This window comes from Cyanistes caeruleus, unplaced genomic scaffold (assembly GCF_971803275.1).
Source record: "Cyanistes caeruleus unplaced genomic scaffold, bCyaCae1.hap1.1 HAP1_SCAFFOLD_11, whole genome shotgun sequence".
NCBI lineage: Eukaryota > Metazoa > Chordata > Aves > Passeriformes > Paridae > Cyanistes > Cyanistes caeruleus.
The window spans coordinates 168,406-238,106 of NW_028255883.1; the positions used below are offsets into that span (position 1 = coordinate 168,406).

The window sequence follows — 69,701 nt, forward strand, 5'->3', positions numbered from 1 at the left end:
GAAGGATTGTTTTTACGATTCCTTTGCATCCCAATGACAGACCAAAATTTGCCTTTCTGGTGCCAGCTATCATTGATGCTGAGCCCACACAGAGATATCAATGGAGGTTTTGCCATAAGGCTTGTGAAAATTTGCCTGCATTTGCCGATGATATGAGGCTCTAGCCCTCTCTGGAGTTTGCAAGCAGTTTCCTGCTGCTTGTCTCTATAACCTCCCTGAAATTATTTGAGGGTCAAAAATAATTTTGGGACAAACAATCCCGCATTTGGAGGTGCAATTAATTTTTTTTGCATTCAGTGCATACACTGCATGAATGATGTCCAAATATTAATGGACTTTCACATGGTTGTGTCCCTAGATGGGACTGACCACAACACAACTGTCTCCCTTGTTTGGTCTATTAAAAGGGGGTCTCTGATTTTAAAGTCACCTCTGACACTGACCCCAGAGGCACAGTAGATGCTGGAGGAGGTTCTGTGAGCAGTTTCTGCTCCTCAAGTTTATTACATTAATCTTTCCATTGATGTCGCTGTTTTGTTTTTAGTTTGTTTTTTTTTTTTTGGAGAGTCATGAGGCTGGATCAGCATAATTAATAGAATTACAGACTGCTGTCATAGCATTTCATAGGTTTTCCCAGGCACCTTTCAATTTGGCCATGGATTCTGCCTCTGTGACCAGATTGAGAGCCATCCACAAGCAGGTGTTGATGTTGGACATTTGTTTCATTTATTTTTGGGGGCTTCTGGTTTTTTTCTGGGTTTTTTGTTTGTTTGTTTGTTTTTTGTAATAACGAAAGCATGAGATATCACCCTGAAATTACAGCCTTCTAATTATATGGAGTATTCTATTTTCCTGTTATTTATCTTTTTGATTGTTTATAATGTTGCTAGTTTCTTTGTTCATTTTTCTTTTTTCATTTCTTTTTGTTAAACCAAAAAGGGTGAGATGTCACCCTGAAAACTCAGCTTCTGAGCTTGCTAACATAGTTTTCTAAGGACTTTCCCAGGACAGTAACTGTAAACATAGATATGTGTACATTCTTTCTGTTACACGTCTTGTGAAGGGCATCTCTCATGGCCAGTGCAGGGGGAAAGTGTTATCCTGACCATCCAACCCCTGGCTGTGGTCACAAGCCTATAAATCCTGGGAGGAAAAATAAACTCTGCTCTTCTTTCACCACACCTCAACCTGTGTCCGCGTGATTTATTCATCTTCAGCGGTAACAGTGTTCTGTAAAACAGGTGAGTTGTTACAGCTTCTTGCCCCATTTATCACTGGATAAAACACAAACACTGCATTGCTCCATGCCTACTTTCTTCCAAGTAAAGGCAGATTTTGTTCATTATTCAGTGGGACATATTCATCTGTTGAGAAGCAAATTCTCCTTGCCATTCACACAATGTTGATTTGCTCTAATCGGATTGTAATTAACACCTACCTCTCTGTGTAATTAAGGCTGATGGATTGTGAGGCAAAGTGTTGCAGAATTTGCCCTGGAGAGAGTTTTTTTCTAATTCAATGATACTGGAAGACAGCTGCAGCCTACCATACTTCTGGTATACTAGAAACGAAAAAACAATCTTTCAAACAGGATTTTATGTTTTCTTCCTCCTCTTCCTCCCAGGAATTTAATTCCTGAAGCCTGAACTCTTCAGCTGCCTCACAAACATTGTTTCAATTCACACAGGCGTCCATGAAGTGAGCAACATATCAGGACTGTGGCTGTGAAGCTGGAAGCAATGTAGGTTTAGAGCACCAAAATTAATAATCCATTTCCCAGGTTAAACCAAGCAATTCCCAAATAACTCTACCTATCCTCAGGGATGTTTCAAAATGTGTAATAGTAAAAGCTGGGAGCAGGGAGAGAGAATGTCAACAAAATTAAAAATACAGCCATCTGAGATCTTTTTATTCCTATGAAAACAGAGTCAAAATTGTTTATAAATGGAAAATTAACTAAGAAGTGAACAAGAGATTGTCAAAATAACTGCTTGGGAAACAAAAATACCTAACTACAAATAAGTTTACATGTGGATTTATAAGAAAACAAACATTCTAAGAGAAAAAACAGACCTACCAAATCTAAAAACAGTAACACTGTCTCATATGTCTCAAAGAAAAAAAAACAAAAAACAAACAAACAAACAAAAAAATACCAAAAAATTTTAAAATAATCAGATTCTCAAGAGCATTACTATATACAGGACCCTGCAGGTAGTGGGAATAAACAAAAGAACTTTTTTGCAGACAAACAAAGGAACTTTTTTCTTCTTCTCAGTCTGTGGGAGCTGTCACTGGGCAGGTCGGGTCAGGGGTGGCAGTGGCTGCTCAAGGATGGGCTTGGCCCATGTCCCTGGAAGGAGCCACTGCCCAAGCAGCTGCACTGACCCCGGGCTCTGCTCTCAGCCTTCTGGGCTCTGTTGGCTGGCACAGCCTGTGCCAAGGGGTGGCAAGGTGCCTGCAGGCCCCGGCTCTGGGGAAACAGAGACCATCCTGGCCGTATCCAGCGTGCTGCCAGCTCAGCAGTGGAGCACAGCACGGGCTCACACTGCCCATTGCTCCCAGAGATGCAGCCAGCACCACCAGACAAGCTCACAATATCTGGAGAAGCATGAGAAGAGTTTTCTGCTGAGGAACACAGTGTTTGATTAAGTTAATGGCCATTGTGGCTGGTGGAGCACTTTTCCTGATGATGTGCTATGCTGGAATCTGGTATTGCTGGAAGAGAGAAGGGTGAGTGTTTTGCTGATCTCAGCCTCAAACAGCTTCTTGAAAGGCTGCTCTTAGTCAGGAAACATTCCCAGTGAGGCTGCTGTGCACTTGTGACTAGTCCTTGGTTGCCCAAATCACTCTGCTGAGAGTTCTGCTGTTGCCCAGGCCTTTCTTTGGCCTCTTAATTGCTGGGCCTTGTCCTGGGGAGCCCGCTGGGGCTGCAGCCAGTGCTGGCTGCCACTGAGGCTGCCTGGCCAAGGGCAGCCCCAGGAGCAGTGGGCAGAGGCAAAGCAAGGTGGGCAGGAGAAAGAGCAGAGACGAGATTGCCCTTGAATGGCAGAGGCGTTCTGGGGCCCGCTCCTGGCCAGGGACCCTGCCCAGAGCCATCCCCTGCTCACTGGCGACATGAAGGTGTCAGGAAAATTAATCCACAAACACCAGAGGTTGATGTCCAAAAAGGAGACAGAGGACTCATTTACTTTATTTAAATAAAGGGAGAGGCCATGGGCCATTCCCCTGGGGTCTCTCAAGTTTTTTGGAGGACGCAGCCTCTTTTTTATCCTAATTTCCTGGCCGCATGTCCCTCCCTCTTTCCCCACTGGCTGAGGTACTTGAGAGGTAAAGATTTCCCAGAGTGCCTGATACCTAACATTCCCCTCTAATGTATAACCCTCCCGCCTAATTTTTAATTCTCAGAAATTTATGGTATTTCCCCATTGTTTCTTTCGTATTTCCATATCCAGTTTCATTTATCAGCAAACCTACAGTTTGTTTGTAAAGTGAAATATCTTTTTTCCATTCATCAATCACTGGAATCTTTCCCATTGTTTCTTTTATATCTCAGTGCTAGTTTTATCTATCAGCAGACCCACAGCTTGTTTGTAAACACAAATCTCTCATTCCTATCAATCTTTTTTTAATTTTTTTAATAATTGTCTTTACAAACATTAGTTTTCATTGACTCATTGAGGCTCATTGTTCCTGGGGTTTTTTTTTCTTTGTTTTGCAATTATTTGCAATGACATCAGTTTCTGCCCTTTTGTAGCTATTCCTGCAGTAGTAGGGATGGCTACTACCGGCATCCTTTTCATCACATGTTGAATAAGTTGTACTAAGCAGGGGATCATGCATACTAAAAAGATTAGAGTTGCTACAGCACAAGAAAAAGCATTTGTTAAACCCATAATTTACTAGGTAACCACCAAAACATGCCTTATTCTCATTCTTTCCATGTTTGGACTGACACATGAGTTAACTTTCTTATTGCTTTTGTAATTTGTTTCACCACCTTTTATCTATCATATAATTTGCCACACACTCTCCCTTCTTCTGCTGATAGTATTTGTATTTCTAAGCTGTCACATGAGGTTTCTACCTGCAGTTACATTTTAGATCTGTTCTGTTAGATCTGGAGCAGAACCTTTTAGAAAGGGTTTGAGTTTCGTGTTGGTGTTGCTACTTCCACTGATAGTCATCTAAAACGTGTGTCCTGCTTGTGAAATTGTTTTGGGATTAGCTTAAAAATAAGGGGTCCAAAAAGCCTTCTCTTTTTCCACTGCTTCATAGCCTTCAGAATCTTTTTGGTAATTATGGAAGGAACACCTTGCTTAGCTACTATTAGTGAACTGAACACGCGTTTGATTCTATTTGCCGTGATATCTGAAACAATTATAAGGGGGTCTAACAATCTAAACCTAAAGTCTAGTCACAAACACTTTCTCCCACATATTTACTTCTTGTTCTATTTAGACAATAAATGCTTTTTTCAGAAGAATGAAGCCGCCATGGATTTCCGTCTACATCTCAAAAATCTTCTTTATCATGGACCTAACTCACTGTTTAGCTTTGACTGGGCTGGCCACTTATGGCCAGTTTTCAGATCTTTCTGGCCTTCCACAGACTTAACAATTTATAAGGTTAAAGGTTTTTGCTACTTCATCTCTTAAGGTTAAAAAAATTGCTTTTCTACTTTTGGCTTCAATATCAACTGGCTGACAATATAAAGCTAAGATTATTAAGGCAAACATTTTAATGGTGAAATTTAATTTCCTAACTTAATTTTTACTTTCACGTTGTCTTCTGCACTACCTGTAGCGAGTGAAGGCACAGAAAGATCCTAACATAAAGAAAACAATGACAGCAAGGATTGGCTGGAGATTTGGGAGAAGTGATGCCCACACAAACTGTTTCAGCAGCCAGTTGGTGGGAGGCACACAGGGCTTCCCCTGATGTTGATGTCCTGGCTACTGCTCTAGTCCACTTTTGTGGAGCATCAGTGGCGGCCTCCTGTGCTTCTCCTCTAGCTGAGGTATCTGAATTTCTGGGGCCTAAGAGACCTTGACTCGAGTGTGATGGGTCTGCCCGTGTTCAGCTCTCCTGACGGCTGTTTCTGTCCTCAGCAACACTTGCACAGGTCTGTGCTGCTTTGCTGCTGCTGGTGCTTCTTTCTACTCCTTCACTAGGATTCAATCTCCTGGCTGGATGTTGTGAACACCAAAGTCTAAAGGCAGGGTCTGTGCTAGCTGAGCTTCTTGTCAAAGAGATTTCACAAGAGATAGTATCCGGGCTACAAACAGTTTCCAATATATATCACTTATCTCTACCTGCTCACAAGGCTGAGAATTACAAGGATAAGGAATTCTAAACATCAATTCAAAGGGGGATAATTGAGTATCCTCCCTGGGTCTGGCCCTTATTTTTGCTAAAGCCAGTGGCAAGAGCTGGACTGACGGCATCTTAGTTTTTATTACTAGCTTCAGAAGGTGTTTCTTTATTTCTCCATTTATCCTTTCAATCTGGCCTGAACTCTGGGGGTGCCAGGGGGTATGGAGGTTCCATTGGACCCTCAAAGCTGTCATAACTCCTTTGAGAATGTTTTCTGTAAAATAAGTTCCCCTGTCTGAGTCTATTGCTTCCATAATCCCATATCTTGGAATTATTAGTTCCAAAAATACTTTAATATCTGACTCTGCAGTTGCTGAAAGGGATGGAAATGCTTCTGGCCAACCTGTCAACTGATATACTATTGTTAGCATTCAGGAACACACCTAATCATGGATTGATTATATGAAGGTGCTTTATTAAGAGCTCTGGGGGTCAGGAGTACACATATCCAAATCTGACCTGCCTTGGTTTTGAGCTGAACATGTTTTTATACTCTATTGTTATATAACTTACATATTAATTATTAAACTTACATTGTTCTATTGTATGTACTGTTTTTACCCAAGCATGGATTTCTCATGATCCCCTCTCAAGCCCCTAACATTGTTTCTCATGTTCTCTAACAATAATTCTATCTAATCACATCTAACAATTGTATCATTTATCATATACTGGTTACACAGGTGCAGTTTCACATGATCTTTAGCAAGCACAAGGCCTAACATTTCCCAGGGCCTACTTTTCCCAGGGTTTGCCAAGCCTAACTTTCTTTCTATATCCCTGAATTGCTATGATTTTAAAATCTTTTACTATCACTATCAGCAGAGAAATTTAAATCTTGCCACTTGAGGCATTTCGCTAAAATCTACCTGGCATCTCTGCAAGGGACATACAGCCCAAGGCCTCCCTCCCCTGGCAAGTTTCTTTGTAACTCTGTTATTGGTTCTAGCACAAATCAAACAACCCTCAATAGCCCGCTTTGCCAGAGTGAAAAAAGACCCAGAGCAGCATATATTTTTAGGAAGGTTCTTCCCAGTCCCTGGGAGCCTCAATGACTTCTTTCATCAAGTTGTTTTAGCAACTGTAAGGACAGAGCTTTACGTATCCACTGTTTACCATCTCTTGTAAACCATTTTCCCCACTTTTAAATTCTGCATCCTCTTGCTCCATTAAGCAAAATTCATACTGTAATAACCTAGCACTGGTCATCCACTCAGAGGCTCTCTCAGTCAACAAAGCTTTAATCTGATGTGAAACTTCAACAATCGGATACCTTCCCCTTGTCAGCTTTCGGGCCTCAGCCACCATCAGAGCTGTGGCTGCACAGTTCTGCAGACAATGGGGCCAGCCTCTGGCCACTGGCTCTAACATTTTAGAAAAACAGGCAGCAGGCCTCCGTGTTCCCCCAAGCTCTTGCACCAAAATTCCTTTAGCATGACCCTGTTGAACATCCACATAGAGTTTAAATTCCTTTTCTGAGACTGGAAGAGCTAAGACTAGGGCATTAACCATTTTCTCTTTTAATTTTTTAAAGCTTTGCTTTCCTTCTGGTGTCTATACCATGACATTAGGATTGTCTTGGCTTAAAACGTCATATAAAGGTCTGGCCACAACAGAAAAATCTTCAATCCATACTCTGCAGTACCTTACCAATCCTAAAAAGTGCCATAACTCATTTTTGTCTGGGGTAATGGTACTTATAAAATCCCCTGTATTCTTTCTGAATAAATTAATTTTATAAATTAATAATAATTTTATAAATTAATAATATAAATGTATTATTTCTGAATCAATACACCATAACTCTCCAGTTAGAATGTGAGCTCAAGATTTGACCTTTTTCTTTTTCTACGAACTGGCCTTCTTTTCAGACACTCTAAGTTGTTTTTTAGCAAGAAAATTAAGTAGCTTTACAGTAGCCTCTTCAACCACCTTCTCCTGTTCCCCTGACAAAGCAAATCATCCACATCCTGCAACAACCTAACTCCTGAGGCTGGAGTAAACTCTCCCAATATTTTCTGCAAAGCTTGCCCAAACAAAACCAGGGACTCTGTATATCCCTGTGGGAGGACTGTCCATGCCAATTGTTGTTGTACCATTTTCCCTCCTTTTGCTCCAGTCATTTTCCCTTCAAACATGATCCAGTTCAGTGGCAAGCAATGCCACTGCCTAAAGCCAATCACATTTTTTTTTCTAGTAACCAATTACTCCCTGTCCCAGTTTTTCACATCAAGTCCATCTTAGGTGTAGGGAGGTGACGAACAAATTAACCAAGGAAAGATAATCAAATACTTTCCCCTAAAGTTTTCCTGTAGCCTCCAAAGAGAAAGCTGCATGAGAAATACCTAGGCCTGCACAGGGACAACACCAGCCCCACAAGGCAGCAGCAGCTGCAGAATCAGCCTCAGGATTAGAACCTGCCAATTCCAGCTCTCCACAACAGACCACAGACTGCTGGGGGGTTCCCCACAAGGTAGGAGCTGCAGAATTGGCTCCAGGACTGAAACCACAAAGTTCTGGCTTCTTACAACAAAACACACAAAAAGCAGAGGGGCGTGGTCAGACACAAACTTTGAAGAATTTAAGATTTTAAAGAAGCTGAGGCCTTATTGAAAAAGAAGCCTTGCTAAATCTAATTAAAATAAATAGATGGGCCTTGCTAAAATTAAAGGTAGAGAGGCTCTGCTTAAATTAGAGCTTAATCATTAGCTAATAACTAATTTTTTGTAAGCTTTATGCTTGTTCACCTGGGCTTCTAATGAGAAACAGTATCTGGTAAAGAACTTCAAGAGCAGAAGACAGTTGCACATCAGAAACTCATTGAAGATACGAATCTAGGAGCCCAGCCAAGGGTCCATTTGTCACTTTGCTTTGAAAAGGTAGAAAGGTCAGAAGGAGGAAGAGCCATATCCCTTCCTCCCTTCTGTGACCCCTCCCCATAAAAAGACCAGTGACCCATTTCAAAGATCAAACTATGCATGCTTAATTGCTTTTTTCCTAAGTGGCATAGGAAGCAAAAAGTGGGTGGTAACTGGGTTATGAATATGTATTTGTATTCAGTACTTCTGTAAATAAAAAGCCTGTATTCACCTGTATTTGGGGCCTTGTGTATTAAGGGGTGACCCGACACATCGACCCAGCACTGCTAATAAACATACACTTTTTAACCCTAAACCAGTTAAGGAGTCTTTGTCTGTCTCAGTTGGATATTGATACTAGATAATATCCATATGTTAGAAAATCAATCTTAAAATGCATCCAAAAATTGCATGTGGAAAAAGGAAAAGAACTTGTGGGTTTGAGAAGATGAGGATGGATTTTGTTAATGGCACATTGGAAACAGCACCAACAGAAGGAACAAGTGTTTTTGGAATGCTCCCACATGAAGGTCCAGAAGAAGGTTTTAGTCTTGAGCTCAGGTTTGTTTCTGCAAGTGAAATAACAACAACAACAACAATAATAATAATGAATATATAACACAATAATATATATAAGGATCCATAATTAAAAATTAATAATGTTAAATAATGCTGACAATACCAATTTCTTAGCTTTGGCTGCTCACTGTAACACTAAAAATACTACAAAAAAGGACTGGCCAAGACCCAAATGTCAGTGGTAAACTTTGTGAATTGTATACATGGAATAAAGGGGGAAGGGATGAAATTGCCTGTTTTTATAGGGATTGGTGATGCTGTGATGTGAAATGCTTTGTCTGTTCCTGTGAAAAACACAGTGATTAAGACTGCTTGGTTTTTCATGTACCAGACTATCCACAAGCTGCAGGATTGGTTGCACAGGTGAAGGGGCTGTTAAAAAAGAAGTTGAAAAAATGAGGAGAGATAGGAACTTGTCCTGGTGGAGACCCCATCTCCCAGATGTGCTCCATGCCCTTAACAATGGGCCCACTGGGAAATGGAAACCCCTGGGTGTGCATGGCTGCACCCAATTTGCAAACACAGCCGTGGGCAGTGAGACTTGGACTGCCTGGGAAATTGTTCTGGCTGTGATGGCCCCTGCCAGGGCCACCCCAGAGGCTGCAGGGCTGGACCTTCATGCACTGGAATTCATTAGGAGAAATCAGAAGCAAATGAGAGTTAACAATACTGAAACAGGAATTCACATTCCTCTTGGACACTTTGGTTTGGTAACTGCTCACTGGAGCTTGGCCTTGCGGAGGGTTCATGTCATGGGAAGAGGAATTGATGCAGATCATCAAGGAGAAATTAAAATAATTCTGTAAAAAAAATGAACAAGATTGGATTATTCAACCCCATGACAGGGTAGCACAAATATTGATATTACAGTTTAAAAATGATTGTGGAAAAAGGTCATCCACCTCCAGTCAGCACTGACTGTAGAGATAAAATGTTTGGATGCACCAGTCCTAATAATTGGGCCAGAATGTGTGTCCAGAGGTCCAAATGGCCCTCCTGAGCCAGCTGAAGGAACAGCTCTGGGCAAAGACATCACGGTTTGAATCCTGAGACCTGGGCAGGAACAATGGGGATATGTCCCTGCAGCCAAGTGTTCTTTGCCAGAACAAGTCCATGGGATGGGATATTGTTTTACAGATGCTGCCAGACCAAATCTCCCTGTTTGCCCCAACGGCCCCTTGGGGAAATACGCTGATCCACGGGGCTCCATGTGAAGGCTGATGTGACACTGAGGGACTTCCACACCAATTCCAGCCAGGAGCCTGGGTGCCCCTCAGGGACTGGGACCTGGCTCCTCTCCAGCCGAAGGGAAAAGGACCCCAGCAAGCCTTGTTAGCCACAGACAGAGCTGACAAGAGCCTGCGAGTCTCTTCCAGCCATGCCTGCTCAGAGTTTGGCCTTGGAGCTCCAGGTGGACAAAGGCAGCTGCTCTGGCCCCTCTGCGTGTGCCCGTGTTCAGCACTGCTGCTCCATCAGTCTGTGCCCAGCAACGGGGAAAAGCCTCAGCCCTGCAGGGCGGGGAGCTGCCGGGCTCTGCCTGAGCAGCTCAGCCAGCGCGAAGGGAGCTGCTCCACACGGGAACCAGGAGCAAAGGGCATGCCTTTTCCAGGACATGTTTTCTGTAGAAAAACAAACAAACAAACAAACAAGCAAACAAACAAACAAACACAAAAAAATATGAAAGATAAAAATAACTCGCAAATGTGTAGTGAAAAATCTTCTATAACTCTGGAGTAAGAAAGAAGTAACTGATCCTTTCAAAAAGAGAACTCAGCTTTGATTTTAGTTCCTTAGTTTGTACATGTGCTACTGGAAAGGATCCATTAGCTGCCTTCCTTTACAGATTTGATGGATGTTTTCCAATGTTAAGATATTTTACACTGCAGTTAAAGGAATAGGAAATACATGTTCTTCATGACTGTGTCTTGAGTGTCAAAATTTTGCAGTTTGAAACTTGGACCTAAAGCGTTGCAAATGGAAATGATAAATCCCAATGGACTGAGTGAATGCAGCTTTTCCTATGTGATGTGCAGCACTCCAAGGACTTCCTCAGTGGGGCTGTGGGTGCTTGCAGGTTTGTCCTGTGCCACTCCAGGATGTCATGAAATGGGACTTCACCTGCCACCAGCCCAGGTCACGCTCTGCCACCAGCCCAGCTCCTTGGACCTTGTGTCCCCAAAGAAGACACAAGGTGTTTCTGCTGCTCCACCTTTGCACAGATCCACAGAGAGCTGGGATTATCCCAAGTCTCGTGTCTCCATTGTGCCATATTCCTAAAGAACCAGCAGCCCATCCTGACGAATATGGTGAGTTATGTGGATGGTTGTCAGCTCCCTTTACTGCCTAGAAATCCTGAAACTGTTTCTAAATGCTGTTCCCTTCAGTTCTTGGACACCTACTCACACAGAGCTGGGGAAAAAAATCCCCTGGCCATGGCTTACAAGGTGAGTTATGCCAAAGTTAGAGCTCTGTGGGAAATCTCTATCCATCCCTATCCTTTTAATATAGCTATACATGGGGGTGTGCATGGATGTGTCTTGTATGGAAAGGAAGGAGTGTGCAAACAACGTGACTGACACTTTCACCCTCTGTGTTCATTCCATACTCATGGGTACAAAGATATTATGGAAACCTTTGTAAGGACAGATCTTCTGTCCATGGATACAGAGACATCCAAGAGCCCCTGGCACTGACAGACCCTTCTGTCCATGAATTCAGAGACATCCAAGGGCCCCTGTCACTGACAGACATTGCTGCTCTTCAGCCAGTGACAGGATGAATTCCTGAGCCTGGGGCTTGGCCTTCCTCGTGGTGAGGGGCATCAAGGAAGGCTGCAGTGTGATGGAGATTGTGATGGGCTGGGAACTCACTGGGGGAAAGGAGGGAGCAGTTGTGTAGTAAAAGGCAGGTGGGGGAGAGAACTGTTCAGAGAAGGGCTGAGCTACAGCTTGAGAAAGCTGAAGAATGACATTTGGGGTCATCCCAGATTGATTTCATTTCAGAAGTTATGGAACAAGTTTAATTTTGGGGGGGGTGTCATGTTTTCCTTTGGAGGTGGACACTCTGCAGACTTGAGCTGCATTGCCAAAATGCTCAAGTCTTTGCTGCAGGTCACATCGTTTCTTCTTTGGCTGATCCCGGCCCGGTGCTGAGCCCAGCAGAGCCCTGGCAGAGCCCAGAGCAGCCTCAGCATCCGCAGAGCCCGGCTGCAAGGAGAGAAACCAGAAACCGCCCGTCAGCTCAAGGCTCCTGTCCCCTTGTCCCAGCCAGCCACGGTGCCCAGGCCATGCTGGCCGTGCTCAGCGCTGAGCCCAAAGCTGCCCATCACTGCTGCCTTTGGGAGCAGAGCAGGAGGGCAGGACATGTGCCCAGCCTGCAGCCAGCCACGGCAGATCCAGCCCCTCAGCAGCTGCCCAGAGCGGGATGCTCCTGTGCCTGCTGCCATCTCCCAAAAGCTCTTGTCCCACCCATGCCAAGGAGATGAGGACCCACCTCACACCATCTGCTGCCAGAAGAAAAGCTGGTCCCAAACGATGTCCTCAGCCTTCTCCAAGGGCACGGCCCATCCACACCACACCAAGCACTTCCCGATCCAGACTGGACCCCACCTAGAATTCTTCCTTTAGAAAAACAAACAACAAATTAATGAAAATAGGTTATAGACAAAAAGGGGAAAGAAGAAAAAAGGTAAAAAATCTTATGTCTGTCAGGAGTTTGAGGAAGGCACAACCCCTACATTCTAGGGAAAAACCCACCCACGGGTGAGGGAAGCCCATGCTTTCTCCCTTCCCCCCTGCACTGTCCCCCAAAATCACGGTGATCCCAAAGCAAAGCAGGGGAGTGGAGCAGCCCAAGCCCTTCCTTGCCTGCACAGCAAAGCAGCCGTGCTCAGGTTCTGGAGTCCCACCTGTGCTCCTGCCATGGGGGTTTGTTTGTGTTGGGCTGGCTGCCCCAGCCCCAGCCTGGGGCACGGTGGGTGCTGGGGGCTGTTGGCAGGACCAGGAGCCCACTCCCATTTCGTAACCACCCCAGCCCACACCCCCAGCCCTGCCAAAAACCAGCTGGGCAGCCACTGAAGAATCAGTTGCATCCACCCCAGCAAAGGGGAAACCTTTGGTTCCCAGCCAATGCACAAATCTGGGAGCATCCCCCTGGGTCTGGACTTACTTGAAAATTCTCTGTGGAGCCTGGCTTTCAAGAAGGTGCCAGAATCAAAGTCCATCATCGCCAGCTGCCGCTGGCCAGGTGGAGGAAGAGGTTGTCATCCTTGCTGTTGTCCTCCATGTCCCCAGCAGCAGCAGCAGCAGCAGCCCCACCTGGTGCAGCTTCTCCAGGGGCTCCTTCTTCCCTGGGGTGACACCAGGCTGTCAGGGTTCTGCCCAGGGCCCGGCTGTCACTGAACCAGGACAAGCAAAACCAGCTCAGATGGCGGCCACCAGTGCTGGGCAGAGCAGCTCAGCTCCAGCACAAGGGCTGCGTGTTCTCACTCGATGAGCCCTGTGCAGTGACACAGGCAGGACAAAGAAGTCTGCGTTTCTTTGCTTCTGATTGCCAGGGTATGTGTGGAGCTGTAACTTACCAGGTCCCTGCATCACTGTGCCCGTGGCTCTCTCCCTTCTTCTATGGCTGATGAATATCCTGCATCCAGGGATCACAGAACAGGTCTTCTAATGAGGGCCTGTCCAAGTAGTGCAGGGATAAACACCGCCTGATCAGAACTTGGCAATCTGGGGAGAGAAACCACAAACCACTGGTCAGTTGGAGAAGGCTCCTGTCTGCTTTGCCTCACTATACCCGTGCCCAGGCCACGCTGGATGTGCCCAGAGCTGGGCCTAAACTTTCCCATCAATTCTCTGTTTTGGAGGAGAGCAGGAGAGCAGGACATGTGCCACCTCCTCAGCAGCTGCCAGAGCGGGATGCTCACGAGCCCGCTGCTGTCTCCCAACACTGGTGTTCCCCCCGTGCCCAGAGATGAGAATCCACCTTGGGAGAGCCGTTGTGGCAGCGGGAGCTGGGCCCAGCTGATGTTCCAGCCCCTCCTGAAAGGGTGCTTCCCGCAGACCATCTCATGCAGCAGGATGCCCAGGGTCCAGACGGTTGCTGCCTCGCCATAGTACCACCTGAAGTTGGTCCATTCCGGGGGTCTGTATGATCGTGTTCCTATGGAATACGGATGGAGCTCATCAGGGGGATGCTGCTGCTCCCAGAGCCTGAGCCCAGCATCCCTGGGCATGTGGGGCTGCCCCAGTGGCACACGGGGTGACCTGCTGCCCTCTCGCCAGCACCTGGCACTTGTGTACAAACCCAGGGTTGGAAAAGAAGGCACTGGTGCTGGAAGATGGCAGCAGAAACCCTGGCAAGGCCCGACCATGGCACACAAAGGAAAAACCCGCTCACAGTGCTGGGGAAAAACCATACCCAAATCCTCCCTGCTGGCATTGCCCAAAAAATATTATGAACCAAGGCAAAGCAGGGAAGCACAGCAGTCCAAGCCCATTCTCACCTGCACACCAAACCAGCTGGTGCACAGGTCCTGGCTCTCCCTCTCTGCTACCCCCACCCACAGGGGATTTTGTCAGGCTGGCTGCCCCAGCCCCTGCCCCAATCCTGGGAGAATCCCTGCTGCCACACCCTGGTTGGGCACTGAGATGTTGGGCCAGGAGATGTTGGGCCAGGAGATGCCGGGACCGGGAGCCTACTCCTGGGTGGGCTCACCTGCAAATTGAGTGTAGGCTGTGTCCTGCAGGTAGGTGCCACAGCCGAAGTCAATCAATTTTGCCTGCCCGGTGTCCAGGTCAACCAGGATGTTCTCTGGTTTGATGTCTCTGTGCAGGACCCCGCAGCTGGTGCAGTGCCGCACGGCCTCCAGCACCTGCCGGAAAAGCTCCCGCGCCTCTTCCTCTGACAGGAACCTCCGTGCTCGAATGAAATGCCGAAGGTCCTGACACCGCTCTGGGCGCTCCAGCACCATCACGATGTTGTTTGGGAGCTCAAACCACTCCAGGAGGTGCACCACACCGGAGAAGCCTGTGGACACCTTGTCCAGCAGCACTATCTCCAGTGGTGCGCTGGTGCCGTCGGGCTGCGGGAGGAGCACGGTGCCGTCAGTGGGGCTGAGCCCGTGCCAGGGCTCGGGGAGCCCTCAGCCAGCCCGGGATGCTCTGTGCCCTCAGCTGGCCCCACGCCCGCTCTCCCTCCAGGTGTCCTGGTGGCTCCCACCCTGCCGGGCCCCGGCTCATCCCCGCCCGGCACGCCCCGGCTTCTGCCGCTGGCCCCGCTCACTCACCAGCTCGCCCCAGTGCCGGATGCGATCCCGCGGCACGCATTTCATGGCCACCTGCGAGCAAGGGGCAGCAGAAAGTTGAGCTTGATGCCCACCCCGCAGCGCCCCCGCCTTCTCCTCCGCCCCCTCCTCCTCCTCCTCTTCTTCCTCCGCCCGCCGCCGGCCCCGCTGCTCACCGGGGCACCGTCCGAGAGCCTCGTGGCTGCGAAGACGCTGCCGAATCCGCCGCGCCCCAGCAACGAACCCACTCGGTACCGCTCCTTCGGGCCCTTGTGCGCATTCCCTGGGGGCGAGACGCGGCCGTCAGCGCTCGGCCCGGGGCCAGGAACGGCCCCCGAGCGCTCCCCGACCTCTCCGGGCCGAGCATCCGCAGGCGTCCGCTCCTTGGAACGCGACAGCGGCGGCTCGGGGCCAGCGGCCGCGCTGCCGAGCGGCGGAGCTCGGGCCGGGGAAGCCGCAGCGGAGGCGGCGGCAACGGCTGCACCGCCTGTGTCCTCCGCGGGCCCCGGGAGGAGCCGGGGCAAGGGCCGGGACCAGGGCCAGGGCCGGGGCAGGGCTCGGAGCAGGCGGAGCCAAAGGGCGGCGATACCGCCCCAGCCCCAGGCACTGAGGCCCGCCCAGAAGCGCCAGCGCCAGCTCGGCCAGAGCCGGGCGGAGGCGAGAGCGAGGCGGGACGCCCGGGGCCGGCGCCGGGGCCGGGGCCGGGGCCAGGGGCGGGCCGGGGGCATGTCCCGGGCGGGCAAGGGGAGAGGGAAACTGGGAGAGGAGGGGGACACAGGGAAAAGGAGATCGGGAATGGGTGAGGGACCGCGAGAGGGTGGAACAGTGGGAGAGGGAGAGGAGAAGATAGAGGGCGTGGATAACGTGGCTTCTTTCGCTGCTTTCTGTCTTGTTGCCGCTACTGCTGCTGCCGCTGCTGCTGCTGCTGCCGCTGCTGCCGCTGCAACTGAAGCACCGGGGCCGTTTGTCCCCGGGGCCGTTTGTCCGTTGCCCGCTCGGCCCCGCGCCGAGCCCCGCGCTCCCCGGGCAGCTCCTGAGCCTGGCCAAACACGGGAACTTTGCCGTGTTGAGCCAAGAGCCAGAGTCTTGATTCCTGCACAGGGGCACAGCAATGCCCTTGGCTGCTGCTGTGCCTTGTCCCTGCTGAGCGTCAGACACTGTCTGAGCACATTCCCTGAATGCAGAATTTGTACCTGACCCAAGCACTGCACTTGTGTCTCCAGCATTGCTCTCCAAGAAAAACAGGGGAAGGCAAACTTGGTGTAGCTCATGGTATTTTGCAGTGTCTAAAACTTGCCAAGTCTCAGATCTTAGAGGTGAGATCCATTTGGAATGAATGGGATGGAGAACTAGTGCAAGATGGAAAAGGGAAACATAAAAATAAATAGAGAAAAACATATTGGTCATTTCTTTTGATTTTATTTTCATTTCTTAAAAAAAGCTGTTTCAGTTTTCCCAGAATCTTTACAATCCTGTCTTTTCTTTCTAAAAACCTGTCCTGGAGAACAAGGTGCAGCTCCTGTCTCAAGATGTGCCCCCAGCTGCAGCTTCTCTTGGCTTTCTTATGAATGGGCTAGGAGAACAGCTCCTTTTAAAAAGGCCTTTATTAAGCAGCACAGCTCTGGGGTGGGGGCCCGAGGGGTCGCGCACACCACCACTGCTCCCACTGGACACCGCAGAAGAGGAGGATCCGTGCTGCTTTGTCACTAGGGCAGAGCTGGGCCTTCCTTCCTCATGGGAGTCCCAGGGAAGACTCATTCTTTAGGGTTCATAGTCTAGGCTGTCATCCCAGTCGAGTCTCCTCGAGGTTACGTCGGCCTCTGGAAAGAAGTCAGGGGACTCCTCTGGGTCTTCCTTGTTAGATGGTGCTGGTTCTATTCCTTCCCTTTTGCGTGGCTCGTTGTTTCGGGGTTTTTTCCAGTCTGGGTGCATCCCATAAGTCTCTGGTCTCTCTTGTTTGCATAAAAGTCCTTATGTCATCTTCCTCCTCAGGACGGTACAGCAGCTTGGGGCAGGGGTACAGTGTTGGCATGTGGGAGTCTAGGAGCAGTGGGGGCAGTGCCTGGCTGAACACAAACAAGAAACACAGGGTTCAGCAACTTGGGAGAGGGGGCAGGGCCTGGCTGAACAAGGAACAAGAAATATGGGGTACAGCAATTTGCGACAGGGGTACAAGGTAAGTAAACCTGGGACAGGGGTACAAGGTAAGTAAGGAGTTTACAAACAGCAACTGTAACATATTATTCTTAACAATATCCCCCCTCTTATATTTTGATCGGGCTCTAGCCCGCATCAACCATTAACTTCTGGCTCTTGGGAATATTTATCTCTTAATTCTCGATATTGCTCATATATTTCCCTGGCAGTTTTGTGCTCTCGATCCTGACTTTGAGTTTCCATTAACATGATCCTGGCCTGCTTCTTATCTTTTATTTCAGGGATCTGGATGCTTGATTGTACTGTGGTAGTCACTGTCTTGATTAGACAGGGGAGTAAACAGGGTAGGAACAAGAAACTTGCAAATGCACAGACAGCAATAAAGACTACTTTTTTTCACCACTCTCCCTTGAAGGACCAAAGGTCATTCCACCAGTCTGAGTTCACCAGAGGAGTCCATTCCTGGGTGCCCACATAAGCCACCTTTCGTATTTCTTTTGAGATGTTTTTGATTACCTCACTCTTATCATCTATCTCCAGGCAACATTCAGAGGAATTAAACTTTCCACAAATGCCTCCTTCATCTGCCAATAGGTAGTCCACCGCCAGCCGAATCTGATAGACTACAGCCCTGGTTTGTGCCAATTGTGTGCTGATGTGGTCTAAAGCAAGGGCAGTTCTGTTTGACACCACTTCTAATACTGCCTGGAGATGGATGATTCAATTTAACATATAGACTGGGGTACGATACCCCCAGGATCCATCCTGGGCCCACGTGGCCGGTCCATATGTCTTAATTATTTCTTCAGGGGTCCAGATCTTCCCCTTCCATTTCTGATTGCTTCCTAGGTTTATTACATGCCTCCTCTTTCGACTGCCTTTTTTTTAAGTTATCATACAAGGGGACTCCCAAGTATGACCCTGATTTCTTAGGTAGGAGGAAAAAAGCAGGCTTTATTATCCCTATTGTGCAGCTTCCTGCCCAGTCCCCTGGGAGGTGGGTATAGGCAGTGCTCCCACAAATCCAAAATAAATACTCAGGGGCCTTCCAGAAAGTGTCCTGTGTGTCTGTAGGATGTTCCCAGTATTTTGAGAGTTCTCTTAACCCCCAAAAAGGGTTTATTCCTTTTTCTGCACACTCATGCAGTTTGTACCCCTCATGATAAATACACCCCCTTTCCTTTCTCCCAGTGGCCCAATACCTGTTTGGTTCTTGGGGGATCCACCTGCTACCTGAGTCTTTCACCGTCAGGTATCTTTTGCAGGCCATTTTTCCCACAGGGGTTTTGTATCTTTTTCCTGTCCTTTTAATGCATTCTTCCCCAATCACTCTTGTTTTCAGATCCCATTGTTCTCGTCCCCTGTTCCCTGTCTGGGGTTTCTGCTCAGTTATTTTCCACCTTAGAATGTCTAAAGGTGCCAAGCTGATCCCTTCCCAGGGCCAAATATCTGACATCTGGGTGTTCCCACATACCCAACAATTGGTTAAGTTTAACTCTCTGCTGATTCTCTCCATCAGGTCAATGAATAGGTTCTTACCTCATGTTTCATCCAGATCACCTTTCTTTATCCTCAATTGTTTTTCCTTTATTACATCATTCAGTCCCTCCTGTTCAAAGCAGAGCCAGGATTCTCCTACAGGGCATTCTCCAAGCAGACGTTGCCTAAATGAGGCAGTATTTCTAGTAATCCAATATGTCTTTCCTTCCTCCTGACAGGTTTCCAATTTGGTGTGATCAAAACAGGTGGGATTGATGTTTGTGTGGACCCTCATCAGTGATCCTAGATCCTCTCCATCATATAGGGGAAACGTGCTTCTCCACTGTCCCCCATCCCAAGGCTCACCAGCTGGACCAACATCAGTCCACCTAAGAGTCCAGTATGAGCTAGTTTTGTTTTAGGGAGCTTCATGGCTCATCTTCCCTGTTAGCCTCACCCGGTCTTGCCTCTTAGGTTTTTTTTTGGAGGATCAGGAGAGATGGGGATCAGGAGAGATGGTATGGTCCTTCTTCTCCCACCTTCTTCTTTAATTTAGTTGCCTTTTTGGAGAATGTCCTGTAGGAGAAGTTAATGGGGGGGGTTTTCATTCAACCAACTTTGCTAACATCAAAATATTTAACAGCAACAACCACAAGAACTTTAAGAACACTATCTCTTAAACTAACTCACTCAGCAGAGTTCTGCAGTCTTTGTTTATATTCTTTCTCTCTCAGTCTATTTCTGGCTGCCTCTTTATCCTGGTTTAGGGCAAATTCGGGAGAAAACCTCCGGGGGGGGCTCCCCCCGGGAAGCAAACCCACGTGGCTCTTTTCCCCCCCACCCCCCAACCGGTTCGGGAAGAGATTTCTCTGAGAGAAGTGGAAAAAACCCGTTCATTTCACAGGCACAGCACTACCCAGCACAAAAATGAATGATACCAAATTACAAAACCTCTCGCCCTTCAGAAGAGATGACAAACTTCAGAGGGTCTCTTTCCTGGGGGTGTTCGCTCTGTTATCAGTCCCTCTGGCGCTGGAAAATGCCGCTGCCCAGGCTGGGCTCCCGGTAGTCCACGGGTGCAAGCTCCCGGTGCTCCCCCGAGTCCCCAGTCCAGAGCAAGTTCGATTTGTTTCAGAAAAAGGGAAAGAAAACAGTCCAGGAAGACCTCTCTGCTCCGGCTAGCTGGAAAGCCAAGGCGATTTGTGTCTTGTTGTCTGTCTGTGCTGTAGTCAAAACTCCCGATGCGGGGGGGAGCAAATACAGTCTGATAACAGACTTGGTGCTTCTTTTCCACTCACTTTTACTCTCAGATGGAATTTTAAGAATACAGAACCTGTGTCTGAGTTAGGTGGACGAATGGGGATACAATTTAACATCATAATCAACCCAGGACTTTCCACCCCCTCTGTTCTACTCAAAAAATACAAGCAGTATATCCATCATGCCCCTGTGTCAAGCCCCACAACAAGCTACTGAATCCAGACCCCCCCATGCTGGAGAGCTGCAGGATTCTCCACTCTCTCATTTTACTCACTCAAAACACCATCTTTCACCTGCTCATACCTTCAACACTTACACATTTCCTTCTGTTTCATGTCTGCGTGGTTTAAGGTACAGACAATGGCAGTAACCTTTTACCCAATGATCAGGTCTCCCTGAGGTACACATCGTGTTGTTCCATCTCTCTGCATTATCCACCATGTACAACCTGGTCCTTGAGCAAAGACAACCCCTCGAATGGGTTTGTGTGTGCCCAAGGTAGAATTGACCCAAACTGTCTTCCCTAGCAGACCTCTGACATGTACTACTGGGACTTTGTCTCCGTCTACTACATGTAAAGACTCAGACTGGGCAGGACCTGCTCGGTTGGTGGAACCTCTGGTGTTGACTAACCAGGTGGCCTTTGCTAGTTGTTGCTCCCAAGTATAGGTTTTCTCTCAGAAAATGATCACACAACCCTTGGGTTCTCCAATGAGTCAGTTCATGTATCTCATTTAATATTTTCCGGGCTAAGGCCTTGTTCAGAAACTTTTGCCCATCTGAGGTTAACTATTCCCCTTGTTCTCCTTGAGACAGTTCTAATTTTTTTTTTATTACTTCCCACTCTTTCTTGGTAAATATTGGTTCCTTCTTTCCGTCCTCTTCAGTTATTACCTCATCCAGTTTAAAAACTTTTACTGATTCCTTTGGATCTAAGGCCACTTCTTTAGCTGCTTGGTCAGCAAGTCAGTTCCCTCTGCTTTCTAAGGAGTCTCCCTTCTGATGCCCCTTCGTGTGGACCACTGCAATCTCTGTGGGTTTGGTCAAGGACTCTAATACTGATTTAATCAGCCCTTCATGTGCCAGGTTCTTCCCTTTGGAGTTCAGGTAGCCTCTCTCCTCCCAGATCTTACCAAAGGTATGGACTATCCCAAAGGCATACTTTGAATCTGTATAGATGGTTCCTTTTTCTCTCTCTAGCAAGTCCAGACCCCTCTTTAGAGCATGAACCTCACAGCACTGAGCTGACCAACTGGGGGGTAGTCTCCCTTTTTCTAGGACATCTAGTTTTCCTTCCCCTACCTCTATGACCACTGCATACCCTGAATATCTTTTCCCCTCCACCACCCTGGAGGAACCATCAGTAAATAGTACCTTCCCATAGGGCAGGGGTACATCTCCCAGATCCTCCCTCACTTTGGTTTGGAGATTTACCAATTCTAAGCAGTCATGTTCTAATTCAGGCAGAGGCTCCCCTGACAAAAATTGTGCCAGGTTCAGGCCCTTGGAGGTTACTAGCTCCAAATTGCTCGTATCCATTAGGATGACTTCATATTTTAATATCCTGGCATCTGTCAGCCACTGCTGAGCCTTTCGGCTCAGGATTGTTTTTAAATCATGTGGCGTGTGGACTCTGATCTTACCCTGTAGGGTTAGCTTTTGGGCCTCTTCTATTAGAATGGCAGCAGCAGCTATTGATTGCATGCAGGTGGGCCACCCACGAGCTACCAGGTCCAGCAGTTTGGATAGATAGGCTATGGGCTTACGACATCCTCCCCATTCCTGGGTCAGAATCTCATATGCAGTCCCTTCTTCAGAGTTGACAAACAAATCAAATTCTTTCTTTAAGTCAGGCAGGCTTAAAACTGGTGCTGAGGACAGCTTAACCTTCAGCTGATTTAATTGCGCTTCATCTTCAGCTGTCTACCTTATGGGTTCACAATCGACTAGCTTTTCATAAAGAAACTTGATGCTCTGGGTATATTGTTCCATACATAGTTTGCAGTATCTATAAAGGCTTAAGAGTTTTCTTATGTCCCTCTTTGTTTTTGGTGCAGGTATGGCTAGAATGCCTGATACTCTCTCTGGGCTCAGTTCCTCTTCTGGTTTTCAGATGCTGGTACAGTTGGGAGCACATCCAAGGATCTTTAGTACCATACCAAGGCCACTGTCCTTGCATCTCTAGTTTGGGCCAGACCTCTATACAGTAATGGATCATCTTGATCCGGTCTAGGCCCTTGGTGGCCTCTTGTGCATCCCAGCAATTTAATATTTGCCCTAGTGGGCTATCGGGGGAATGGTTCTGGTGGCCTCTTCATTCCCCTTGGGACCTACTCTCTTACTTAAACATTGTCTCATTGCTCCTCCTATCTCCGGGCCTTCACTTAAAAAAAAACAACTTACGGTGCCTCTACCCGAACAAAACTGGAACTGACAGGCAACGCAACCTTAAAACTGGCCCTTACTTAAATTAAACTTTATAAAGGTGCTCCTACTCAAACTAAAAATTTCTAATGACGGACAGCTGACTTTTCAAACCTCAACAAAAAATCCACTTACACTCTAGGAACTCACTCTCTCCTTTCACACTAGGGAATACACTCAATCTTCTCACACAGGAATCCACACCCTTTCTTACACTCAGCCGGCCTTCCACTCACACTTTGAATTTTCTGGGGCTTGCAGTCTCTGCTTGCCCCGGGGGTTAGGTCCCAGCGGGGCTTGCAGGTTCCGCTTGCCCCTCCCTACACCCCAATCACGTTCCCCTTGCGCCTCGCCTCCCTGACCCCCTTGCCAGCGAAGACTATGAGCACTCCTGGGTCGACGTTGAGGGGACCCTAGCACTAGAAGCTCCTGGGACCTTCCCCCGTCCCTGTCTCAGTGCCGTCCACAAGATTTGGTCAGCAGGGCTCACCCCGGAACCCCCTGCCCCTCCGCTCCCTGACTATCCCCCTTCCCCAGTGAGAATAGCTTCTGCGCGAGGGCTGAGTGTAAGTGAGTGGTGGGAGAATTCCCCCTTGCCTCCTAGCCACTCCGCCCACCAGGGAATGGCTTCAGCTAAGGGATGCGTGAGTGTATTACTCTAGCTGCCTCGCCCGCCCGCGCAGACTACCTGCCCCTGTGCTCTCCGGCAGCAGGTTGACGACCTCCCTTCTCAGGAACCCCCTGAGCCGAGACTGAGCCGCGACAACTAGAGCCTTTCAGCACGTCCTGTGTCACAGACCCTGGGAAGCGAGGGCCCTTCGCTGACCACCTGGTGCCGGTAGGGCCTGGGGACCCCCAATTCCAATTCCCCGGTCAGGTCGTCTTGAATACCCAAGCGGGGGGGTGTGTTCACTCACACCTAACCTAGGCACCCCCACACACCACCCCGGGAGTTACCTAGATTGCCTGCGTGTGACTCTCACTCACCTAGGCCTTCCACACGCCCGGAGAAGCCTAGGCCATTTAGCCCTTTTCAGTAGAGGGGCCTACCCCTATGTGCGCCACTCACTCTCTTAGGTACCCCTTTGCGCACTCAGAGGGGGAGCTTTTATCCCCAGGAGACGCCTCACTCATTTCTCTGGGCCCAAGTGCGCCTCTTTCGCTTCCTGCCGTTCCCGGCCGGCCCCCTCGCGGGAGTCCGGAACCGCGGTACTGGGCAGTCCGCACTCGCCCCGGGGGTCTGAGCTGCCAGCCCCCGTCTCACTCACACATCCACTCACTCGCCTCCTACTCCCGCCATCGGTGGCTTACCCAATCTGGCAATCTTCTCCGATGTCGATCCCAGGCTGTTCTTCTGGGTCCAGTATAGCCAGGTGTCCCCTGGAGGCCCAATAGGGTGGGCGGCTGTCCCGTCCCTGGTCCTCTTCCGGGCACGGCTATCCCGGACGAGCCCCCAAGCTGTGATAAACGGGCCAGGAGACCAGCTCCTTTTAAAAAGGCATTTATTAAGCAGCACAGCTCTGGGGTGGGGGCCCGAGGGGTCGCACACACCGCCACTGCTCCCACTGCACACCGCAGAAGAGGAGGATCCGTGCAGCTCTGTCACTAAGGCAGAGCTGAGCCTTCCTTCCTCACGGGAGTCCCCGGGAAGACTCGTTCTTCAGGGCTCGTAGTCTAGGCTGTCATCCCAGTCGAGTCTCCTCCAGGTTATGTCGGCCTCTGGAAAGAAGTCAGGGGACTCCTCTGGGTCTTCCTTGTTAGATGGTGCTGGTTCTATTCCTTCCCTTTTGCGTGGCTCGTTGTTTTGGGGTTTTTTCCAGTCTGGGTGCATCCCATAAGTCTCTGGTCTCTCTCGTTTGCATAAAAGTCAGTATGTCATCTTCCTCCTCAGGACGGTACAGCAACTCGGGAAAGGGATACAGTGTTGGCATGTGGGAGTCTAGGAGCAGTGGGGGCAGTGCCTGGCTGAACACAGAACAAGAAACACAGGGTACAGCAACTTGGGAGAGGGGGCAGGGCCTGGCTGAACAAGGAACAAGAAATATGGGGTACAGCAATTTGCGACAGGGGTACAAGGTAAGTAAACCTGGGACAGGGGTACAAGGTAAGTAAGGAGTTTACAAACAGCAACTGTAACATATTATTCTTAACAACACAGAGGAGGCAATTTTGGCTGTCACTACTTTGGTTTCACAGAGAGGGCAACTTTTTGGCTGTCCTTGCCCTGGTGTCACGAAGACGGGAATATTGGAGCTGTCACTGCTGTGGTGTCTGAGAGAAGGAAACACTGGGCCTGACATTGGTGTGGTTTCACAGAGAGGAGGCAATTTTGGCTGTTACCTCTCTGGTTTCACGGAGAGGGCAACTTTTTGGCTGTCCCTGCTGTGGTGTCATGGAGACGGGAATATTGGAGCTGTCACTGCTGTGGTGTCTGAGAGAGGGAAACACTGGGCCTGTCATTGCTGTGCTGTCATGGAGAGGAGCACGTTGGAGCTCACACTGCTATGATGTCACAGGTAGGGTAACAGTGGCTCTGACATTGCTGTGGTGTCCCAGAGAAGAGGAAATTTGGGCCCTCACTGCTCTGGTGTCACAGAGAGGGGTAAAGTTGGGCTCTAACTGCTATGGTGTCTCCAACAGGGTAATTCTGGGCCTAAAATTGCTGTCGTTTCACAGACAGGAGCAATTTTGGGCTGTGGCTGCACTGCTGTCTCAGAGAGTGGAACTTTGGGGCTCATACTGCTCTGGTGTCCCAAAGACGGAAACATTGGAGCTGTCACTGCTGTGTTGTCACAGAGAGAGGAACACTGGAGCTCTCCCTGCTCTGGAGTTGCGGAGAGGAGGAAATTGGGCATGTCACTGCCCTGGTGTCACAGGGAATGGAAGAGTGGGGCTGTCACTGCCGTGGAGTCAGAGAAAGGAGGAAATTTGGTGTGTGACTGCACTGCTGTCACAGCGAGTGGAACTTTTGTCCTATCATTTCTGTGGTGGAAGAGATGAAGAAATAGGTGCTGTCACTGCTGTTGTGGTGTGAGGGAGAAGAGGAAATTTGGGCCTGTCATTCATTGCTGTGGTGTCACAGAGAGGAGCACGTTGGAGCTCACGCTGCTATGATGTCACAGATATGGTAACACTGGCTCTGATATGCCTTGGCAATGGAAAGCTCTGAGCTCCGCGATTTCTCTAGTGAAGTAGCCTTGGAAAGGGCTGGGCCAAAGCTCGTGTGTGCGACTTTGGTGAAGGGAGCCAGCAAGAGGTAATCTGTGGAACATGGGAAAACCCGGGATATTTATAGGGGAGGAGAGGGGTGGGGGGAGTCCGAGATACATGTATCAGGGTGGGACAGCGGAGGGGAACACCAATGGAGCACAAGGGTTTGACATAACTAACTCAAAGACCCCTCGGAGTGATAGTTTGTCTCTCTCTGAGTGATAGGTTCTTTGCCTCCAGGGGAGAGCCAGGGATCGCAGAGACAGCGGGTTCCTCAGCCCCCACAACTTCCCCTTCTTTACTTATGAAAAGGGTATCTTCCAGAGATTTGGCTAATAACTTGACATATGGAAACCTACATAGGAAAATAATACTCAAGAAAACTTAAAAATGTTTTTCAGGAGGGAGGCAACCTATCTTTTGGGTCCTTAGCTCCCCAAAAGGTCCTCAAGCCACTGGGGCTTCTCTTCAGTCTGGAGTTCCTGGACCACGTGTTGGAGTCTTAGGATGCGGGTGTGGATGCTTTCACTGGGGCTGGAGTGGTCAAAGCAGCACAGTCAGTTAATTTTCTCGCAGCCGTGTCCATGGGCCAGGAGCAAAAGGTCTAGAGGGTTGGTGGCACTGCCCATGGACAAGCACACGTGGTCTTGTTTGAGAGTCTTTGCGAGGGTGATCCACACGTTCTCCTGGGGCTGTGCTACTAGCCAGGCCTCCACAGCTGATGTTTTCAGGAGTATGCAGATAATCAGGAACATCAGGAACTCAAGGATGGTTTTGTTCTCCATTTTCTATAACAAGACATAAAAGATTAGTTCTGATTTTTGGAGGGGGGGGAGCTATTTTCCTTTTCACTTTCCTGTCCCGTCTCCCCCCTCTTTAAAAAAAAACCACAATTATAAGCAGGGTTATTTTGTGTATTGGGGACACATGACCAGCAGCAGCACAGAGGTGCATTTTGGTGTAAACTGGCAATTTGGGCTAGGCAACGAGGGCGAGAAGGGGAAGGGGGAGGGAGTTAAGAAGACTTGTGTACTGTCACGGTGTCAGGCGTGATGTTGGCAGTCGTCTCGTTGCGGCCCTGGTAGCAGGACGGTTTGGCCTCTGTCTGGTTGTTGGTCTGGTGGCAGGTCGGTTTGGTGGACTCCAACGACGTCTCCATTTCCAGGCTGCAGTGGGCTGCTGTTTTTCTGGACCTCAGGTGTGGGTCTCAGGAGACTTTGAAATTTCTGAGTCTGGTGCAGGGTTTGTAGGCCCTAAATAAGGTTTCACATTTTTCCCTGGGAGCCACTTAGGTCCTGATAGTGTGGACACACACGTGTACCCTCTACCCCAGGTAATCAACGGGAAAGGTCCTGTTGTCCGTTGTGATTCAGGATCATTGATCAGCACTGGTGGCTTCTGCATGAGTTTGGCATGAGTTGAATTAGAGAAGTGCCGTATTACAGGGGGGTCAGGCTCTGTAGATGAGCAATTTAGAGAGTTCATGACATATAGAGCCTTACAGAGCCTCTCAATGGGAGGAATGATCTCTGTTCCTCCCTGCTGGTGATCAAGGACTCTTTTCAGGTTTTGGTGGGTCCTCTCTACTATTGATTGTCCTGTAGGGGAATGAGGAATGCCCGTGGTGTGTTTCACCCCCCACTCATTGAAAAAGTCTCTTAATTTGTGAGAGGTGTAAGCAGGTCCATTGTCTGTTTTAATTTGTTCTGGGACTCCCAGGGTAGCAAAAGCAAGGAGAAAATGTCGGATGGTGTGCTTGGCATTTTCTCTTGCATGGGCTGAGGCAAACACTGCACCAGAGAAGGTGTCTACGGAGACGTGTACGTATTTGACTCTCCCGAAGGACGGGACGTGAGTGACATCTGTTTGCCATATCTGGCAGCTGTTAAGTCTTCGGGGGTTAACCCTGGAATTAACGACCGGTATTTGGAAAGATTGACAATTAGGACAGGTGGCAACTATTGCTCTAGCCTGGTCTCTGGGTAGTCGGAACATTCTCATCAATGCAGGCACGTTCTGGTGGAAGAACTGGTGGGACAATTTCAGCAATGGCACCTGGGAGGTCAGAATGTGTCCTCACATGCATGACATAGTAAGGTTGCTTTCTGCGGGAGAAAAGATACACTAATTCAGAAAGCAATTTGTATAAATTTGGGTTAGGGACCTCTTTTAGAAATGCATGTTCTGCTCTCATAGCTATTCCAGCCACATAAGCCGAATCAGTCACCAGATTGAAAGGCTCTTGGAATTTCTCAAAAGCTCTGATGAAGGCTGCTAATTCAGCAATCAGTGGTGATCCCTCGACCACTTGGACATCAGACTCCCATTTCTGTGTCCTGGGGTCTTTCCAAGTCATGACTGACTTGTGGGATTTCCCCAAGCCATCGGTGAAAACCGTCAGGGCCTGGAGCGGTGTTTTGCTCTGTAATGATTTGGGGACCAAATGAAATGTAGTTTTGAAAAGTCTGTGGCCAGGTGGATGTATAGAAATTTGGCCTGAATAGCTATCGAGAGTGAACTGAAGGCTCTCATTGGTTTGGAGCAAAGGCTCCAAACTTCCAGTTGCCAATGGGAGGAAGATGCATGTGAACTCACAGGCTGCAAGAATGCGGAGATGGACTCTAGTTCTTTTAATGAGTTCAGCCATGATTTCCTGCGGAGTGGTAATAGTCTTAGTGGGCTGGTTATGTGTAAAAATCCACTTGATGATAAGGAGTGGATTCTTCAGTGCCATGTCCCATTGAAATATGAGCATGTGTAAGTGTGGGGCCGTACCCAGGATTGAAGCAATCCTCCCTTAGCCCCCCGAAGTAATCCACGCTGGCTCTGTCGAATGGAGGGGTCAGGGAGATCCTTCGAGACCAAGAAAAGACCAAAAAGTGCTGCTTCTCCCTCCGGGGTATCGGAGGATGTTTATTCTGGCTAGCTTCCAGGGGGAGAAGAGACCCGGTTTCTCCTTCCCGGACTCTTTCAAACCTCGGGAGAGGGGCGGGGAGACATATAACACCAACCAATGGGATAACGTTTCAGGGACAGGTAGGAGAGGGGAAAAACACGTCACTGGGAAACAAATAACTCCCAGAAATATGCACCACCACATCTGCCCCTACTTTGATATATGTAATCAAATGAAAGGTAACGAGCTTATACGACATACTGACCTGAAGTGGCCCACCAATCCCCATTTGCAGGCTGGTGAGGGTTACTCCGGTCTGCCAACTCTATATGGTTGACATCTGAAGTAGCTGAGACTAGCTTAACTATGCTTCTGGACAGTATTTTGCTTAGCACTCCAAACACTAACACCGTTAGCAAAACAATGACTAGCAGTGACAGAATAGTTTTCACTACTGAAGCCCACCACCCCGAGAGTCCCCAGTTTTTAAACAGTCCATTGAACCAGTCATCTGCTTCTTGCTTGACTTGTCTGATCATGCTTTTCATCTCTCGGAGCGTGGCATGGATGTTAGGAACTTTTGATGTCAGATCCATGCAGCAGAGAAATTCAAACTCCTGGCACTCGTGCCCATGGAGCAACAGGAGAAAGTCTATTGCAGCACAGTTTTGAACTGTCGCCTGCCTGGTAATTTCCTCATCTTCTAGGAGGGCACTTATGGCATTAGATGTTAAATTTGCTTGTTTTACCACCCAGCATTCTAGGTGTCCCAATTCACCTAGGGCCTTGGCTGCAGCTACCCAAGGAAGGAAAATGGATGCAGCAATTCTTTTTGATTTGGACCAATGGAAAATCTCTGAGTCACAATTTTCATCTAATTTTGTAGCACTTCTCTTTTGAATTTTTTTGGTCAAATTGTTTTTATGGGTCCATTCGCCAATTAATGTTTGATTGGGCACTAACAGTGATAGACACCCTATGGTACACGGCCTTCCGAGGAGACGGGATGGAATTCCTGCCCATGCACGGTCCCCACAAATGAGGAACAGTCTTTTGGGGAGGCTTTTGGGATGTGTATGAGCTGAGGAGTGCACTTTGATGTAGCTTAGTACACGGCACCACCTTTTTGCTGTGATTTCTTCTCGATGTTGTACTATATGGTGGAATGTTTCTTTATGAGTTGGAGGACTGACCCTAAAGTGTACACAGTATGATGCTGGGGAGGAACCCAGCAGCTCTAACTCCTGGGGTTCCTGGGTTGCCTTAGGAAACTGGGGTAGCCACTCTTCGACGGGGTTTCTTAACTCTGCTTCTACATGAGTGCTGTGTAGTTTATTACCTGCTTCAGGAGTCAGTGTACTAAAGCTGTGTGTGAATTCATCATGCTGCAAGGGAATTCCTACCAGGCAGGTAGACATAGGATTTTTTGCTGCTGCAGTAGATAGACAAATGTTTTCCTGTTGGAGTGTTTGTGCCAGGGTCACCCAGATGTTCTGGCATGGCTGTGGGACGATCCAGGCTGCTGTCAGGCTGCTCAGTGTGAGCAGGATGACAGCAGGGTTAAGGCTCATCATGGATTTGAGTAAGAGGTAGGTTATTTCTAAAAAAGAAAAAGGAAACAGACATTCTTTAAAACATATTCACAGTTACAGTATTCAGGTCAGAGGCTAGAGAGGTTTCTGCTCAGGATAACCAGTTGGAAGGGCAGGCCGGGCTCATAGCGGTGGGCTTGCCGCGAAGACAGGGCCTCTTGGACCTTGGTGACAGATTCCCAAGCCTACGGCATGAGGGTGCGCGGTGAATCGAGGTCCTCGCTGCCGCAGAGCAGGTTGAAGAGGGGTGCAAGGACTTCTGTCGTTACTCCAAGCAGAGGGCGTATCCAGCTGATGGACCCGCAGTGCTGATGTAGGTCCTGCAGGGTCTTGGGGTCATCTCTGATGGTCAGCTGCTGAGGCACGATGGTCCGCTAGCCGATCCGGAGTCCTAGGTAGGTCCAAGGGCAGGTGTGCTGGATTTTGTCTTCACGTATCTCAAATCCAGCGTCCTCAATTGTCTGGATGGTTTTTTGTAAAGTCCGGTGCAGACAGTCATCGTCAGCAGCACAAACCAGGATGTCATCCATGTAGTGGAGGATGATGGCATCTGGGAACAGGGTCCTCACAGGTGACAGAATGTGGGCCATGTACCATTGGCAGATGGTAGGAGAATTTTTCATCCCTTGGGGAAGGACTAGCCAATGGTATCTTTTTAAAGGTGCTTGTCTGTTTGGGGAGGGAACCGAGAATGCAAATCTGGGGGCATCCCAAGGATGGAGGGGTATGTTGAAAAATCAGTCCTTTATGTCAATGACGGCCAGCTTCCAATCCCGGGGGAGCATTGAAGGGGAGGGCATCCCAGGCTGAAGGGATCCCATGTCTTCAATGACATCATTGATCTTCCGGAGGTCCTGAAGGAGTCTCCACCTGTCCTTGCCTGGTTTGCGTAAGACAAAGACAGGGGAGTTCCAAGGGCTATTGGACTCAGTGATGTGGCCCTGGGCAAGCTGCTCTTCCACAAGGGCTTCCAGTGCGTGCAGTTTGGTCTCAGATAGGGGCCACTCATCAACCCCCACTGGATGGTGCTGTTTCCAGGTGAGTTGGGGGATGGTAGGTGTGGCATGCTTCTCAGTGACCCCGATTAAAAATCCCTGCTGGGAATCCACAGAGAAGCCCCCCATTGGGACAGGAGATCCCATCCCCGGAGGGTGATTGGTGCTCTCACCACAAACGGCCTGATGGTTGCCATTTTTCTCTCAGGTCCTTCGATGACAACATTCCACTTGCTTCTCATGGAAGCTGTCATCCCTCCAATTCCTGAAATCATGCCTGCTACAGGTTGTAATTCCCAATTGTCTGGCCACTCGGAGTGAGTGATGATGGTAACATCTGCTCCGGTGTCTAGCATTCCTGGGCGCTGAATCCTTTCTCCATTACAAAATAGGCTGCAGTCCACGATGGGTTTGCTGAAGCCCACAACCTGAGTCCACATAGCACTGGGGTTGAGGGGAAAGTGATCTGGGTAGTCACCAGGAAGTAAAAAGGCCTGTGCCACAGGAGTCTTTTCCTTTAAATAATAAGGAGGGTCTATGCAGGTCAGAGAGATGGAAATTTCATCTCCAGGGTGTATAGTCTGAACATCAGGAACAATATGAATTTATCCTGGACAGTTGGTAGGATCCCCAAGTATTAAGATGTTAGAGGGACCGCCTGGTGGTCCACGTTTTACTGTGGGGATTTTTTAAATACAGTCACCCTTCCTATGTAAAGAGGGTCTAGTTACCAGTTGACGCCGGGTTCCCATCTGAAGCTCTCCACCTGCTGGGCTTGATATTGGGGTCCCTGTGGAGGCAGGATGGTGGGTTTGGCAGGAGGGGTGGAGCGGTACGGCATTTGATTTGATGTTGAAGCGCGGGGCCGTTCCACGCTCTGCCTGAAGTTTCCCGAACACCAGTTTTGTCTGGGTAACCATTGGTGGGCTGGTGGTTATGTAAAATGTCTCTCTGGACAGTCTTTGAAAAAATGTCCAGGCTCGCGACAACTAAAACAACGACTTGTATTGAGGTCTGCAGCATAAACTCGAGATAACCCCTCTGCCACTCCTTTAGCCACTGCAAGTGCCACTGTATTCTCACTTGAGGCAGAGGAGAGCTTGGTGCAGGCTTCAACCATCTGATCTATGGTTGGTTCGGGGTCCAGTGGGAGGGCTCGCAAAACTGCTTTGCACTCCGGATTAGCATTGGCCATTGCTGTTTTTACTAATAATTCTTTTTGCGCCTGAGGGCTCTCTATCTGCTTTTCAATGGCTACTTTAAACTTATCAATATACTTAATAAAAGAGTCAGTTGCCCCTTGCGTAATATTGGTGAAGCACTGCGTTGGCACTTTATCATCAGGGGTGGTAAAAAGAGATATCTTAGCAGCATTAGCTCTATCCTGTAAAGCTGCTTCAGGCAGGTCCCAGGCCTGATCTCGGGGCTGTTGGAAATCTCCTTCTCCTGCTAAGTACTCTAAAGTAAAATTAGGTCTGTTAGCATCTTTAGCATAAACATCTGCCAATTGCTTTAAATGTTTTTTCCACTGCCTCTCCCATAACATGTACTCTGCAAGGGAGAGAAGGCAGTTCATAACATTCTGGATGTCATGGGGGACCATGATGTGGGCAGAGAAGGAGGATTCCAGCAAGTGTTTAAAAAAATGTGAACCCCTGCCCTGTTCCTCAGCAGCTTTACAAAGTTCCTGCAGTTCCCTATAGTGGTGGGATTTGTGCCCCTCCCCTGTCTCTCCTCATTATTACAGGAAAGGCAAGTATTTTCCATGACAGAGCTGAGTTCCCCGCTCGTGTGGCTTCCCTCTGCATATCAGCCCAGTGATCTTCATACTCAGAATCTGAATAAGAAGATTCACTACTCTCATTTCCTAGTGGAGGTGGGGGGCGCTTGGTGGCAGCGCGGGGCCGGCTCGGGTGCCTAGAGCTGGCCCTTTTGTGGCCAGGTGGGGAAGCTGAGATGGCCCTGCTCCGGCCGGAGCCGTGCCAACCTCCGGGGCACTGGGACCCTGGAGCGGGAGCGCTGCCAGGGGCGGGGCCCTGGCACGAAGGGGCGGGACTGGGGTCCGCGATGGGGAGGGGTTTCCCGATGGATGGGGGGGCCCGACGCGGTTACACCCAATGACGCAGTGGGGGGAGAGGGGGAGCAGGACGTGGCAGGAAGAGAAGGGGTGAAGGCGGGAAAGTGGCCATTTTGGGCATCGAGGGCGGGAAAACCGGGGTGGGAGCGAGACAGAATGGCGGGGCTGGCCACACTGCCGGCGCCATCTGTGCTAACGGTAGGAACTGGGGGGTACACAACCGGGTGTGAGGGCATGGGAGAAAGGTTAGAGGAAAGACCCAGAGCGTCATGGCCATTGCCGCCCTGGTAACGGTAGAGAGACGGTAGGGGGGTGTCAGGGAGACGGCAGCAGCCCTGTGCCCTGGGGCAACGTCCACCCGCCAACTGGGTCTCAGATAGGGGAAGAGGGTTTAGGGACACTTGGAGAGGTTGACAGGGTTGGGGGGTTTAACTGGGGACCCCAAACTCCCTCTTCTTTTTTTTCCTCTTTTTCCAATGAGAAAATAATATTTTGAAACACAGGAAAGAATTTTGCAACAGAAAAATCGCCTTTAGCTTGAACTGTATATAACTTTCTCCCCACATTATCCCAAAAGGTTCCTGATTTAGCAGAGTCCGAATTAATCTTAAAATGTTTAAAAACCCAATGAATAAATCTTTTTAAATCCCCTTTAGAAAACTTAAAATTTCCCGCTTTTAGGGTAGTTACAACTTGGATATAAAAGTCCCTCTCAGGTGGGGTCAGTCTCCATACAGAGGACTCATTCCCCATCCTTTTTCACTCCCCACCCAGCAATAAAACAGCAAAGAAAAAGAAAAAGAAAAAAGCCCAAAAAAACTCTTCACAGGGTTGACTTACAATTTCTCTTCGGCAGATGCCGGCAGGTGAAAGAAAAAGCTGCTGGGTAGGTGGTCACCTGGCGGCCGGTCCTCAGGGGCTTTCCTTGCCCCGGATGGTCAGCGAGGGTCCTGGTCGCAGCCTCTTGGATGGCTTCTTGCTAAAATGCAAGCAAGCTTCCTCAAGGGGCAGTGGCTCAAACAGCGACTTGCCTCGCAGCTAAAACTGCAGGCAGACGCTTCTTTAGGGCTCCTTCGAAGGCCTCACGTTTGGGACGCCAGTTGCCGCGGCGATGGAAAGCCTGGAGCACCGCGACTTCTCTAGAGAAACGGCCCTGAGAAGGGCCGGGTCAAAGCGCGTGTGCGGCTTCGAGCAGTCGAGTGATTCCAGCTCAGGCTCAGCGGTAGTTGAGTGATTCCAGCTCAGCTCGGCAGCGGTGGGCAGGCAACACAGGAAGCAGGGACGAGAATGCTGGTCCAGCGTTCCACCAAGGCAAAACCTTTTATTCAGGCAGAGCTTCGGCGAAGGGTGTGAAACAGCGAATCCCCCAAACAGGAGAAAACCCGGGGTATTTATGGGGAAGGAGAGGGGTGGGGGGAAGCCCGAGATACATGTATCGGGGTGGGACAGTAGGGGAGAACACCAATGAAACACAACAGTTTAACATATCTAACTCAAAGACCCCTGGGAGCGACAGATTGTGTCTCTCTTACAGAGAAGTATCTCCTCTCCAGGGGAGAGCCAGGACCTCGGGCCCAGCGGGCTCCTCCGTACCCAGAGTAGAGGGCGAAACAGAGGGCGGAGTGAAGGGCGGAGTGAAGGGCGGAGTGAAGGGCGGAGTGAAGGGCGGAGTGAAGGGTGGAGTGAAAGGTGGAGTGAAGGGCGGAGTGAAGGGCGGAGTGAAGGGTGGAGTGAAGGGCGGAGTGAAGGGCGAAGTGAAGGGTGGAGTGAAGGGTGGAGTGAAGGGTGGAGTGAAGGGCGGAGTGAAGGGCGGAGTGAAGGGCGGAGTGAAGGGCGGGGAGAACCAGGAGGGAGGGAACGGCCCGCCCACAGGAGATGTAGGCGGGGCCGGAGCCCAACAAAAAGGCACGGGAAAAAGGAAGTAGCTAGCCAGTCAAGTTCCGACTCCGATCGAGACACTAGTGAAGATGAGTGGTCGGAGACTGAGTCCTTAGAGGAGAAAACAACAAAGATAAACAAGAATCCCCCTCTCCACATTAAAAAAGAACTGAGAGGATACTGCTCTCGTAGACTGGGGACAGATAAAAGCTGCATGTGCCAGCTGGGTCCCTTCAGCTGCGCTAGCGTTCCCAGTTCAGGTGACAGAGGGGAGACAGAGAGTTCACTCACCAAGAAATCCTAAACTGCAAGACTCCAGCCTGCAACAGCTGATGGGCACAGACCCGGCAATGATTACCCTATGCCTATCAGTTTATAACTTCAGTGTTTCTAACAATTTTTGTGTGCAAGTTGTGATTGTTCCCAGGGTCCTGTACCACCTGGATGAAGGGTTGAGCCTGCAAGTGGAGAGACTCACCCGATGTCATGGAGTTACTTTACCTTTAAGGAAGTTGGAGTTGCTGGGAAGTGCTTGGAGTCTTTTCTCCTGACCAATTATTGGTCATTGCTGAGAATTGACAGTGGTTTAAGCCATTGAAAAGTGGGATCAACTTGTGAACCCTACCTTAAAGTGTAAAAGCAGAGTTCTCTGGGTTCTCTTTGCTTCCTGGTTTGAAGGGTGGCGGAGCTCCCGGCTTCCCGTTCCCTGCCCAGGCCATGCGGCCGGGCGGGGATGGGGCCGGACCTGCCCCGTCTCCCGGTTGGGAGATGGGGGCAGGGGGGGCCTGCGGAAAGTTTTACTCAGGCCCGGGCCGGGCCGAGCCGATCTCTGGCTCGGCTGCAGATTTTGCTGTAACTACATTCACTAGAAACTGCCCAGTGAAGAAGGAGAGAGGCCCTGGACTTGCAGCGGGTTGGAGCAGCGACTACACACTCCAGAGCAGCTATAAAAGACTTTCCATCACAGACGGCTCCAGCTCCTGTTCGGCAGAGATCACCGAACCATCTACAAAAAGCCTGGGCAAGATTTTAACTCTTTCATTACCCAGATGAGACTTGCAGATTAATCTTTTTATCCAGAGAGAGAGAGAGAGAGAGAGAGTGATCAACATGAAAAGAGACTTTATAAACTACCAGTGACAGGAAAGAAAAGAAGCTTCAGGAAAGGTAGAGAATTAAGAAGATGCTTTAATTAAGCTGAAATATGTCCCTGTTAAAACTATGGAGATAGACAAAGAAGTCCTGAAAAGAACTCCTTTAATTCATGATACAGGATCTAGAGAGGAATAAAGTGTTCAAAGTGTAAATCTGAGTAAAAAGTAGAGTAATTATGGTATAGTGAAGTGTTGGGAGATTTGAAGCCTTGAGAGCCAATGAGAAAACTGTTTTCTGGTGAAGCTCACAGAAACAGATGAAGAAGACTTTTTTTGCCTTTGAATAACTTATCCTTAAAAATGCTATCTCTAGACTCATGGCCCATACACACTTCAGAGTGATGTGAAAATGGGAGGAGTGAACTCTAATAATAGCAGCTCTGGGCAGCTAACATTAGGGCAATAGAAAACTATAACAAAAATAGTTTTCTTGTGAGAAACTCCATAAATTAACAGGAAGAAACTTCTGTTTCTCTATAAAGACTGGTGAAAAGACTGTAGCAAGAATTGAGACTGTTTTAACCATCAAAGTTCCAAAGTTTTTGTCTCTGTTGTCATGTGAACAAGAGAATAGTGGGTAGATAGGGGATGAAAAAGTTTTTTCTGGAAGTTTATTCTGGTGTTCTTATTATTGTAGTTTGTCAATAAACTTTCTTTTTTTTTTTCCTTTTAAGTTTTATGCCTGTTTTGCTCTTGTTCTAATCCATATCTCACAGCAAGAAATAAGTAATTTTCTTAGTTATTAGTTTAAAACCACGACACCTGACTTCAGAAAAGAGAACTGGTGACAGGTGTGACCATAGCGATGCTGCTTAGCCTGGCAGCAACTGGTGCTGCCACAGGTGTCTCTGCCATCGTGACCCAACAACAGAGACTGTCTCAGCTACAAATGACAATTGATGAAGACTTGCAGATAATTGAAAAACTCTGTGTTTCAAATAGGCTTGTGTCTTTTGTTAAGAGCCGACTAGAAAGGGTCAACATCCTGTTTGTAGAAAGACAGCAGATGCTCTAAGAATACACTTGGTCACCGCATGTGCCCTATGTGTACTAATGAAAAACTGCGGAGTCTATTTTATAAGTTTTAAGCCTTTTAGTTAAGTATAGTGTACCTTATATTTTACTCAAGTTGATAATATCTACTTTTAAAACTTTTTATAATATAGATAAGTTAGAGAAAATGTTTAGAGATAAATATACGTAAAATAATGTTAGAACTTTTAAGACTAATACACCTTATATTCTAGCAAATTTACTTAGGCATAAAGAGGGGGGAAATGTAGAAGCTTGGGCCTGGCGGCTCGGAAGATATTGGGATGTAATGGAAAGATAGTCACCCCCCTCCTCCACAGTGTATGGTAATGACCCTCGCAATTAGCCAATAGCACCTAGCTGTGATGAAAGCAGATGGGAGTAACTGTGTGAACCTAGGTTATAAAGTGTCAAATTCTCCAGCAATAAACGTCATTTCTGCCATCCATCACATTGGTGCCTGTATGGGTTTGGACCGAGTGGCCTGAGCGTGGCCACCGTGCTGCTCTAGAACCAGGGTGTCTGCCTTGCTAGGCAACACCTAGAGTGGGCAGCGACATCATAGAAGAGCCATGTGACATCTCAGGACAGGTTGTGTGACATCACAGTGCTGACTGTGACATCATAGAGTGAACTATGACATCAAATGTTGCTGTGTGACATCACAGGAGACAATGTGACATCACGAGGTGGTTTTGTGACATCTAAGGGGGGCTGTGACATCACAAAACAGGCTGGGACATCACAGAATGGTGGTGTGACATCCCAGAGCAGGTTGTGTGACATCAGCGAGTGGGCTGTGACATCTCAGGTGGCTGTGTGACATCACAGGGGGTACTGTGAGATCACTGGGGAGGTCACTCCACACCGACCCTTCTAACAGTTTGCCCCCAGAGAAGTACCAATGCTTCTCTTGCAGCAGCCTGTCTGCACAGAAACACTCCCAGGGCTCTCTGCATTTCCCTTCCCTCGCTCTTGGCTCACTCACACACCTCCCAACAACCCACTTGGTGCTTTCAGCTGCAAGGAGTTCAAAGCTTGTCTGGCCTTCAGCAGCTCTAATTCTGCCTTCAGCCAACTCTGGCTTTGTGTTCATTGTAGAACTGCCTGTGTGTCTGAAACATTCCTTGCATGGTTCTGCCTTGGGGAAGGGGAAGCTCCCTGGTGGCACCTTGGGCTTGGCACACACTTGAGGAGGGTGTCTGTTTTCCATACGGAAACTCAGGAGTTTTAGATTGCTAAAATCAAAGAAGGAAAACCCCTCTTTGCCTGAGTGCAGCCACTTGTGTGAGCAAAGCAGGTCCCAGGGGAGTGAGGAGAGACAGGATGGGGCTGGGGAATGTGGAGCAAGGTTGTCCACACTGGGTCAGACCTCAAGACACAGCTTCTCTGACCTGGCCAGACCTTCTTAGGAGAGACCCTGGATCAATATCCATCACTGAATGCTGCAATCACCTCTGCTCCAAAGAGAACAGGAATAAAAGACACCCTTTAATAGGAATAGGAAAACATATTTCCTAGAAGCTCATAGAACTATTTCTCCATAACTATTGTAGGAAACTTTCCTAAGAACTGCACCAGACCAGAGGGATATCAAGACACAGCCATAGTTTGTTAGGACTTGCTTCATCCTAATGAGCCCCATGGTGCATTTGGAGCTCAGCCCTTTAACTTCAGGGCCTGAGAGGAGATTGCACAAACCTTTCCAGGAGTCCAAATCAGAAAAAAACCCAAAGTTTCTTGAGGCATTAATGGGTGCCACTGAGGTCCATCCCCAACACAGGCTCCTCATGGATTCCTTGAAGGACAGAACTGGAGGCCAGGATTACACAAAAATCTCTCAGAGACTCAGTGTGGAAAGGAAAATCCAAAGTAGCTGAAAAAACCCTGAGTATCTCAAAGTCTTGATGAGCCCCACTGAGTGTCAATGCAAAGCTCCCAGGGGACTCCTTAAAGCAGATAATTGGGGCCATGATTGCACAAACTTCTCAGAGACCCAGTGTGGGAAGGAGAAAGGAAAGTGCCTTAAGAACCTGAAGTACCTTGAAGCATTAATGAGCCCCACTGAGTGTTGTTACTAAAAGAGCCTCTAAAGGGACTAATTACAGCAGATAATTGGAGATCATGATTGCACAAACCTCTCAGAGACTCCAAGGCAAAAGCCAAAGTCCTTTGAAAAAGCTGCAGTCCCTGGGAGCATGAAGGAGCCCCCAGGGCCATTCCTGAGCAAGGCTCCCCAGGGACTCCTTCCAGCAGATCCCTGAGGCCACTGGCATGTGGCCTAGGGGGGATGCTGAGGGCAGGCCAAGGGGGTGACAGTGGCCAGCCTTGCTGGGGCTGTGCCAGGAGGCCCCAGGGCCTCAGGACAAGGTGTCTCCTCACAGCCCTTGCTGGCACAGAGGCTGCTGTGGCCCGGGGCACCAACACTTGGCTTCTCTTTGTCACCACCTGTCATCAGTGCCTCCTGTTCTCTGCCCTGCCTGGGGCCTGGGGACACTTTCTCAGTCACATCCCTCACTGGGACCCATTAAAGGTAAAAGTAACTTTGGATTTGGATTCTGACTTGGACTTCTTGAGCAGTTTCTTTCCCTCCCTCTCAGGGACTGATGTTCAGGGCCTCAGCACAAAGGCCCAAGAGGGTCATTAAAGTCCTGCTGCTGTGTCTGTGCTGCTGAGCTGGGCCAGGTTCCCAGCACAGAGGATGATCCTGAAAACTAGGAAAAGCTTCAAAAGCACATTTCTCTTGCTGAGCAGCTCTTCTCCCAGCCCAGCAGGGCTGGGGCACTGCCTGCAGCCACCCTGGGGCACAGCCCAGAGACACAGAGAGCTTCAATCAGTCAGGGCTGGGAAGGTGCTGAGAAGTGCCTGGGGCACAATCCCTCCCAGCCCTTGACACAGGAAGCCTCTGGCTGCAGGACAATGCAGCTGCAGCTCCTGGAGCCATCTCCTAAAGCTGGAACATGCCAGTGCCTACAGACCCTGTGAGTACAACTCTGAGTATTTGTGGTGTAGGGGAGGTGAATGCCCATGAAGCTCTGACATGCTGAGGGCTTCTGATCAGTCATAGAATATTTCCAAGACAAGGATTTTGATAAAAATGAGGACATTTCCTAAGACTATGTATTCAAATTCCTACCATTGGAGAAAAGCAGGGAGGAGGGGGACAAATAATAAAGGTATTATGAATTTTGACAAGTGCCTGAGACATGCAAACTGTTACTTTTAGTGATCAATAGGCTCATGGGAGATTCCTAATGTGCATTCAGCCACTCTGCCCATGGACAGCACCAGCATCACCTTTGCTGGACCCATCAGCCTTAGTCTGAGCTGTCCTTTCTCCAAGCTGCAAACAGAACCTGCCCCCAGCCAGAGCCCTGCAAACAGGCAGGGTTCTGTCAGGCCACGGAGAGTGCACAGAGATTTGGGATCTGTGGGTGCTGGCAGGGAGAGATCAGACACAGGGAAACACCTGCAGGAGGAAAATCTCCAGGAAGCAGAGAGAAGATCAGGGAATGAGAGTAAACAAAAGCCCAGAAATCCTGTGGCAGAGAGAGTTTAGAGATGTCCATAGGAGCCCCTGCAGTGCAGCCCCTCCCTCTGAACAAGCCCCCTCCCTCCTGTCCCCCCAGCCCAGCCTCTGCCCTCAGGGCTGGGCTCCCAGGTGTGAAGCCCCTCCTGTGCAGGCAGAGCTGCAGCCCCTCCATGTCCTTCCTAAATTGGGGGCTCAGAACAGGACACAGCACTCGAGATGAAGCTCAACCAGTGCCAAGCACAGGGGAAGAATCACTGGCCTGGTCCTGCTGGCCACACTGTTCCTGATCCAGGCCAGGAGCCATTGGCCTCCTTGGCCACCTGGGCTCACTGATGGCTCATGCCCAGCCTGCTGTCCATCAGTGCCCCAGGTCCCTTTCTCCCTGCCTGCTGTCCAGCCTCTCTGTCCCCAGCCTGGAGCACTGCAGGGCTTGTTGTGGCCAAAGTGCAGGACCCGGCACTTGAACTTGTTAAACCTCACCTTGTTGGGTTTGGCCCCTGGATCCAGCCTGTCCAGGTCCCTGTGCAGAGCTCTCCTACCCTGCAGCACATCAACACTCCCAGCCAACTCGGTGTCACCACAGTTCCATGGGGCCCTAGAGTGTCACAATAGTCTCCAGGATTCCATGAGGCCTCCCAGAGTCACAAAATCCCTTTGGTTCCATGGGGCCCTGCAGTATCCCAGTGGTCCCATCATGACATGAGCCACAATGCTCTGTCCTGCTCTGTCACAATGCTCTGCATGGTTCCACAAGGCCCTGCAGTATCACAGGGGCCTCTTGGTTCCATGAGGCCTCAGAGTGCTGTTGGGAAGGTAGAATTAGAAAGGAATTATAAATATGACTCTTTAGCCCAAAAGGCTAAGGAAGAAATACAAATTAAAGCATGGTTTGAATAATTCAAAGAAACCCGTCTGGTGTGCCGGAACAATTTCTTTCCCCCAATAAAACTAAGCTAAGACCCCTCTTCCCAGCCTTTTAAAGAAAGATCTGAAGGACCCTGAGATAACTAAAAATATGCAAAAGCAGCGATTTCTATAGGTCACACACAAATGTTACTGTATTAGTATACTTAGAAAGACTGGTTAGTAAAAGAATGGACTATTCAAATGTATAGGTTATAGAAGTAATTGTAAAGGAGAGCTCGCTGTCTTGTTTCTCTGGCCTCACTCTTTCTATGCTCTTGCCTCGCTCCTTCTGCCCTTCTTTAAGTTTTTTCCCCAGCTCTCTCACTTCTGTTCTGTTCCTCTCTTTCTTAGCTATCTTAAGTCTTGAACTCATGTATTCATATTTTACCCACTTTTGTATTGTTCCCTCTGAGCCTGCTTTGAGCTTTGTCTGCTAGCTCCTAGTAGGCTCTCTCTTTCTCCCCACACCCTGAAATAAACTACTAACATCTAACTCGACTATAGAAGTCTCTGCCGTGTCTCGGATTGTCCACACCCCAAAAGGGTCTCTTACAGAGTGCCACAAGGAATCCCTTGGTGATGCAGTGCCACAGTGGAGCCCAGGTTACACAAGGTCCTGCAGTGTCACCCTTGGTTCCATGGGGCACTACAATGTCACAGGTGTTCCCTTAGTTCCAGGAGTCCCTGCAATGGAACAATGGCCCCTTGATCCCACTGGGGCCCAGGGTCTCACCAGGGTCTCCTTGGTTCCACAGTGGCCCCTTGGTTCCACAAGGCCCAGCAGTGTCACAATGGCCTCTGTGGTTCCACGAGGACCCCGACTGTCACCATGGACTCCTTGTTTCCATGTAGCCCCACGGTGTCCCAGTGGCTCTTTGGCTCTTTGGTGCCATGTGGGACAGTGTCACTGTGGTCCTCTGAGTTCCAACAGGCCCTGCAGTGTCACAGTGGCCCCTTGCTTCCCCAGGGCCCTGCAGGGTCACAATCATCAGAGAATCAACCAGGCTAGAAAAGGCCTTGGAGAGCATCAAGTCCAACCTGTGCCCACCTTGTCTCCCAGACCATGGCAATCAGTGCAACATCCAGTCTTTCCTTAAACACTTCCAGGGACGGTCACTCACCCAGCTCCCTGGACAGCTCATTCCAATGCCCAATCATCCTTTCTGTGAAGAATATTTTCTAATGTCCAGCCTAAACGTCCCCTGGTGCAGTGTCCTGGGTTGCAGTATATTCTATCACCATCCTCATGTACTGTTGAAACCAGGTGAGGCAGTGCTCCCTGCCTCCCCCCCCCCCCCCCCGGGCTACCTTCTGTTAATGGGCCCATCAATGCCCTGCCCCATGACTCATAGATAACTTCCCCCTGCATTGTCCCCTGTTAATGGGCCCACCACTGCCTTGCTGCATGACTCAGAGATAACTTCCTCCTGGACTGTTTTCTGTTAATGGCTCATCAAGGCCTTATCTCATGACTCACCATCCCATTGTGAGATGCTCCTCCCCGAGGGAGGAGCCAAGCATTCCATACTGGATATAAGCTGAGAATTCGAACACCACAGCAGCCCTTACCTATGGGACTTCCAGAGGACAGGAGCTACTGCTGGACTTTCAGCTGAAGACCAGACCCCCTTTCTTCCAGAGGATCACGCTTCAACAAGACCACCTCATCTGGACGACTACCATCACCCTAACAGGGTTCCAGGCTGTATTCTGACTCTGTCAGTGTTTTTGATATTATTGCATTTATTCTTTTTATCATTTTCCTATTAAATTATAATTCTGACTTGCGATCTCTCACTGGTTTGATTTCAAACTAGTACATGCAGCTTAAGGCTGTGTCCACTTGTCCTGGGACTGTTCCCTGGGTAAAGAGCCTGACCTCCACCTGGCTGTACCCTCCTGTCAGGTTGTTGTAGAGAGTGATGAGGTCTCCCCTGAACCTCCTCTTCTCCAGGATAAACAACCCCAGCTCCCTCAGCCGCTCCTCACAAGATGTGTATTCCAGTAGCCTTGTTGCCCTTCTCTGGACATGCTCCAGCCCTTCCATGTCTTTCCAAAATTGGGGACCCAGTACTGGACACAGCACTTGAGGTGAAGCTCAACCAGTGCCAAGCATAGGGGAGGAATTCCTGGCCTGGTCCTACTGGCCACATTGTTCCTGATCCAGGCCAGGTGCCATTGGCCTCCTTGGCCACCTGGGCTCACTGATGGTTCATGCCCAGCCTGCTGTCCATCAGTGCCCCAGGTCCCTTTCTCCCTGCCTGCTGTCCAGCCTCTCTGTCTCCAGCCTGGAGAACTGCAGGGGTTGTTATGGCCAAAGTGCAGGACCCGGCACTTGAACTTGTTAATCCTCACCTTGTTGGGTTTGGTCCCTGGATCCAGCCTGTCCAGGTCCCTGTGCAGAGCCCTCCTACCCTGCAGCACATCAACACTCCCAGCCAACTCGGTGTCACCACGGTTCCATGGGGCCCTAGAGTGTCACAATGGTCTCCATGGTTCCATCAGGCCTCCCATCCATCCATCTTTGAATCATACTGGGAGTGACTGGACTCATACTGGGACTATCTGAGAGTGACTGGCAACATACCTTGCACATCATCCCCCATACTGGGGGTGACTGGGAGCAACTGGGAGCACGCTGGGGGCAAATGGCATCATACTGGGACTGACTGGGTTGATCTAGCCAGAGGCAACTGGGACCATCCTGGGAGTGCTGGCATGTGACAAGGATCATCCTGGGGCTTACTGGGCTCATATTGGTGTTGAAAGGGAGCAACTGGGATCTCTGAACACCACAGGTTCCTTTCCCACTCTCTGAAGAAGGAGCTTTGCAGTATCCATGTGTGAGGTGACCTTCACCTGAACCAGACGCTGTTAGGAGAAAAAGCTGCCTGTGCTGGAAACTCCCGCACAACAAGTGAATGCCTATAGAGAGCATTTTCCTTTCACAACTTCCCTCCTGGAGCCACAGTCCTTTTGGATCACACAGAAGGCAAGTTAACAACACAAAATACTTGGCTGTGTCCAGTTTTTGGCTGGACCAGCAAACGGAGGGAGTGCCAGGGTCCACTGCCACAGACTCTCCTCTTGGAGAACAGAACCCCCCCAGGCTCCATTCCAAATGCTGTGCACACCCTGCTGGCTTAGAAACAAACCCTTTTTTTAAGAAGATGTTGACAGGAGCTCTCCCAAACATATGGCATTTAATGGCAATTTCCTTTCAAAATCACATCCATTCCAAAGGAAGAACAGAAAGTCCACAGCTATCCGAAAGGCACATATGGTACACCTGGGGAAATCCTCGACTTAGGGGCCGAGTGGGTTAAAAAATACCCATAAGAAGCCCCAGAGTCCAGAGTGCAAACTGCAACAATCATTTTGGATCATTTTGGCTGTGCTGCACACATCTGCAGACTGTCTGTCCCCCTGCCAGGACAGAAGGACACCCATCAGGGGCTGGGCTGGCTGCTGAGAATGCCTCAGGCAGGAGGATCCTCAGGCAATGAGCAGGCACCCAGAGCCGCTCTGACACTGAGGCCTCTGTGCCCCACAGCAACGGGAACACCACAAGGACATGGCAACATTCCTGTGACATCACAGCAGCAGCTCACCCAAAAACCTCCTGGAAAGTTCTCCTGGGTCACCAAGGAGCACAAAGGATCCTCAGAGGGCACAACCTATTGCCCTCCAAAGGATCCAAGACGAACTCAGAAAATGCAGCAAATGAGGACACCACACAAGGAAATACAACTTTTGGTCACTGATGCTTCTGATTAAAACCAGCAAGGCTTGTTCCCTCTGGGATCTTTATTCTAGTTCTAAAAACAAACAAGGTTCTCTGCTGTAAATGTACAGAAAGCAGGAACTTGGGGAAAAGAAGGCTGCGAGTGCCAAAGCCTTGTGTGACTTCATGGACATCCTGTGGCTGAGGGTGTCCAAGGCAATGGACTCACAAGCGGGGTCCCTGCCCTCCCGACTGACAGCTGCCATCTCTCCTTCAGCCCCACACGTGGCTCAAACAACCTCCTGTCAAGGGCCTCCATCCACACATTCCATCACCAACCAGAGATGCTCATCAACCAGGTCACCCAGCATCCCTGAGGCCACAGCAGGGAGTGCTCCTGGCATCTGGTAGAGCACTGTGGCTTTCCTGGGATCCTTCTGGTGTCTGTGGTTGAGAGGAGTGGGGTGGATGGAATCAGGATGGGTCACAGATCAGCAGCCCCACTGCAAGCAGTGCTTTCTCCTGCTGTGTGGGGACCATGTGGTGACTGATATTGGGCCTCCTCTGGCTTTGGTCCTGCAGAGCACACAGTGGGTCAGACACTGGGCTGAGGGAAGGGGTCCCATGGAAACCCAGCACAGGCATTTCTCTTTGGAGAGGGGGTTCTGCAGGGAGAAAGCAGAAGAGACTTTTCTGTCTGCTGAGATTCCCTCTCCTCCTTCAGCAGCCATACCACAATCCATCAGTACCAGAGTTGATAGGATCATTTACATGCCAGGCAACACAAGGCACTCAAAACTGAACCCTGCCAGAGCCCAGGCCTGCCTGCCCATTTGGAGGGTGTGGGGGAATGGAATTTCAGCTGGAGTTGACCCACAATGATAATTTGCCACTTGTGGGTTTCTCACAGCCTTAGAAGGAGTTTGAGATCTCTGTCCCCAACACTTGTTCACCCTTCAAGTGCACACACGTGCCTGGGGGCAATTCAGGTTTCCTGGAGTGGTGGCTGCTTCCCTTTGAAACAGGAGCTGTTGACTTTTCTGGTGTGCTTAACTCCTTTCTAACTATTAGAAAGTGGGAGAGTAAAGGAAATGACCCTGGTGGAAGGGGACCAGAACCTTGGAAAAAGATGAAACGTCTTTTGTCTGAATTACAAATTAAAACTTTTTCATTTAGTCCTTTAGTACTAATCTATTACTACAAACAAAATCATGTTTCTGAGCTGATTGTTGGGATTCAGGGCTTCATTTCTTGTTCTTGATGTTATTATTATTTATTAGTATTACTTTTCATTGTTAAGACTTTTAAATCTTAGACATTAATAACAATGGCTGGATGTCACACTGAAATATGAGTGAAACACACATTGAAAAACAATGACTGAAAGTCTCTTGCTTTTCCCACTGGGATTTAACTGTACACTCAACTCCAATTTGCCATGGATTGGATTCTAAAGACAGAAAATCCTGTTAATGGTGGGTCTGGTGTGGTTTGGAGCTGGGGAAGGGTCTCATCCCCTCCCAGAGCTGCCCCAAGCCCGCTCTGCTGCCACGTCTGCACTCACAGCCCCTCACGGCTGCCCTGCCCTGGGGACATGGTGGCACCCCCTCCTGCCAGGGCTGAGGCTCCTCATGGCCCCTCACAGTCCCTCACGGCTCCATGGAACTTCTCATGGCCCTGTAGAACCTCTCATGGCCCCTCACAGCCCTTCATTTCCCCTCACAGCCCCTCACGGCCCCTCACAGCCCCAGGCGCGGGGCTCCTCCCAAAGGAGAAGGGGTCGGGCCCTGCTTGTTCTCCTTTTATTTCGGTCCCTTCACAGCGCCGAGTAAAGAAAGGCTGAATGGAGCCTTTCGCCAGCGTTTCCCTCGGGCTTCATTGCGGGCTGAAGCTCTGTGCTGGCGCTGGCCCGAGCACCAACATCCCTGCAGCCCCCAAGGCCTTTGCTGTCCCCCCGTGTCCATTCCCTGTCCCCGAGTCCCGCCCGGCTCTGGCAGCAGCAGCAGCCGCAGCGCAGCGGGCGCAGGCCCGGCCCGGCCGGGGCTCCCGGCCACGAGCAGCAGCAGCAGCGCCGGCCCTTCCCACCTGCTCCTGCCTCGGCTTCCCAGGGCTTTTGCCAGGGCAATTCTGGACTACAGCAACAATCCCCCACAAACAGCCCTCAGGCTTCCTCAGGGCCCGCCTCTGCTGCCCTGAGCCAGCCCTCAGAGGAAGAAAGGATCGGGTTCCAGCGCTGTTTTCAGCTCTGTTTTACTCACCCTGAGGTGACAGCAGGAGGCTGTTGGTGCCTTTGCCTTGGCAATTGTAGATCTCGTCTGCTTTTGTTCCTCTTCTGCCTGCCACCTGAATTTTATCTGCAAAACTACAATTGCCTCTTTCAATCAGTGCTACCCACTGTGCTTTTGTGATCAGTAACTCAGGATTTTTTGTCTCAGACATCATGAGTGGCAGATTTTGAAATGCCCTCAAGTCCCTGAGCACTAAGTCGAGGGGAATGAAAGCCACACAGCTGGACATTTGCAGTGCTCAAACACAGCCCTGTTGCTGCTGCTGCTGAAATAGAATCAAGTGACAGAGGCCATCACAGAAATTGCCCCTGCAGTGGCAAATAAAATGAAAAAATCCACCAGGAGAAAGAAAAAACAGAACTTGTCATTTAATTATTTTTTCTGAGCAGCAGCAGAAAGTGGAGATGCCCAGAGGTATTTCCAGCTGCTGCTGATCCCAGCTGGAGCCCAGCCTGCTGCCCAGTCCCAGTGGGAACCTGAGCCCAGCCCGGGCAGCTCCCGCAGTGTCGGGAGCTCAGTGCACGCGGGGCAGGCCCAGAGCCCCGGGCACGGCCGCCCATTGCGGGGCAGCGGCACAGACGGAATGTCCTGCGGCCCAAACCTCCTGCTCCTCACACACAGCTCCCATCCTCCTCCCCCTCCTCCTCTCCTGGCATGGCACAAATTCCAGCCCCGAGGAGGCTTCCCAAGAGAGGCCTCAGGCTCCTGTTTCAGCCTGAGTGTCCCTGCAGAGGAACAGGGCACCTTTCAGGCACTTCCACAAGCTCCAGGTTCTCATTTCCTGGGCAATCTGCCATGCAAACAGCCTTGCCAGAAGGGACAAAAGCAAAGGGAATTAACTGGGAATTATTAGGATAAAAATCAACCTTCTTACAGACAAACTTCACCAAGTCATTCCCTGCATTTGTCCTTTTCACATTCTTTCTCTCATCTACTGAGAGGTCCAGCTTATCATGTTCTGGTGCTTATCAACAACTGATTGTGCTCTTGATTTCTCCCAGTGCAGGAGATGTACAATCACCTAAACTGAACACACAAAACAAACTCCCTCTGTCAGCCCATTTTCATGTTCCAGATCACTTTCAAGATGTCCATGGGGCTATTGGAATGATGAGCTCTCCACTGCTGGCTGCAGGCTCTGGAGATTCTTTCTCCACATTCAGCCAGGCTTGTATTCCCTAACAATTCCTGGCAGCTCATCATGTTTTCTTCGGATAGAAGAGTAACAATGCAAACCGTACCAATGGCACAACTCCCCTGTCCACAAGGAAAAGCAAGAACAAGTTGTCAAGTTCTTCAGGTAATTTGTCCTGCTTTGCTGCAAGAGTTGTGCTGCACACACAGTGTGGGAAGCCAAGAGAAGCTGCAGCTGGGGGCACATCTTGAGACAGGAGCTGCACCTTGTTCTCCAGGACAGGTTTTTGGAAAGAACAGACAGGACTGTGGAGAAGATTCTGGGAAAATTGAAACAGCTTTTTTAAGAAATGAAAATAAAACCAAAAGAAACTACCAGTATGTTTTTCTTTATTTTTCTCTATTTATTTTTATGTTTCCCTTTTCCATCTTGCACTGTTTCTCCATCCCATTCATTCCAAATGGATCTCACCTCTAAGATCCATCACTTGTCAAGTTTTAGACACTGCAAAATACCATGAGCTACACCCAGTTTGCCTTCCCCTGTTTTTCTTGGAAAGCAATGCTGGAGACACAAGTGCAGTGCTTGGGTCAGGTACAAATTCTGCATTCAGGGAATGTGCTCAGACAGTGTCTGACGCTCAGCAGGGACAAGGCACAGCAGCAGCCAAGGGCATTGCTGTGCCCCTGTGCAGGAATCAAGACTCTGGCTCTTGGCTCAACACGGCAAAGTTCCCGTGTTTGGCCAGGCTCAGGGGCTGCCCGGGGAGCGCGGGGCTCGGCGCGGGGCCGAGCGGGCAACGGACAAACGGCCCCGGGGACAAACGGCCCCGGTGCTTCAGTTGCAGCGGCAGCAGCGGCAGCAGCAGCAGCAGCGGCGGCAGCAGCAGCGCAAAGAGAAAAAGCAGAGAAAGAAGCGAAATTATTGCCCCTCTTCCCCTCTCCCTCTCCCACTGTTCCACCCTCTCTCCCGCGTTCCCTCACCCATTCCCGATCTCCCTTTCTCTGTGTTCCCCTCCTCTCCCAGTTTCCCTCTCCCCTTGCCTGCCCGGGACATGCCCCCGGCCCGCCCCTGGCCCCGGCCCCGGCCCCGGCGCCGGCCCCGGGCGTCCCGCCTCGCTCTCGCCTCCGCCCGGCTCTGGCCGAGCTGGCGCTGGCGCTTCTGGGCGGGCCTCAGTGCCTGGGGCTGGGGCGGTATCGCCGCCCTTTGGCTCCGCCTGCTCCGAGCCCTGCCCCGGCCCTGGCCCTGGTCCCGGCCCTTGCCCCGGCTCCTCCCGGGGCCCGCGGAGGACACAGGCGGTGCAGCCGTTGCCGCCGCCTCCGCTGCGGCTTCCCCGGCCCGAGCTCCTCCGCTCGGCAGCGCGGCCGCTGGCCCCGAGCCGCCGCTGTCGCGTTCCAAGGAGCGGACGCCTGCGGATGCTCGGCCCGGGGAGGTCGGGGAGCGCTCGGGGGCCGTTCCTGGCCCCGGGCCGAGCGCTGACGGCCGCGTCTCTTCCCCAGGGAAGGCGCAGGAGGCCCTGCAGCAGCGCTACAGGATCGGCTCGCTGCTGGGGCGCGGCGGCTTCGGCAGGGTTTTCTCGGCCACTCGGCTCTCGGATGGCGCCCCGGTGAGCAGAGGGGCCAGCGGCGGGCGGAGGAGGAGGAGAGGGCGGAGGAGGAGAAGGGGTCGGCGGAGGAGGATGGGGCTGGACACGGTAGGCGGCGAGCTGAATCCGCTGCTCCCTTTGGCTTGCAGGTGGCCATCAAAAAGGTGCCACGGAACCGCGTCCGGCACTGGGGCGAGCTGGTGAGTGAGCGGGGCCAGCGGCAGAAGCCGGGGCGTGCCGGGCGGGGATGAGCCGGGGCCCGGCAGGGTGGGAGCCACCAGGACACCTGGAGGGAGAGCGGGCGTGGGGCCAGCGGAGGGCACAGAGCATCCCGGGCTGGCTGAGGGCTCCCCGAGCCCTGGCACGGGCTCAGCCCCACTGACGGCACCGTGCTCCTCCCGCAGCCCGACGGCACCAGCGCACCACTGGAGATAGTGCTGCTGGACAAGGTGTCCACAGGCTTCTCCGGTGTGGTGCAGCTCCTGGAGTGGTTTGAGCTCCCCAACACCATCGTGATGGTACTGGAGCGCCCAGAGCGGTGTCAGGACCTGCGGCATTTCATTCGGGCACGGAGGTTCCTGTCAGAGGAAGAGGCGCGGGAGCTTTTCCGGCAGGTGCTGGAGGCCGTGCAGCACTGCACCAGCTGCGGGGTCCTGCACAGAGACATAAAACCGGAGAACATCCTGGTTGACCTGGACACCGGGCAGGCAAAATTAATTGACTTCGGCTGTGGCACCTATCTGCAGGACACAGCCTACACTCAATTTGCAGGTGAGCCCACCCAGGAGTAGGCTCCCGGTCCCGGCATCTCCTGGCCCAACATCTCAGGGCCCAACCAGGGTGTGGCAGCAGGGATTCTCCCAGGACTGGGGCTGGGGCTGGGGCAGCCAGCCTGACAAAATCCCCTGTGGGTGGGGGTAGCAGAGAGGGAGAGCCAGGACCTGCACACCAGCTGGTTTGGTGTGCAGGTGAGAATGGGCTTGGACTGCTGTGCTTCCCTGCTTTGCCTTGGTTCATAATATTTTTTGGGCAATGCCAGCAGGGAGGATGTGGGTATGGTTTTTCCCCAGCACTGTGAGCAGGTTTTTCCTTTGTTTGTCATGGTCGGGCCTTGCCAGGGTTTCTGCTGCCCTCTTCCAGCACCAGTGCCTTCTTTTCCAACCCTGGGTTTGTACACAAGTCCCAAGTTCTGGCGAGAGGGCAGCAGGTCACCCCCTGTGCCACTGGGGCAGCCCCACATGCCCAGGGATGCTGGGCTCAGGCTCTGGGAGCAGCAGCATCCCCCTGATGAGCTCCATCCGTATTCCACAGGAACACGATCATACAGACCCCCGGAATGGACCAACTTCAGATGGTACTATGGCGAGGCAGCAACCGTCTGGACCCTGGGCATCCTGCTGCATGAGATGGTCTGCGGGAAGCACCCTTTCAGGAGGGGCTGGAACATCAGCTGGGCCCAGCTCCCGCTGCCACAACGGCTCTCCCAAGGTGGATCATCATGTCTGGGCACAGGGGGAACACCAATGTTGGGAGACAGCAGCGGGCTCGTGAGCATCCCGCTCTGGCAGCTGCTGAGGAGGTGGCACATGTCCTGCTCTCCTTCTCTCCTCCAAAACAGAGAATTGATGGGAAAGTTCAGGCCCAGCTCTGGGCACATCCAGCGTGGCCTGGGCACGGGTATAGTGGGGCAAAGCAGACAGGAGCCTTCTCCAACTGACCAGTGGTTTGTGGTTTCTCTCCCCAGATTGCCAAGTTCTGATCAGGCGGTGTTTATCCCTGCACTACTTGGACAGGCCCTCATTAGAAGACCTGTTCTGTGATCCCTGGATGCAGGATATTCATCAGCCATAGAAGAAGGGAGAGAGCCACAGGCACAGTGATGCAGGGACCTGGTAAGTTACAGCTCCACACATACCCTGGCAATCAGAAGCAAAGAAACCCAGACTTCTTTGTCCTGCCTGTGTCACTGCACAGGGCTCATCGAGTGGGAACACGCAGCCCTTGTGCTGGAGCTGAGCTGCTCTGCCCAGCACTGGTGGCCGCCATCTGAGCTGGTTTTGCTTGTCCTGGTTCAGTGACAGCCGGGCCCTGGGCAGAACCCTGACAGCCTGGTGTCACCCCAGGGAAGAAGGAGCCCCTGGAGAAGCTGCACCAGGTGGGGTTGCTGCTGCTGCTGCTGCTGGGGACATGGAGGACAACAGCAAGGATGACAACCTCTTCCTCCACCTGGCCAGCGGCAGCTGGCGATGATGGACTTTGATTCTGGCACCTTCTTGAAAGCCAGGCTCCACAGAGAATTTTCAGGTAAGTCCAGACCCAGGGGGATGCTCCCAGATTTGTGCATTGGCTGGGAACCAAAGGTTTCCCCTTTGCTGGGGTGGATGCAACTGATTCTTCAGTGGTTGCCCAGCTGGTTTTTGGCAGGGCTGGGGGTGTGGGCTGGGGTGGTTACGAAATGGGAGTGGGCTCCTGGTCCTGCCAACAGCCCCCAGCACCCACCGTGCCCCAGGCTGGGGCTGGGGCAGCCAGCCCAACACAAACAAACCCCCATGGCAGGAGCACAGGTGGGACTCCAGAACCTGAGCACGGCTGCTTTGCTGTGCAGGCAAGGAAGGGCTTGGGCTGCTCCACTCCCCTGCTTTGCTTTGGGATCACCGTGATTTTGGGGGACAGTGCAGGGGGGAAGGGAGAAAGCATGGGCTTCCCTCACCCGTGGGTGGGTTTTTCCCTAGAATGGAGGGGTTGTGCCTTCCTCAAACTCCTGACAGACATAAGATTTTTTACCTTTTTTCTTCTTTCCCCTTTTTGTCTGTAACCTATTTTCATTAATTTGTTGTTTGTTTTTCTAAAGGAAGAATTCTGGGTGGGGTCCAGTCTGGATCAGGAAGTGCTTGGGACCAGCCGTGGTGTGGATGGGCCGTGCCCTTGGAGAAGGCTGAGGACATCGTTTGGGACCAGCTTTTCTTCTGGCAGCAGATGGTGTGAGGTGGGTCCTCATCTCCTTGGCATGGGTGGGACAAGAGCTTTTGGGAGATGGCAGCGGGCACAGGAGCATCCCGCTCTGGGCAGCTGCTGAGGGGCTGGATCTGCCGTGGCTGGCTGCAGACTGGGCACATGTCCTGCCCTCCTGCTCTGCTCCCAAAGGCAGCAGTGATGGGCAGCTTTGGGCTCAGCGCTGAGCACGGCCAGCATGGCCTGGGCACCGTGGCTGGCTGGGACAAGGGGACAGGAGCCTTGAGCTGACGGGCGGTTTCTGGTTTCTCTCCTTGCAGCCGGGCTCTGCGGATGCTGAGGCTGCTCTGGGCTCTGCCAGGGCTCTGCTGGGCTCAGCACCGGGCCGGGATCAGCCAAAGAAGAAACGGTGTGACCTGCAGCAAAGACTTGAGCATTTTGGCAATGCAGCTCAAGTCTGCAGAGTGTCCACCTCCAAAGGAAAACATGACACTCCCCCCAAAATTAAACTTGTTCCATAACTTCTGAAATGAAATCAATCTGGGATGACCCCAAATGTCATTTTTCAGCTTTCTCAAGCTGTAGCTCAGCCCTTCTCTGAACAGTTCTCTCCCCCACCTGCCTTTTACTTCACAACTGCTCCCTCCTTTCCCCCAGTGATTTCCCAGCCCATCACAATCTCCATCACACTGCAGCCTTCCTTGATGCCCCTCACCACGAGGAAGGCCAAGCCCCAGGCTCAGGGACTCATCCTGTCACTGGCTGAAGAGCAGCAATGTCTGTCAGTGCCAGGGGCTCTTGGATGTCTCTGAATTCATGGACAGAAGGGTCTGTCTGTGCCAGGGGCTCTGGGATGTCTCTGAATCCATGGACAGAAGGGTCTGTCTGTGCCAGGGGCTCTTGGATGTCTTTCTATCCATGGACAGACGGTCTGTCCTTGCAAAGGTTTCCATAATATCTTTGTACCCATGAGTATGGAATGAACACAGAGGGTGAAAGTGTCAGTCACGTTGTTTGCACACTCCTTCCTTTCCATACAAGACATCCATGCACACCCCCATGTATAGATATATTAAAAGGATAGGGATGGATAGAGATTTCCCACAGAGCTCTAACTTTGGCATAACTCACCTTGTAAGCCATGGCCAGGGGATTTTTTTCCCCAGCTCTGTGTGGGTAGGTGTCCAGGAACTGAAGGGAACAGCATTTAGAAGCAGTTTCAGGATTTCTAGGCAGGAAAGGGAGCTGACTACCATCCACATAACTCACCATATTCGTCGGGATGGGCTGCTGGTTCTTTAGGAATATGGCACAATGGAGACACAAGACTTGGGATAATCCCAGCTCTCTGTGGATCTGTGCAAAGGGTGGAGCAGCAGAAACACCTTGTGTCTTCTTTGGGGACACAAGGTCCAAGGAGCTGGGCTGGTGGCAGAGCGTGACCTGGGCTGGTGGCAGGTGAAGTCCCATTTCATGACATCCTGGAGTGGCACAGGACAAAGCTCCAAGCACCCACAGCCCCACTGAGGAAGTCCTTGGAGTGCTGCACATCACATAGGAAAAGCTGCATTCACTCAGTCCATTGGGATTTATCATTTCCATTTGCAACGCTTTAGGTCCAAGTTTCAAACTGCAAAATTTTGACACTCAAGACACAGTCATGAAGAACATGTATTTCCTATTCCTTTAACTGCAGTGTAAAATATCTTAACATTGGAAAACATCCATCAAATCTGTAAAGGAAGGCAGCTAATGGATCCTTTCCACTAGCACGTGTACAAACTAAGGAACTAAAATCAAAGCTGAGTTCTCTTTTTCAAAGGATCAGTTACCTCTTTCTTACTCCAGAGTTATAGAAGATTTTTCACTACACGTTTGCGAGTAATTTTTATCTTTCATGTTTTTTTCGTGTTTGTTTGTTTGTTTGTTTTTCTACAGAAAACATGTCCTGGAAAAGGCATGCCCTTTGCTCTGGCTTCCCGTGTGGAGCAGCTCCCTTCGTGCTGGCTGAGCTGCTCAGGCAGAGCCCGGCAGCTCCCCGCCCTGCAGGGCTGAGGCTTTTCCCCGTTGCTGGGCACAGACTGATGGAGCAGCAGTGCTGAACACGGGCACACGCAGAGGGACCAGAGCAGCTGCCTTTGCCCACCTGGAGCTCCAAGGCCAAACTCTGAGCAGGCACAGCTGGAAGAGTCTTGCAGGCTCCCTGTTGGCTCTGCTGCCCCACTTGTGCCTGGCCCAGCTCTGTGTGAGGCAGAGGAAGAACAAGGGGCAGCTCCCTCCCAGCCCCAGCCCAGGGACCCCTCCAGCCCCAGGCCTTGGGGCACTGTCAGCACCTGCTGCTCCAGCCACGGCTTCTGCTGGCACTGACAGCAACAACCAAACTGGGCTGGTCCCGAGGGAGCAGCAGCAGTGCCTGGATCTGATCCCTCAGTCTGGGGCAGGCCCCTGGGGGAACAGAGGGCGCAGCAAGAGGGACAAAACCAGGCAGGGTCAGAGACTGGGAAGAGCCAGAGCTGGGAGCAGGAGCAGCTGCTTCATTGCACTCTTGGAGAAAGCTCTTGGCTGGGTCAAAGCGCTGAAAGGTGTGAAAGGCAGAGAGGAGGCCACACCAAACAATGCTCCTGTTTTCACACCCTTCTGTAATAAATGGCAATGATTTGTGCTAACTAAATTGTAACTGTTTGGAAAGTTATTATTAGGAGCAATCAAGGGAATTAGTGTTACAAGGCAGATGTACCCCCCTACAGATGTTACATGTTAAAATTAAGGTAGATGATGTAATTTTGAGATAAGAAATGTCCTAAGACAAAATCGACCTTGAGATGGATAAAGTTGGAATGACTTTAGGCATAAGGCCTGAAAATTACAAAATATAAGACTAATTAGTGGAGCGCAATGCTCACTTACATAACACTAGGCTTAGTACGCACGTGCAATCTGTGAGGTTATCCAGAGGACAATGAGGATGTGTGTAAGCCTTCAAGCAAAAGACCACCAAAAGAAGACTGAAGACCCCCTAGCAACAAGTGAAGCATGGACCATAGAAGAATAGTAATTTAAAAATTGGAAGTAGGGGGAAACTTGCAGGAAACATGAATGAATATGTAGAAGCGTACAGTATATAAGTTTAGTTTTAATTGCTTTTTTTGTACATGAGGTAGGGTGAGAAGCCCTCCCCATACTCCGGTCAGTTTTACTTATGCTTTAATCATACTTAATTACTGACAAACTATATATATATATATATATATATATATATATATATATATGTGTGTGTGTGTGTGTATATATATATATATACATACCTGAATATATTTACTAAATTGTACTCTTTCACTAAATTGTATTTCTTTTATACCAAAACTGTATTCAATGCACTAAATTCTATCCATTTTTTCTTTATTATTAAATTACTATTAACTCAATAGACCTAGTTGTCAAAATTCTAATTTCATTTAGAACACTAACAGAAATGAGCTACCAACAGAGCTTGTTTTGATCTACATCAAACTTTGAGAAATGTCCCTCCTCCTGACAGCGACTCCTCTGCAGCTGCTCTGGGAGATCTCCTGGGCCCAGCCCAGTAAAGGAGATTTCACTGGAGCTGAGGTGCTCGAGGGGGCCCATTTCAATGCTCTGCTGAAGCCCAAGGACATTGTGTTTCTCCAAGGAGCAGTGTTCCTTTCTATGTTCCTTTCTGGCACTCGCTGGCCCATGAGGGACAGGATTCACTTGCTGCTCCTGGGTGAGTTACAGCCACAGCGAGAGGGAGGAGCCCACCCATGGCTGCTGCTGGGTCCAGACATTGGGTGAGATAAAACTGTTCTAAATGAAATTAGAATTTGGACAACTTGGTCTCTTGAGTTAATAACAGTTTAATTAAAAATTAATACAATTTAGTAAATTGAATAAAAAATTCGTATAAAAGACTGCAATTTAGTAAAAGAATACAATTTAATAAAAAAATGCAATTTATAGATGTAATTTGCAAGTAATTCCGTATGATTAAAGTATAAGCAAAACCGACTGGGGTACAGGGAGGGCTTCTCACCCCACCTGAGGTACTAAACTGACCGAGGTACGGAGGGGGCTTCCCACCCTGCCTCACATTGAAAACAAAGCACTTTAAGCTAAACTTATATACTGTATGCTTATACATATTCATTAATGTTTCCTGTAAGTCTCCTCCTATTTCCGATTTTTCTGACTTAACGCCACCTTTCTTCACAGCACATGCCTCACTTGTTGCTAGGGGGTCTTCAGTCTTCTTTTGGGGGTCTTTTGGCGAAGGCTTCTCCTCATCCTCATTGTCCTTTGGATAACCTTACAGGTTTGCGCGTGCATACTAAGCGTTGTGTTATGTAAGTCTACTAATTAGTCTGATATTTACTGATTTTCAGGCCCTATGCCTAAAGTCATTCTAATTTTGTCCATCTCAAGGCCGTTTTCAACTTGGGATATCACTTATCTTCTAAACTACATCCTGCACCTTAATTTTAACATGTAACATCTGCAGAGGTGCGTTGTAGCACTGATCCTTTTGATTGCTTCTAAATAACTTTCCAAATAGTTCCAATTTAGTTAGCACGATTCAATTCCATGTATTACAAAGCTGAGCCAGAGCTTCAGCATCTCTCCCAAAATCCCAGAATCACAGAATGCCTTGGCTTGGAAGATACCTTCATGTTCATCTCGTTCCACCCCCTGCCATGGCAGGGACATCTTCCACTATCCCAGGCTGCTCCAAGCCCCTTCCAACCTGGCCTTGGACACTTCCAGGGATCCAGGGGCAGCCCCAGCTTCTCTGGGCAAGCTCTGATCTCTGCCCAGGTGAGCAGGGACAGGAGCCGAGGGAACGGCTGGAGCTGGGCCAGGGCAGGGCTGGGCTGCAGATCAGCAAAAGCTTCTTCCCCCACAGGGGGCTGGGGGCACTGGCCAGGCTCCCCAGGGAATGGGCACAGCCCCGAGGCTGCCGCAGCTCCAGGAGCCTTTGGCCAGCGCTGCCAGGGATGCACAGGCTGCGATTGTTGGGGTGTCTGTGCAGGGCCGGGGGCTGGACTCCATGATCCCAATGGGTCCCAGATCCCAGCTCAGCCCCTTGTGCAGCTCTCACCCTTTGGCTCAGCCTTTGTGTCCCCTGGAGGGGCTGGCAGAGCTGATGGGGTGGGGCAGGAGCGGGACAGCCCCAGCGTTCCCCTGGCAGTGACACCACAGCCGGGCCAGCAGCCCCAGCGTTCCCCTGGCAGTGACACCACAGCCGGGCCAGCAGCCCCAGCGTTCCCCTGGCAGTGACACCACAGCAGGGACAGCCCCAGCGTTCCCCTGGCAGTGACACCACAGCCGGGCCAGCAGCCCCAGCGTTCCCCTGGCAGTGACACCACAGCCGGGACAGCAGCCCCAGCGTTCCCCTGGCAGTGACACCACAGCCGGGCCAGCAGCCCCAGCGTTCCCCTGGCAGTGACACCACAGCCGGGCCAGCAGCCCCAGCGTTCCCCTGGCAGTGACACCACAGCCGGGCCAGCAGCCCCAGCGTTCCCCTGGCAGTGACACCACAGCCGGGCCAGCAGCCCCAGCGTTCCCCTGGCAGTGACACCACACCCGGGACAGCAGCCCCAGCGTTCCCCTGGCAGTGACACCACAGCCGGGCCAGCAGCCCCAGCGTTCCCTCCCTGGAGACGCTCCAAGGGAAGCGGCCAGAGCCACGTCCAGTCAGTGGAACTGAGCGGCCACTGAGCACCCCCGGCCTGGGCTGCTGTGGATTCCTCTGCACACAGCTCAGGGAAGGTCCCCTTGGCCACCCCGACAGTGCCACAGGCAAGTGTCACACCCAGTTACAGAGCTCTGCCCAGAGCTGACAGGGACAGTTAATTGGAAAAAACAAACAAGCACAGCGCCGGGAAGGTCTTGGTGCATCGAACCTTTGCTGCAGCCAAGGAAAGCTCCTGCCTCAGGGTCACCTTTCCTGCTCAGCCAGAGCCCCGAGTGCCCCAGCAGCAGCAGCAGCAGCAGCAGAGAATGGCAGCATTGCCCCGGGCTGGCTCAGGAGGGGGAGATTTCCCCCTCGAGAGAGGCTCCTCTGCCAGGTTTTGCATTCAGGCAGCTGCAGATGCCTCAGCTCTGGTTGCACAGCAGCTGGAAATGCAAGTGCAGGAGCTCTGTTCATGGCCAGCCCCAGCGGGTGACAGCAAGGCCAGGGCCCTGGCAGTGGGACATTTGCAGGCAGCGCCTGCTGCAAGCGCTGGGGGTTGGAAGTGTGTGCAGAAAACAGCCCGAGGGTCTCTTAGCCGAGGCAAAAGGAACAAAGTTTCAGTTCTGGCCGCCGCAGGGATCACCAAAATGGTTCCTTTGCACGGCAAAGTTCCACTGGCGGGTGTTGTAGGGCCCCCTGAGGAGAGCTCAGGGTGTTCAAAGTGCCTCGGCCGGAGCAGCTTTTTGTCCCACTCCGGGGCCATTGCCGCGGGCTCGGGGTCCCTGGGAAGGCGAACGAGGAGAGGGTGGAAGCGATGCGTTTGTAGTTTCAGGGTTTGGATGTTTTTTTTGTGGGAGAGATGTCCGATTGTGATTTTGGTGTTTTTGTGGGGCTGGGGGGATGTGTTTTTGTGAGCTGTGCCCAGCGGTTTGCAGCCCCGCAGGTGCGGGGAGCGCTGGCGCAGGCCCGGCCTGGGCGGGGCGGCCCCGGGCGGGCTGTGGGAGCCGGGAGCGGCCGGGCGGGCCCGGAGCCGCCGCCTCGGGCCGGGAGCCCCCCAGGCAGAGCTCTGTGCTCGGGGCCGAGGCCCGGGCAGCGCTGGGCGGCCCGTGGGCCCCCGGCACAGGCGGGTCCGTGTGGCCGGGCCGGTGCCGTGTCCGCAGAGGGCTCCGAGGGGAGCGGTCCGGGCCAGCCGTGGCCGTGCGGGGCCTGGCAGGGCTCGGGGGGCCGGGCCGGGCAGAGGCTGAGGGAGAGCGGGACAAGCACTGGCACAGAGGCCCCGGGCTCGCCGTGCCCCCCTGGCCACGCAGCCGGGCTCGGGGGCCGCCTGGCTCTGAGGCAGCCCCGGCTGCGGGGGTTCCCGGGGGTCTCTGGGGAGGGGGCGGCAATGGGGGCTGCTGGAGCTCTGTGCCCGGGGCTGGGCGCGGCTGCCGAGGGAGCGGAGCATGCAGGCTCCCCCCGTGCTGGGGCTTGCTCTGCCCGCCTCAGGGGCTGCACTGTCAGCCCGGAGCCGCGTGGGGATGGCCCGGGACCAGCAGGGCTGGCAGGGAAAGCGGCAATGGGGGCAGCAGAAACTGGCAGTGCCAGTGCTGGGGGTGCTCCCAAAGCCTGCAGATGTTGGGAGCATGAACAAGGGGGCCCAGGGATACCCCAGGAGCCTGAAACAGGGAGCCCAGACAGTGCTGCCCGTCCAAAACTCCTGGGGTGCCAGAGTGGTGAGGCCAGAGAAGGGGAGCCTCCTGGCTTGCCAGGAGCCCCAGCAGCCCAGAGAGGGGGTGTCGCCCTGAAAACTCAGCTTCTGAGCTTGCTAACATAGTTTTCTAAGGACTTTCCCAGGACAGTAACTGTAAACATAGATATGTGTACATTCTTTCTGTTACACGTCTTGTGATGGGCATCTCTCATGGCCATTGCAGGGGGAAAGTGTTATCCTGACCATCCAATCCCTGGCCGTGGTCACAAGCCTATAAATCCTGGGAGGAAAAATAAACTCTGCTCTTCTTTCATCACACCTTGACCTGTGTCCGCGTGATCTATTGATCCTCAGCGGTAACATCTGGTGGCCTCGCCGTGTCTTGCACGTGTGTTACAGGGTACTGTCTAGCCTGTGGCTATGGATGGTTTTGGGCTTTCTCTTAGGGAGGGCCTGGTTCTGGAGATATGGCGTGCAGTGCATGATCAGAGAGGGACTGATGTGTCGTATGCTGACTTTCAGCGATTGTGTGAGTATGGCAGACTTGAGGGGTTTTTCCCTGTGGTTGAAGCGATTTTTTTGCAGTAGGCTTGGGAGGCTTTAGGCGATTCCCTGATCGAGGCTCTGCTGGTCGGTTATCAGCCCCAGGTGCTCCAGTTGCTGGGGATCTGGCAAAGGTGTGGCGGCATTCTGAGGTCGGGTCCCGAGGTCGGCTCCCCCGGGATCGCCGGGGCCCCCGGCGGGTTGAACGGAGCCGCCGCGGGACCGGTGGGTATGACCCCACCTCAGCCGGCGCCCCGGCGGTGTAGGCCCGGGGCGGGGTTGGATCCCTGCCGGCAGGCTGTCAGGGGCGCCGCGGACCCGGGGGGTGTAGCCCCACCTGTTGTAGTGCATCTAAAAATCTTGGTACCTCCCAAGGGTAAAACTCACCTCTGGTTTGTGTAATGTTAGTTCCTACCTGAGAACCTTCTTTCCCCCCCCTTCCCATTGGCTGTGACCTCCCTGCATCCCCTAATCACCCCTGCCCCCTGGTATAAGAGATAAGACCCAGAGCATTTCGCTCTCTCTCTTGTCCCGGATGGACGACAGACAACAAACCCGGGATAATTCCAGCAAGTTTGAGCCTCCTGTGTCTAGATACTTTGAGTCCATGTTGTATGCACTCCAGGACCCCCTCCTCCGCCTGTGCCCTGAGACGAGCAAGCTCTCACCACAGAGGGTGGGACAGAGGGGTCCCGTCGGGGAGAAGGATAGCAACACCCACCTTGGCCCGCGCCCTGGCGATGGAAGCCCGGGGCGGGCTCGCCTCCTCCGTATGCTTTCCCGGCACAGACCAATGGGGGGGTGCTTGAACGGGGGGCCTGGGGGATGCCTCAGGGTCTGTCCCGTGTCCCTGCTGCGGCTGGGCCGTGCCCTGCCCCGTGGTGGGGGACGGGCAGGGCCCGGGCTCCGCACCGGCAGCCGCGCACGCTGTTCCAGTGCAGGAGCGGCCGGCACCGCTTCTTGGACCTTTCGCCCCTGAAGAAACGCTGTTAGGGGCGGTTCCGAGTGCTGCCCCCACCGCGCCGGGAGCAGGCTGTGCTGAGCTGCCTCTAACCCCCCCCGCCTCAGGTTCCCAGGCATCACCCGAGCCTGCGGCTGGAGCCGGCCCTCCCCTGTCGCCTCCTGTGGCTGTGGCAGACCAAGGTCCTGAGCTGTTTAGCACTGGCTCAGGTGGTGCTGCCGCGGGGGCGAAGCCGGTGGCCTTGACGGGCCAGGGGTCCCAGGCTGCTGGAGCCTCTTCGGCTGTCCTGTGGACTTTGTCCTCCTGTCAAATGACTGTGCAGCTGAGCGTATCAGGCATTCCATGTGCTTCCGAATGCTTTGGTCTGGTGGATGAGGGAATGAGTGCTCTTCTTGTGGCGTGCTTGAATGCCACTGCTCAAGGCATCATTGCTCACCTAGGAGACGTTGATTTGGATTTCCTGGGGTGCATTTCTGCCATGGGTTCCACACTCACCCCTCCTGTTCCTATCCCTGCGGAACCTGGATTTGCTCACCTTGTGCCTTTTGAGTTTTATGTTCGCAGAGCTGAGAACCAGCTGCGGGGAGATGGTGGCTTCGGGTTCCCTGGACCTCCCTGGGTCACTGGACTGCTGTTCTGACAGCCAGGGGTCATCCTGAATGGGTCTACACCCTGTCCATCCTTGGTGAGATGCTGTCAGAGACTAGCTTCTGCGGGTTCTTGACACTGGCATGGATATCACGATTGTCAGGTTTGCTGACGGGCCCCCGGAGTGACCCTTGGACCCGATGCTGACACATTCCATGCAAAGAACTTGAGACTGTCTCTTTGTTCAGCAGATTCTGTTCTCTTCTCTCATGATAGACTAGACACCCTCCGTGACTTGATGCAAGAACAGTTGGATCACAGTGATCTGGAGTTTCAACCAGTCCCTGGGACATTCCTGTTTTCTGTGTCAAGAACAAGTCTGGGAAATGGAGGTTGCTATAATACCTCCAGAAAGTTACTGCTATGATGGAAAGCATGGGGATGTTGCAGGCTAGCATGCCTTCACCTGCCATGCTTCCTGCAAATTGGCTAGTCCTCATCATGGATCTGAAGGATTGTTTTTACGATTCCTTTGCATCCCAATGACAGACCAAAATTTGCCTTTCTGGTGCCAGCTATCATTGATGCTGAGCCCACACAGAGATATCAATGGAGGTTTTGCCATAAGGCTTGTGAAAATTTGCCTGCATTTGCCGATGATATGAGGCTCTAGCCCTCTCTAGAGTTTGCAAGCAGTTTCCTGCTGCTTGTCTCTATAACCTCCCTGAAATTATTTGAGGGTCAAAAACAATTTTGGGACAAACAGTCCCGCATTTGGAGGTGCAATTATTTTTTTTTGCATTCAGTGCAGACACTGCATGAATGATGTCCAAATATTAATGGACTTTCACATGGTTGTGTCCCTAGATGGGACTGACCACAACACAACTGTCTCCCTTGTTTGGTCTATTAAAAGGGGGACTCTGATTTTAAAGTCACCTCTGACACTGACCCCAGAGGCACAGTAGATGCTGGAGGAGGTTCTGTGAGCAGTTTCTGCTCCTCGAGTTTATTACATTAATCTTTCCATTGATGTCGCTGTTTTGTTTTTAGTTTGGTTTTTTTTTTGGAGAGTCATGAGGCTGGATCAGCCCAATTAATAGAATTACAGACTGCTGTCATAGCATTTCATAGGTTTTCCCAGGCACCTTTCAATTTGGCCATGGATTCTGCCTCTGTGACCAAATTGAGAGCCATCCACAAGCAGGTGTTGATGTTGGACATTTGTTTCATTTATTTTTGGGGGTTTCTGGTTTTTTTCTGGTTTTTTTTTTGTTTGTTTGTTTTTTGTAATAACGAAAGCGTGAGATATCACCCTGAAATTACAGCCTTCTGATTGTATGGAGTATTCTATTTTCCTGTTATTTATCTTTTTGATTGTTTATAATGTTGCTAGTTTCTTTGTTCATTTTTCTTTTTTCATTTCTTTTTGTTAAACCAAAAAGGGTGAGATGTCGCCCTGAAAACTCAGCTTCTGAGCTTGCTAACATAGTTTTCTAAGGACTTTCCCAGGACAGTAACTGTAAACATAGATATGTGTACATTCTCTCTGTTACACGTCTTGTGAAGGGCATCTCTGATGGCCAGTGCAGGGGGAAAGTGTTATCCTGACCATCCAACCCCTGGCTGTGGTCACAAGCCTATAAATCCTGGGAGGAAAAATAAACTCTGCTCTTCTTTCACCACACCTCAACCTGTTTCCGCGTGATTTATTCATCTTCAGTGGTAACAGTGTTCTGTAAAACAGGTGAGTTGTTACAGCTTCTTGCCCCATTCATCACTGGATAAAACACAAATATTGCATTGCTCCATGCCTACTTTCTTCCAAGTAAAGGCAGATTTTGTTCATTATTCAGTGGGACATATTCATCTGTTGAGAAGCAAATTCTCCTTGCCATTCACACAATGTTGATTTGCTCTAATCGGATTGTAATTAACACCAACCTCTCTGTGTAATTAAGGCTGATGGATTGTGAGGCAAAGTGTTGCAGAATTTGCCCTGGAGAGAGTTTTTTTCTAATTCAATGATACTGGAAGACAGCTGCAGCCTACCATACTTCTGGCATACTAGAAACAAAACAACAACCTTTCAAACAGGATTTTATGCTTTCTTCCTCCTCTTCCTCCCAGGAATTTTGATCCCTGAAGTCTGAACTCTTCAGCTGCCTCACAAACACTGTTTCAATTCACACAGGCATCCATGAAGTGAGCAACGTATCAGGACTGTGGCTGAGAAGCTGAAAGCAATGTAGGTTTAGAGCACCAAAATTAATAATCCATTTCCCAGGTTAAACCAAGCAATTCCCAAATAACTCTACCTATCCTCAGGGATGTTTTAAAACATGTAATAGTAAAAGCTGGGAGCAAGGAGAGAGAATGTCAACAAAATTAAAAATACAGCTATCTGAGATCTTTTTATTCCTATGAAAACAGAGTCAAAATTGTTTATATATGGAAAATTATCTAAGAAGTGAACAAGAGATTGTCGAAATAACTGCTTGGGAAACAAAAATACCTAACTACAAAGAAGTTCACATGTAGATTTATAAGAAAACATACTAAGACAAAAAACAGACCTACCAAATCTAAAACTAGTAACACTGTCTCATATGTCTCAAATAAAAAAAAAAAAACAATAAAAAACAAACAAACAAACAAAACCAAAAAAAATTTAAAATAGTCACATTCTCAAGAGCATTACTATATACAGGACCCTGCAGGTAGTGGGAATAAACAAAAGAACTTTTTCATAGGAAAGAAAGGAACTTTTTTCTTCTTCTCAGGCTGTGGGGGCTGTCACGGGGCAGGAAGGGTCGGGGGTGGCAGTGGCTGCTCAGGGATGGGTTTGGCCCATGTCCCTGGAAGGAGCCACTGCCCAAGCAGCTGCACTGACCCCGGGCTCTGCTCTCAGCCTTCTGGGCTCTGTTGGCTGGCACAGCCTGTGCCAAGGGGTGGCAAGGTGCCTGCAGGCCCCAGCTCTGGGGAAACAGAGACCATCCTGGCCGTATCCAGCGTGCTGCCAGCTCAGCAGTGGAGCACAGCACGGGCTCACGCTGCCCATTGCTCCCAGAGATGCAGCCAGCACCACCAGACAAGCTAACAATATCTGGAGAAGCATGAGAAGAGTTTTCTGCTGAGGAACACAGTGTTTGATTAAGTTAATGGCCATTGTGGCTGGTGGAGCACTTTTCCTGATGATGTGCTATGCTGGAATCTGGTATTGCTGGAAGAGAAAAGGGTGAGTGTTTTGCTGATCTCAGCCTCAAACAGCTTCTTGAAAGGCTGCTCATAGTCAGGAAACATTCCCAGTGAGGCTGCTGTGCACTTGTGGCTAGTCCTTGGTTGCCCAAATCACTCTGCTGAGAGTTCTGCTGTTGCCCAGGCCTTTCTTTGGCCTCTTAATTGCTGGGCCTTGTCCTGGGGAGCCCGCTGGGGCTGCAGCCAGTGCTGGCTGCCACTGAGGCTGCCTGGCCAAGGGCAGCCCCAGGAGCAGCGGGCAGAGGCAAAGCAAGGTGGGCAGGAGAAAGAGCAGAGACGAGATTGCCCTTGAATGGCAGAGGTGTTCTGGGGCCTGCTCCTGGCCAGGGACCCTGCCCAGAGCCATCCCCTGCTCACTGGGGACATGAAGGTGTCAGGAAAATTAATCCACAAACACCAGAGGTTGATGTCCAAAAAGGAGACAGAGGACTCCTTTCACTTTATTTGAATAAAGGGAGAGGCCATGGGCCATTCCCCTGGGGTCTCTCAAGTTTTTTGGAGGACGCAGCCTCTTTTTTATCCTAATTTCCTGGCCGCATGTCCCTCCCTCTTTCCCCACTGGCTGAGGTACTTGAGAGGTAAAGATTTCCCAGAGTGCCTGATACCTAACATTCCCCTCTAATGTATAACCCTCCCGCCTAATTTTTAATTCTCAGAAATTTATGGTATTTCCCCATTGTTTCTTTCGTATTTCCATATCCAGTTTCATTTATCAGCAAACCTACAGTTTGTTTGTAAAGTGAAATATCTTTTTTCCATTCATCAATCACTGGAATCTTTCCCATTGTTTCTTTTATATCTCAGTGCTAGTTTTATCTATCAGCAGACCCACAGCTTGTTTGTAAACACAAATCTCTCATTCCTATCAATCTTTTTTTAATTTTTTTAATAATTGTCTTTACAAACATTAGTTTTCATTGACTCATTGAGGCTCATTGTTCCTGGGGTTTTTTTTTCTTTGTTTTGCAATTATTTGCAATGACATCAGTTTCTGCCCTTTTGTAGCTATTCCTGCAGTAGTAGGGATGGCTACTACCAGCATCCTTTTCATCACATGTTGAATAAGTTGTACTAAGCAGGGGAATCATGCATGCTAAAAAGATTAGAGTTGCTACAGCACAAGAAAAAGCATTTGTTAAACCCATAATTTACTAGGTAACCACCAAAACATGCCTTATTCTCATTCTTTCCATGTTTGGACTAGCACATGAGTTAACTTTCTTATTGCTTTTGTAATTTGTTTCACCACCTTTTATCTATCATATAATTTGCCACACACTCTCCCTTCTTCTGCTGATAGTATTTGTATTTCTAAGCTGTCACATGAGGTTTCTACCTGCAGTTACGTTTTAGATCTGTTCTGTTAGATCTGGAGCAGAACCTTTTACAAAGGGTTTGAGTTTCGTGTTGGTGCTGCTACTTCCACTGATAGTCATCTAAAACGTGTGTCCTGCTTGTGAAATTGTTTTGGGGGCAGCTTAAAAATAAGGCGTCCAAAAAGCCTTCTCTTTCCCCACTGTTTCATAGCCTTCAGAATCTTTTTGGTAATTATGGAAGAAACACCTTGCTTAGCTACTATTAGTGAACTGAACACGCGTTTGATTCTATTTGCCGTGATATCTGAAACAATTATAAGGGGGTCTAACAATCTAAACCTAAAGTCTAGTCACAAACACTTTCTCCCACATATTTACTTCTTGTTCTATTTAGACAATAAATGCTTTTTTCAGAAGAATGAAGCCACCATGGATTTCCGTCTTCATCTCAAAAATCTTGTTTATTATGGACCTAACTCACTGTTTAGCTTTGACTGGGCTGGCCACTTATGGCCAGTTTTCAGATCTTTCTGGCCTTCCACAGACTTAACAATTTATAAGGTTAAAGGTTTTTGCTACTTCATCTCTTAAGGTTAAAAAAATTGCTTTTCTACTTTTGGCTTCAATATCAACTGGCTGACAATATAAAGCTAAGATTATTAAGGCAAACATTTTAATGGTGAAATTTAATTTCCTAACTTAATTTTTACTTTCACGTTGTCTTCTGCAGTACCTGTAGCGAGTGAAGGCACAGAAAGATCCTAACATAAAGAAAACAATGGCAGCAAGGATTGGCTGGAGATTTGGGAGAAGTGATGCCCACACAAACTATTTCAGCAGCCAGTTGGTGGGAGGCACACGGGGCTTCCCCTGATGTTGATGTCCTGGCTACTGCTCTAGTCCACTTTTGTGGAGCATCAGTGGCGGCCTCCTGTGCTTCTCCTCTAGCTGAGGTGTCTGAATTTCTGGGGCCTAAGAGACCTTGACTCGAGTGTGATGGGTCTGCCCGTGTTCAGCTCTCCTGACGGCTGTTTCTGTCCTCAGCAACACTTGCACAGGTCTGCGCTGCTTTGCTGCTGGTGGTGCTTCTTTCTACTCCTTCACTAGGATTCAATCTCCTGGCTGGATGTTGTGAACAGCAAAGTCTAAAGGCAGGGTCTGTGCTAGCTGAGCTTCTTGTCAAAGAGATTTCACAAGAGATAGTATCCGGGCTACAAACAGTTTCCAATATATATCACTTATCTCTACCTGCCCACAAGGCTGAGAATTACAAGGATAAGGAATTCTAAACATCAATTCAAAGGGGGATAATTGAGTATCCTCCCTGGGTCTGGCCCTTCTTTTTGCTAAAGCCAGTGGCAAGAGCTGGACTGACGGCATCTTAGTTTTTATTACTAGCTTCAGAAGGTGTTTCTTTATTTCTCCATTTATCCTTTCAATCTGGCCTGAACTCTGGGGGTGCCAGGGGGTATGGAGGTTCCATTGGACCCTTAAAGCTGTCATAACTCCTTTGAGAATGTTTTCTGTAAAATGACTTCCCCTGTCTGAGTCTATTGCTTCCACAATCTCATATCTTGGAATTATTATTTCCAAAAATACTTTAAAATCTGACTCTGTAGTTGCTGAAAGGGATGGAAATGCTTCTGGCCAACCTGTCAACTGATATACTATTGTTAGCGTTCAGGAACACACCTAATCATGGATTGATTATATGAAGGTGCTTTATTAAGAGCTCTGGGTGTCAGGAGTACACATATCCAAATCTGACTCAACTTGGTTTTGAGCTGAACATGTTTTTATACTCTATTGTTATATAACTTACATATTAATTATTAAACTTACATTGTTCTATTGTATGTACTGTTTTTACCCAAGCATGGATTTCTCATGATCCCCTCTCAAGCCCCTAACATTGTTTCTCATGTTCTCTAACAATAATTCTATCTAATCACATCTAACAATTGTATCATTTATCATATACTGGTTACACAGGTGCAGTTTCACATGATCTTTAGCAAGCACAAGGCCTAACATTTCCCAGGGCCTACTTTTCCCAGGGTTTGCCAAGCCTAACTTTCTTTCTATATCCCTGAATTGCTATGATTTTAAAATCTTTTACTATCACTATCAGCAGAAAAATTTAAATCTTGCCACTTGAGGCATTTCACTAAAATCTACCTGGCATCTCTGCAAGGGACATACAGCCCAAGGCCTCCCTCCCCTGGCAAGTTTCTTTGTAACTCTGTTATTGGTTCTAGCACAAATCAAACAACCCTCAATAGCA

The 69,701-nt window shown here is 50.2% G+C and overlaps 2 protein-coding genes across 4 annotated transcripts; one reads left to right on the top strand and one right to left on the bottom strand.

Annotated features, from left to right (window-relative positions):
• Positions 1 to 11,804: 11,804 nt before the first annotated feature.
• LOC147647281 (serine/threonine-protein kinase pim-1-like) lies at positions 11,805 to 16,071 on the bottom strand. Of its 2 annotated transcripts, XR_015281619.1 has the most exons (8): positions 15,273 to 16,038; positions 15,100 to 15,150; positions 14,529 to 14,895; positions 13,797 to 13,973; positions 13,393 to 13,540; positions 12,981 to 13,161; positions 12,306 to 12,433; positions 11,805 to 12,019 (listed from the first exon to the last, which is right to left on the bottom strand). XR_015281619.1 is itself a non-coding variant. In XM_086872257.1 (6 exons), the coding sequence occupies exons 1-5, from the start codon at positions 15,822 to 15,824 to the stop codon at positions 13,434 to 13,436; spliced, it is 1,254 nt and encodes a 417-aa protein (XP_086728383.1). In that variant the 5' UTR covers positions 15,825 to 16,071; the 3' UTR covers positions 13,133 to 13,209; positions 13,393 to 13,433. The 2 variants fall into 2 exon arrangements, 1 of the variants encoding a protein (XP_086728383.1); XM_086872257.1 differs by lacking the exons at positions 11,805 to 12,019; positions 12,306 to 12,433 and having other exon boundaries at positions 13,133 to 13,209; positions 15,273 to 16,071.
• Positions 16,072 to 49,680: 33,609 nt separating this feature from the next.
• Positions 49,681 to 56,043, top strand: LOC147647282 (serine/threonine-protein kinase pim-1-like). 2 transcript variants are annotated; one of them, XM_086872288.1, is made up of 8 exons: positions 49,681 to 50,441; positions 50,570 to 50,620; positions 50,825 to 51,191; positions 51,732 to 51,908; positions 52,165 to 52,312; positions 52,496 to 52,724; positions 53,272 to 53,406; positions 53,693 to 56,043. In XM_086872288.1, the coding sequence occupies exons 1-5, from the start codon at positions 49,890 to 49,892 to the stop codon at positions 52,269 to 52,271; spliced, it is 1,254 nt and encodes a 417-aa protein (XP_086728414.1). In that variant the 5' UTR covers positions 49,681 to 49,889; the 3' UTR covers positions 52,272 to 52,312; positions 52,496 to 52,724; positions 53,272 to 53,406; positions 53,693 to 56,043. The 2 variants fall into 2 exon arrangements, with proteins under 2 accessions (XP_086728414.1, XP_086728413.1); XM_086872287.1 differs by having other exon boundaries at positions 52,544 to 52,724.
• The last annotated feature ends 13,658 nt before the right edge of the window (positions 56,044 to 69,701 follow it).

Excerpts from the sequence above, each read along its gene's own strand:
- LOC147647282 (XM_086872288.1), top strand. The coding sequence starts at position 49,890 with ATGCCCCCGGCCCGCCCCTGGCCCCGGCCCCGGCCCCGGCGCCGGCCC. Across the intron at positions 50,442-50,569 it reads GGCTCTCGGATGGCGCCCCG|GTGGCCATCAAAAAGGTGCC; the intron begins GTGAGCAGAGGG and ends TTTGGCTTGCAG. Across the intron at positions 50,621-50,824 it reads TCCGGCACTGGGGCGAGCTG|CCCGACGGCACCAGCGCACC; the intron begins GTGAGTGAGCGG and ends CTCCTCCCGCAG.
- LOC147647281 (XM_086872257.1), bottom strand. The coding sequence starts at position 15,824 with ATGCCCCCGGCCCGCCCCTGGCCCCGGCCCCGGCCCCGGCGCCGGCCC. Across the intron at positions 15,151-15,272 it reads GGCTCTCGGACGGTGCCCCG|GTGGCCATGAAATGCGTGCC; the intron begins GTGAGCAGCGGG and ends CCTTGCTCGCAG. Across the intron at positions 14,896-15,099 it reads TCCGGCACTGGGGCGAGCTG|CCCGACGGCACCAGCGCACC; the intron begins GTGAGTGAGCGG and ends CTCCTCCCGCAG.